Source organism: Ceratotherium simum, chromosome 1 (assembly GCF_057802395.1).
Source record: "Ceratotherium simum simum isolate JZ-2026a chromosome 1, ASM5780239v1, whole genome shotgun sequence".
NCBI classification, from domain to species: domain Eukaryota; kingdom Metazoa; phylum Chordata; class Mammalia; order Perissodactyla; family Rhinocerotidae; genus Ceratotherium; species Ceratotherium simum.
Window position 1 is genome coordinate 38,478,577 of NC_141900.1, and position 60,948 is coordinate 38,539,524.

Below are 60,948 nucleotides of genomic sequence, written 5' to 3' on the forward strand. Positions count from 1 at the left end.
AGCCATAAAGCGCTTCCTTTAAATGAAAAGATGAAAGTTCTTGACTTAAAGAAACAAATCCCATCCTGAGGTTGCTAAGATCTATGGTAACTTTTACTATAGTACTTTTTATAATTTTTCTGTTTTATTACTAGTTATTGTTGTTAATCTCTTACTGTGCCTAATTTATAAATTAAACTTTATCTTGGGTATGTATGTATAGGAAAAAACATAGTATATATAGGGTTCGGTACTAGCCATGGTTTCAGGCATGGGGTCTTGGAAAGTATCTCCCGTAGATAAGGGGGGACTACTGTATATAACATTCTTAAAATGACAAAATTATAAAATAGGGAAGATTAGTGGTTGCCAGTGGTTAAAGAAGGAGTAGGGCTGTAACTAGAAAACAACATGAAAGATCTTTGTGGTGAAGAAAGTGTCATGTATCTTCACGTCTCAATGTCAATACTCTGGTTGTGATATACTACTACGGGTTTGTAAGATGTTACCACTTTTTGATTTTTGCAAATCTGATGAGTGAGAAGTGGTATCTCAGTATAGTTGAAATTCTTATTTCTTTTATTTTATTTGGATCTGGGCAGTAGTTTTTTGTATGCCCGATAATTTAAAAAAATATATTTCTTCTTCTATGCTCTATTTATATCTTTTGCCCATTTTCTTTCTTTTTTTTTTTTTTTTTGTGAGGAAGATTAGACCTGAACTAACATCCGATGCCAGTCCTCCTCTTTTTGCTGAGGAAGATTGGCCCTGGGCTAACATCCGTGCCCATCTTCCTCTACTTTATGGGATGCCGCCACAGCATGGCTTGATAAGAAGCGCATCCATGCACGCCCAGGATCCGAACCTGCGAACCCCAGGCTGCTGAAGCGGAGTGCACGCACTTAACTGCTGCCCATCAGGCCGGCCCCCTCTTTTGCCCATTTTCTTAAGGAGTTGTTGGTTCCCCCCACCACCATCTCTTGACTTGTAGAAGCTCTTGGTCTATGATATAAATAGAAATATCTTTTTCTTTTAAATTTTTAATTTGTACTTTGATTTTGCTTATGGAGTTTTTCTTTGTTTTCTTTTGCTTTTCACAATAAAAATAGTTTTAAATGTAGTCAAATTTATTAATCATTTCTTTCCTTTTATATTTTGAGTAATGATTAGAAAATATTTTTTCCAGAGGAATATTTTTACAGAGGAATTCATCTATATTTTTTCCTAATTTATGTGTGGTTTTCATTTTATTATGTTTAGAACTGTAATCTATTGTGGAAATTATCCTAGTATGGAGTGAGGTACAAATAAGATTTTATCTTTTCTCCAACAGCTAACCAGTTAATTAATAACAATTACAGGCAATCCCAGTTTTCATGGTTCAAATATGCATGGATCTCAATTACCACGGTTTAGTTAAATAACATCTTCCCTCAATAACATGGTTCAAATTTCAGTCACCACAGTATATTAGCTGTGAAGAATTATATACAGTACAAACTTTGCTGCTAGCTCTTCAGTTTACAAATCACACATAAACAACAGATATGCATCTTGATCAGTGACAAATCACGTTACTTCTTCCAAAGGTTATTGGTAATTGGTCAGTGTACATCTGTTATTCATTTCATGCACAGACCGTAAAACATGTAGTTGTGCTCCCTTCTTGTCTCCCAGTGATAAACCCATGTGACATTTTACAAAAATAGATAAGTGAGAGAGAATTGCTTAATAAAGATGAAAGTGTGGTAAAGAAATAAAAATGATAATGCTATAAGTAAATTTGAATCAAACATGAATGGAATTATAGAAAAAATAGCTGACTGTGGGAATAGTGACACTTCTGCAATTTGAGAGATTCTATACACGCAGCCAAAAGTACTTGATGACATAAATGAGGAATGTGGTTGCCGTGAAAAAGATGAAGATGTCCCAGAGGAAGTGATACCAGCAAAAGAAAAAAAATTGCATTAGAATTCTCAGGGATATTTAGTAACATCGAAAGTGCAAAGGATAAAACTTTGGAAGCTGATCCAAACTTAGAAAGGAGTATGACAATATTCCAAGGCCTAGAAAACACGCATTCTCTGTTCTATAAGTTATACGACAATAAGAAGAAGCTTAACAGTGTTAAAACTACTCAATAAATGTTTGTAAGGAAATAAAACACTTTCATTCTCTACGTTTCTAGTGTTTTAGAGTATACTAAATGAATATTAGTTTTACTATTTTTGAATTCCCCTACACATTCATAACCCACATTAAAGGAATTTCTAGTGCTTTGAAAAAAATGTTAAAAGATCATAGAACAATTATAATTTTCCCATTAACTATTCAATTGCTTTACATGATGTCAGCTTGCATCGTTATCTTTTACGTTCCTATGCTACCATGCCAAGTGAGAACTGCCTGTGATGAAAAGGTCCATCTTTTCCCCGGGGATTTGGGAAACCCCCTTATATTATACACTACATTTCTGCATGTACGGGGGTCCTCTTATTGGAATTCCTATTCTATTCCATTGATCTGTCTCTTCAGGCATCAACACACATTTTAAATTACAGAAGCAAGCTCACTGGCATTGTTTTTTCTTTCCAAAGTTTTTCTGGCTAATTTTTATAAACAATCTTGCTTCAGAATACAGAGGTATTTTTGCTCTTTCCTTTTCAGTCTGCTTGACTTTTATCTCCTCTCCTTGCCTTATTACTATAGCTGGGACTTCCATGTTGAATAGAACTGATGAGAGTAAGCATCTTTGCCTTGGTCTTCATATTAGGTGGGAGACCTTCAGTGTTTGAACATTAAGTACGACCTTAGCTATAGGGTTCTCCCTACCAACCCCCATGGATGCTCTTTATCAGATTAAAGAAGTTTGCATCATTACTTAGTTTGCTGAGAATTTTTATCATGAATTGCTGTTTTCTTGGCTATTATTGCTTGTTTTTTTTTTTTCCGTATCAGTATAAAATCATTTCTAGTTTAGAACATTTTTGGAATTTTATTAGAATCATATTAACCTATAAATTAACAGTGAACTAATACATTTGTGATGTTGAGTCTTTCTGTTCAAAGACATGATAATGCAGTCTTTATATTCAAGTATAGTTTGTAATTTTAGTGACTTTTTAAAGTTAAGGCTTTGTGAAGGTATTTTTATGTTATGGTCTTGCCTAGGTATTTTAACTATTTTTCTTGCTACTATAATGGGCCTTTTCTTATATTTCCAACAGATATTGTTTGTGTACATGAAGGCTATTAATTTCCATATGCCAATTTTATATCCTTATCCTTTACTAAATTCTCATGGATTTTAACACTTTTTTTCATAGATTTTCTTGGATTTTCCAAAAATTCAATCATACCATGTCACCTGCTAATAATGCTAGTTTTGCCTCTTGCTTTCTGTTCTTTGGCCTCTAATTGTTTTTTTCTAATTGCATTGACTAGCATCTTCAGTACCATGTCTAAGTAAAATGCTGGGTTTTGGAATGTGATATAAAATTTGTTGAAAATGTCTTCTGCTTTCTTTTTTCTTTTACTTTTATGGTTAATCAGTTTGATTTTAAGGTGGAGTTTCGGAGAGATTTAAAAAACTACTGCTACCACGATCCTGCCACAGGAAGTTTCTCAAAAGGTTAAATTTTATTTAGTAAGAGAGCAGAAAAAGAGAAAGAGAGAGAGAGACCAAGACAGAGATGTACTTCCTCTATGACTAGAGACAAATGATTATAGTGAGGAGATTGCTCGCCTGAGGGAGACAGAGGAGAAGGCGTGTTCAGTCTGTTAACAGACGATAAACCACTGGAGTGCTGTTACTGTGTGCAGCAGCAGTTCAGGCTGCAAGAAGCCGCATGACAGGAAAATCCCTATAAGGAAATATGAAATACATCATTGGGAAAATCAAATGAATTGACCAAGAGCTAATATTAAAAATTCTGTCTTTAGCTCACTCTAAGAGCTCATTTGAGACACTAGATAGCCTCGGGATTAAATTGACCACGTGTGAAAGGATTCCAGTCCCTTATCTTTGGAGACATACTCCAGACTCAATTGAGGCTCAATAATAAATGAATAAGTAACTTATTTTATATCAACTAAAAAGAGCCCAGTGAGATTAATTTTCCATTTCTTCAAACTCTGTGCTTATTTATACCGGACATTTGACTTCTCACATTTTAGTACTTCAGACTTAGTAGAATGCTTTCTTCTCAGAACTAAAATTCCTAGCTCTAGTATTCTTTCCTTGGAAACTTTTTTGGAGGATACATGACATCTGCAATGCTAATCATCAGAACTCCAACTTATAAAGGGATGGGCAAATATCTCAATGGCAAGTGTAGGAAGTAAACCCCCAGAGAATACTAGGATTAGTGGGAATAAGGGATTAGAGAAGAAATACATTTGTTTTCAAAATAAAACGGGTTTCTGTTCAGATCAGAGATTTGCATCTTCCCATAACGCCTAGTGAGTTAATAATCCTGAAAAACCAAGGGCTTGGTTAACAATAAAGGTTTGTTTTGGTTTGAACACCAACCCAGGTCATTCTGGGATTCCAACTGCACCAAACTTTACCCAAGTGGGTCGCTGTTCACGCACTCAGATGAAGGGATCTACCTAAACAGGAGGAAAACGTATCTCTTTCCAAAACATCATGCTATGGCAAATGTATTATCAGTGCCTTCTGTATTTCCTTAAATTCAAATTCTCTCATTATCTTGCTGAACTTCAATCAATTCTTTATAATTTTCGGATAAGTTTTGGAAATGCTGATTTTGAGAATTGAGTTTTTCTCTTTTTATTTTTATATATGGGTGTGGTATCATAAAATAATAAAATAATTTGCTTTCCTTGAGTCTACAAAACCCCTATAACAATTTCAACGCTAGGAATCTTGCTCTGAATGTTGTACAGCCCAGGTTATCAAACGTGGAAAGAATACCTCAGAACTGAAATGCGTGATTATCTTTATTACCTGGATACTGAAGCCTCTGCCAATTAGAATGAAGACTGATTGGGGTATGACTACAAGATGTTTGGATAGGTCCACGGGAGTATGAGGGGACAGTCTGTTTTGGCCTGGTCAGCCGTGCAAACCAAGGGAATGGCTTCCCCCAGGATTGTCATTTCAGGGACTACTTTGCAAATGAAAGAAAGTTTGCACTACAGCTGTTTCTGAGAGCTGAGTTTTTATTTTACTGTTTCCTATTTTTGTTTTGTGGAAAAATCTCCTAGACAGCCAAATATTTGTGCTGGAATTATTTTCTTGTCCTGGCCCTGCTGGACACAAAAGCCAAGAAAACATTCTATTTTTTTTTTCTTGTTCCACAGGAGCCTATATAGATGGCTAAATGGCGGCACTGAACTATATGAAAAACAAAAGCAAAAAAACTGATTAGCTTATGGAATAAAGGAAAGAGAGAAAGTAAGAAAGAAACAAGAATATAAATCTCTGTCTCATGTAGCTTGTCATTATTTAATTTGAGGACAATGTTCACAACATTCACATTTTTAAAATCTTCTTATTAGTTTCAGGTGGTCACGTTTGTAAGTTTTTTTTTTTTTCTCTCACTGTGACCTTCCAAAATAAATTCCTGTTTTGGATTGAGATCGTAGAAAATATAACCATGTGTTAGTAAAACACACACACACACAACAGTAACAGTGAAAAAACAGTTTCTCATATACACAATGTTCAGAACTGTTAGATAAATATTCCATCTTGAAGCTCTAAGTATATGGATGCTATTATCATTTGGTTAGGAGAATTAATATTTTTCTAAACTGTATTATTTCAGGAAGAACACAATTTTGTGCCTACATTCTACACTGTTGATATTAATAAAAATAGTCTGTGTTAGGATTTTTTTCTTGATCTGTATATCAAGTTTGAAAGTATTCTATTAAATAAAATAGAAACTCCTGAGATTTGGGAAATGACTTATTTGGGCTTGGGAAAGGAGGCTCATGGGAGTTGTTGATGAGATTGCTCACTAAGACTACTCTCCCTATTTGAAAGTTCCCCCAAAAAATCTATTAGAAGGACATTTCCATCCATGTGCTCAAGACTTTAAAGAGAGGTTTCAGTGTGAGGAAATGTGAAAGGTGTCTCTCAGATAAAATGGAAAATAGAGGAACTCCTTTAGGAAAAGGTACCAGATGTCACGGAAAGTTCAATGAAAGATAGAACATAAAAAAAATCTGTCTCCTTTCTCCAAGCACCTATGGCACTAGTCAGAGAGAAGTGGCATTGGGACAAAGGAATTTTATGCAGGATTTCATTAGAGAAAAAGGAATTTCAGCTACTATAATTGGGAAACCATTGGATTAGGTAGTATTCACAGTCTCTTTCAACTATAAAATTCTGTTATGCAAGCATTATAAGAGCAGAATATTTATTGTAGTATTATTCATTATAGTGAAAAATGTTGTGCCCGAGGCAGAACATCATGATTTTCAGAATAATGGGAACATATCCATGCTCATCTCCTAGGCTTTTCAAAAAGTTAGGTATAAATGTTCTCTTCAAAGGCTCTTGTCAAGCCTCAGGCCCTCTGCCTAGGAGGTGTCTCGCTTTGCTGATGACCCAGCAGTTTGCCTATGGGAAATTACCTTCTGGGATGAGAAGCTCCTAATTCATATCATCAAAGCCATATTGTTGCACAAATCTCTCAGGAACATTCTTTCAGTGGCAAGCTATCTGCAGGAAGGTGAGAAATTAGGCAAATGAATAGAGTAATAATATTAAAATTTTTAAAGCCCACAAAAAAAGAAACAGACCAACAAAATGTCAATGCAAATAATCCATAATCAATCTATAAACCAAAATTGGGGGGAGTTTATTGTGAACCAGATCTGAGGACTAGCCCGGGGCCTTCCTTCTCCAAGGAAGGAAGGTCACCAAAGAAGTGGGGTGTACAGAGTGGTTATATACCATCTTGGAATAAAGAGCATACATCACGTATGATAGGAATGTCCCATTAACAATTGTCATGAGATGCTTAGCTGGCACAGCAGGTCAGTGGTCAGCAGGTCAGTGGTCACAAGGTGAGCACAGCAGGTCAGTACTTAATCCTCAGTTCCCAGGAAGAGATGCTGATCCTTAAAGAAATGCCAATATGGGGGGAAGTTGCATTCCTATCTTTAAGGGCATCATTCTTGTCTTGGGTGACTTCTTTCCCCAAATGGACTCTTTCCAAAATGATCCAATTGAGTTGTCCTCCTACCTTAATTTTTCATACAAAATGCAAGGATTTTCTTTACTTTAGCATTATAAAATCTAGTTTATGGAGTTTTGTTTTTTTCTGGAACTTAGGATACTATATATTTGCTAAGATGCCATTATAAGAGTGGAGTCAGGAAACATAATAAGCCAAATACAAAATACATTACCTATGTGTGTACACAGGCAGATTGGCTTAGCCTAATCTCACCATATCCACTCTAGATGGATGGGTTATTGCATTACTGCCCCTTATTCTCTCTCAGTTCTCATCAAAACTGTTAGACTCATAGGTAACAATTGTTGGCATAAGAAATCACCCAAAGCAAAAAGCCCGTTCTATAAGTGTGACTTCATCAGGGATTTACATGTATAACAACAAAATCAGAACTTACTTATTATTATTTACTAACATCCATTTAGCTTATTTCATCCAAGTAGTTCAAAGTGATTAAACAGTTTAAAAATAGCTAGAAGTCAAAGCTCCCCTAAGAAATTTATTTTGAAATATTGTAAGTGTAAGTTTGATGTGTTTGCTAGGAAACTGATTTATAGTATTTACGAGTTAATTAGTCTTAAATGTGTTGTATATTTTATCACTTCAAAGGTAAACTGAGAATAAATAAAACCAGATACCTAACTACTTAAACTATTCATCCTTGGGTAATTTCTTCTCTAGTGTCTGGCTGAAAAATAATTAATCTGCGTATTTCCTTTCAGTCTGTTGATTAAGGGACCTAATACTCTCATAAAGTAATTTACTTAACATGAGCAATTATGTATATTTCAAGCATCCCCATTTGCAATACGTGTTCTGGGACTTCTGAAAAGATAACATCATTTCATGTTAGACTAAAATTAAAAATCCCACCAGAAACATAAAGTCATTTTCCCACGAGTCACTTCATTTCCTTTCTCCCAATATTTATGGGAAGATTTACCATGCTTCTATGTGTGGCAATAAAACTTTTAAAAGAACTAATCTTCAGTATGTAGAATGGATTTTGTCTAGAAAAATATTACACTCTTTTGTCGGATTCAGTAAAGTTTTAATTATTTTTAGGAGGCTTAATGTGGATATAACTGTTTTGTGTGTGTGTGCGTGTGTGTGTTTGTGCAGGTGTGATTTATTGCTTCATCAAAAAATATGAAGATCATTAGGTTGCTTTGTAGGAGATTGTATGAGAAGCAGCTCTGCCAGCCTCCTGCAGAAGACAGTGATCTCCTCAGAGGTTTTCATGGTGGACTCCCTTCTGATATTATGTAACAATAGATGTCTCTTCTCTTTGGTACCACCATGTCATTTACATTGTAATTATGATTTGTAAGTTATTTAATTAGACTATTTTGGTTTGTGTGATGAGGTTTTTGTATGGTTTTGTTTTGGGGGGGTGGTAATTTTTTTTTGGATTTGTGGATGCTGATCTAAGTTGACTCCTATCGTTATCAAAAGTCCTCAGGATAACATAAAGACCTCCTTACTGCATATTACATTCCTCTTCTTCACTTTGGAGTCATTAGCCCTTGAAAATAAATGAGCACAATGCTTTTGGGTTTTTTCCATCTCTTTACATTGTCCTTAGCTTTGAGTTCATCCTAAATTTTGCATTTGATTTGGTCTTTAAAATAGTGTGCGTTTTTGGGTTAGGAAGACTATGAATGCTGAATGATGACTCCCTTCTTATATCCAGGTTCGTAGAATTCCAACTGACCTGGACTTTGTTAGACAAAAATGTGCACAGCAAAAAGATTTCCAGATCTCCAGATATTTCTTCAACCTCTGAATTGACTCAGCATAACCATCTACAATGAACTGAGTTTAGGATTTTAATCAACATGGCAAAGTCAATTCCAGTTACTGGGTTAAGCACAGAGCGTTTTGGGGATATGATATAAAGGCACAACTCCATGGCTATATCTTAGGGTCATATGTGAACTTACCAGATTTGTCATTATAGCCATCATAGAAATCCCAAAGGAAAATCTCTGTAATGAGTTGTCTGTGCTCTGAGTATATTCAAAGAAACATTATTTACTCCTTTGGGATGTTTCTGGAGACTTTCTTGCACTTTACCATAAGGTAACCACAACAGTTATTACAATTTTGTTCTTTCTTTCTGTGACTGCCATCCTTTGCTTTCCAAAAACTGCCAGAAATACCAATTGGATCTTTATTTCTTTCCTTTATAAGTTTGGCTTGAAAGCAGATTCAGGGAAGGAAATAGAGGAAAAATTTCCTCCTGCCCAATAAGTCTCTTATTCAATAAAATACATAATGGTGCTACTCTCTCCTTGATACCCTGTGTATATCGATTTTGGAAAATTATACTTTCATCCTAGTGTGAAGTTGTGAAGCACAAAACTGGACCTCTTTTAAGGAAAAGGAACCAATTATATACAAGGATGTGCTTGAAAATAAGCAGCAATCATGGAGAATTATTTGTTTGCATGTTACAACCTAATCTTTCTTGCTTTCAATGAACTTAGAGAGTTTATTGCTATCCACATAATTTACTCTGGAGATAATGATATAACAAGCAAACCATTTTATTTTGTGTTGCTTGGCCAAGTGAACATAACCAACAAAGAGATTTTATGTAACTGTCAGAGACTGAGGGTAAGATTTCTTTTTTTTTTCAAAGATGTTCAAAATCCAACACGTCAAGAAAGAAAACTCCACTATTTCAAATTAGTTATTTGTCCCAAGTTAGATAATTGGTGGTGGTCAATCTAAGAATATACAAGATGGTATATTCTAAACATTAATCATTTTTGTCAGCATTGTTATTTTCAGGGTGATTTAAACGATGTCAGGTGTATTTCTTAAAAATGATTGGCACGATGTTAAAAGACCAATTAGTTTCATTAAAGCTTATTATAAGCATTCTGAAATTCACCAGAGACTTCCAATGGACTCATTAAGAAATTATCTCCAGTGTATTATTAAACATAATAATTGTTTATCATAAAGTCTCTAACTATTGGCTGTAAATGCACCTTTTCCCCTAAATGTTGAAAGCTTGATTGTATTAACAAGTAAAAAAATATATATATAATATTTTATTTCCGAAAAGGAATTAGTCTTTCCGTTGGTATTCTTTCTTATTTCCCAGTCAGATTAAATTTGTGCCAAATGAATTCAAATAATTAAAAATACTTAAATGGCATACAAACAAAACATAAGTAAAGATAGTATATATAATGGAGACATGGTGGGTTTGTCGGTGGAGCTTTTAAGAGGCTATTAGAAAATGTGAATTTTAAAATTGATAGAAACAAAGGGAGGACTTTCTTTGCTAAGTTTACATGAGTTTATATATTCGAAAGCAGATATGACAGAATGGTTTTAAGGTCAAACTTACCATTTACTTAGCACATCTGAGGCTGGAACTTTCAGATTCCTTACTGCTTCTGTAGCTGTGGCCGTGATGACTAAAACAGTTTGAATAAATACAGTTAAATAGCATTTACTTTTTCATTTGCTCATCTATTCATGTGCTCCCTCATTATTTGACATGCACTTGTCAACATTGACGATAGTGGAGCCATTTTAAAGTGGAGTCGAAGCTGCCTTTCCAGAGAAACTGCTTTGCTGTCTTGAACTTTGACTAGGCCAAACCTTTGGACTGGGCCAAAACAGCAATTGTTTTACAAGCAATTGTTTGAGAAGTCAGCAGGAAAACGGACATCCTGATCACAAAGACTGAGGACTGTGGACTTGCTGAAGACAGAATCAATAGTCAATCAATTTTTGGCCAAGACTAGCTCTCTGCCTCCAACTCCAAATAAAATTCTTTGTAATAGAACCTCCCTTCCTTGCCTTTAAAAGCCCCTGACTTTTACTGCCTAGTGGGACACTATCTGGGTTTCTACCTGAATCTGTGCTCCAAAATTGCAATTCTTTATCCCAAATAAACGCTTTGCCTCTTAAACTGATTTCTGTTTTTAAAGGTTGACACACTTATTGAGCGCGTACCATATACTGTGCACTGTACTAGCCACGGGAGATACAAAGATAAATAAGACACAAACCTTGCCCTCCATTAGCTCGTAGTCATAGGATGTTAATAGTATAATAAGAGAAATAATGGAAGTATGTGTATAAGTCAGCAATCTTATAGAATAGGGGTTGATTTGCTCTATATAGAAAGACCAGGGAATAGTTTGCAAAGGAGGCGATATCTGAGCTGGGCTTTCAAGCATAATTACGAGGAAGAGACAGCCAACTGGATCTTGGAAGACCTATAAGAGTTTGACAGACCAAAAAGCAAGAAGGCTTAGTATGTGAAAATACACAGAAACATGGAACTAAATCAGTTTATTCAGGGAGAGAGGAAAAAAATAAGAAGAAAACAGTGGTAATGATAGATTCCTGGGAAACACCATTATTTCAAGGAAGAGGACCAAATCAAGCAGATGGAGAAAGAGAAATCAGAGAGATAGAGGAAACCTAGATAGACCTATGTTTCCAAATCAAAGGGAAGAGAAAATTTCAGACAGAAGTAGGCAACCTATCAATGCTGGGGAAGTGGCAAATAAGATAAAAGCTTAAAAATTACATATGGCAATTAGGAGATCAGTGGTGCATTACCAAGAGCAATTTCAGGAGAGTGAAGAAAGTAGAAATACTAACTACATTTCCTATTCTTTGGGAAAACTGAAGATAAAGATAAAACTTCTACCATCACAAAGTTCACTCACATTCTACTTAGGGACGTAAAATGTAAATGAGTTAGCCATATACTACAGTAAAGTTAGCACTATGTGGTGGCAATTATGGACAGGATAAGTTTTTTTTTTTAATTTTTTTGTTTTGTTTTGTTTATTGCAGTAACATTGGTTTATAACATTGTATAAATTTCAGGTGTACATCATTATACTTCTATTTCTGCATAGATTGCATCATGTTCACCACCCAAATACTAATTACAACCCCTCACCACACACATGTGCCTAATTATCCCTTTCACCCTCCTCCCTCCCCCCATCCCCTCTGGTAACGACCAATCCAATCTCTGTCTCTATGTGTTTGTTTGTTGTTGTTATTATCTACTACTTAATGAGTGAGATCATAAGGTATTTGACCTTCTCCCTCTGACTTATTTCACTTTGCATAATACCCTCAATGTCCATCCAAGTTGTTACAAATGGCTGGATTTTATCGTTTCTTATGGCTGAGTAGTAATCCATTGTGCATATATAGCACATCTTCTTTATTGGACAGGGTAAGTTTTGATGGAAGCTGGAAGAGGAATAAGGAAAGAAATCAAGCATGGGACTTTTTACAGATAAGAGACCACAAGGCCAGAAGAACTGGTAACTGGAAACCGACAGGGACAACTGTGGAGATAGTATGAAGGAGTAAAGATATAAACGTTACAATTTCACCAAACTATAATAGAGTATAAGTGCAATCTTTATAAATGAAAGTACTTGGGGATTACCTATTTAGACAGTGACATCCTATTACCTCTAAACAGAGAGAATTTTTTGTACCAAGGCAGATTCATGAAAGCTGAAACAACTGACGTGACAGGAAGGGGAAAACTTGGAGAAACAATGACGTTAAGGATATTTAGATGCACTTAAATATTTAATATTCTGTGAGATTTATTTTTACCTTACTTATTGCCTTAAAAATCAAAAAATTAAATTATAAGGGAGCAAAATTTGCTACCCCAAAATGTGTCTGTTTGGCTTGATTATTTTTAAGAACAAAAGACTCAGGAAGAAACCTTGTCCTTCCCCCTAACTGCCTAAACGAATTTAAAATAGAAGACCTGTTCCAGGAAGGAGCTATCACCATAGAGAACTATAATATAATATGAACTAGGTGTGGTAGACAGGGAGAACCTAGCAAGGCTCATTTGATCAAAGTCTCCCCATGTCCCATTGTCTTTGCAAAGGATGGCAAACATTTGTTTACCAAACACTTGCTTTTCCATCTCTATGTGAATTGCTTTCCTCCCCTTTGAAGTCCCAAACCAGCACCCCTACCATTCTCTTTGGTCTTTAGCTGAAGATGATGTTTAAGGTGGTGGCTTTGGCCGTTTTGGCAAGTTACTCAGTTTTCCTGGTTTTCTCCCATGTATACATGATATTAAACTTTGTTTGATTTTCTCCTATTATTCCATCTTATGTCAATTTAATTCTTAGACCAACCAGAAGAACCTAGAAGGGTAGAGGAAAGTTTCTTCCTCCTCTATAAAACACATTCAAGAAAATGTCACCATATAATATTATTTGTGACTATGTCATGCAGCCAATGTCCTTTTCTCGATATCAGCAGAAATTACTGACCCTGTGAGTGACCCTGTGAGTGTGTTTCTTTATTTAAACTCACTCTTACAAATGTTTCTAACAAGATAGATGTTGTTATCAAGGAAACGAGTGTATTCTAGCTCTTTTACTTCTACTACATCCCCACTGAAGCTTCTACAAACTGAAGATTTGTTAGATCCAAGAGTGGATCACTCAATCACCAAAATTATGATGTTATAAGGCAACACAGGCTACTGTCTAACACATGTGGTTTGTTATATTAAAAATATTTTTTAAAACACGGGTTCACAGGAAGAGAAAATAATGGGGGAAAGGGTGCTTCTTTGGTGGTAAGTTTGGGGAAAACAGCATAGGTGCCATTTAACATTCATGCTGACAAAAGAATCAATAGCTTGACAGATTCAAAGTTCAAACTAACAGGAGAGATGATTTAAGTTACATCTATCTAGATTTAGTACATTTGATAATTTAGCATCTGTGTTCCCAATAAAGGTCAATAAAGTTTTTTTCCAAATTGAAAAGCAGGATAAGGAAAGAGAATCTCAACTGAACTATGGTCTCAGGATCATGTTTCCAGGAAATAGGGAATAATAACAATTAAAACTCCTTAAAACGAAATGAAATATCTTATTTGATGGGGGAAAAAGGACTGGCTCACAACTCAACCAGTCTCTTTTCTTGAACCCTCATGTAAAAACAAAATAATGTAGAAGATACATTATGGAAAGGTAGGCTGAAATACTTTGAAAAGGTCACAGATGACATTGCCCAAAGCATACATTTCTCAAATTGTTCATCATTATTCCTCGTTCTTCTTCCAAAAGCAAACAAGACAGGGAGATACAAATATAAAAATACATTCATATGCTCTAACCATTATCAGTGCAAGTAACGAATAAACATCTGTCTTTGGACAAAAATGACTCTGGTTATATACATTAAAGACAATTGAAGATTTGTTAGATCAAAAAGTGGGCCACTCAATCATTTGTATTCCACTCCATAATCAACAGTGGGAATTTGCTACACAGGAGCTGAACTTGGTTTATTCTTCTCTTCCTTTAGCATAGTCTGCAAGTTAGGTCAGTCACTGCTAGAACAGCACAAGAAGCTGCAAATCGAGTTCAAAAACAAGTGAAAAAAAAGCCAGCTGATCGGAAATGTATGTAGACTGCTCCACTTCCACTGTTTAACGTTATGCATTGTTTCCTTCTTTTTTCCATATCGTTTGGCCTTTATTCCAACCCTTCATCCACTTTCTGTAAAAAGGTGACATAATTTAAAACTGTTTCCCTTACCTGTGATGATACATTCCTAAGAGATCCTGCATTGCCTGTGGACAATGGTGCCTCAGTCCATGAGGAATCAGACGTGAAATTTCCAGCACAAAGAAGACTAGTATATTTCCAGTCCCAGATGAGCACCAACTCGGGAGTAGAATGGGTTTCATTTATAAGATAGAAATATCAAATAGCCTGCAACCGTTCCCCATTCAGTTTCAGGGCCTCACAGAGACCAATCTATGTCACCTTTGGTCATTTGATAACTAGTTTAACAGGAGCTGTTCAATCTTAAAATCTTGACAGGGACACGTGGAGTTTTGCTTACAGTGATGGAGGAGTAGTGTGCGTCAGAATAACCATTTTGCAGATATCAATTATAAACTCTAGACAAAATATAAAAAACAATTTAATTTTAACTTTTCCTCAGAGGTCATTAAACCTTGTGGGAGTCAGATAATAGAGTCTGTGGCAGCCAGAACAGCTAGAAAGTAAGGGAAAAACCTCAAAATGAGGGAGTCACAAAGGAGAAAGCACAAAAATATGGGTATAAATTCAAACATCTAAACCATGCATGCACAGGGGAGATTGCAGTGAGCCCTCTGTAAACATCAGGTGGAATTCTAAAAGAATTGAGTGGAGATTTCAGCTGCTGCCCTCCACAGAGGAGAAAAAATTGGAGACTAAGATCAGCCAAGACATCTAACTGCTAGAGCAAAACACAACACTCTTCAGAGAATGATAACAGAAACTACAGTCTCTGTATCATATCATGCACATGGCTAGCATTAAAAAGACTCACCATAGCAAGGGTTGTGAGGATGTGGTACAACTAGAACGCTCATTAGCTGACAAAGGGATTGTAAAATGGAGCAACCACTGTGGCAGACAGTTTTTCAGTTTCCTAAAAAGTTAAACATACACCTACCATATGATCCCAACTCTACTCTACTACATATTTACACAAGAGAAAATAATATATATGTGCATACCAAATTTTCACATGGATGTCCATAGAAATTTTATTTATAATAACCAGAAAACTGAAAATAGCTGAAATTTTTGTCAGCAGATGAATGGATAAACAAATTGTCATATATTCATACAATGTAATAAAAAGGGATGAACTGTACATATGAACAACAACATCAAAACAGTTTGCTCAGTGAAAGTAGACAGACCAAAAGAGTACATACTGTATAATTCCCATATTCCATATATTTATACATACATTCCATATATTCTATATATTTCTAGATAACACGGAGTAATCTATAGTGAAAGAAAGCAGATCAGTAGTAGCTTGGGGAAGTGGTGTAGTGGATGGATTGGATGGATGAATGAATTGCAAAAGGCCACAAGGAAAGAAAACTGTTGAGTGTAGTGGATATGTTCATTATCTTGACTGTGGTGATAGTTTCAGAGAAATGTATATGTATGTGTGTGTGTGTATACACATATATATGTAAATTCATCAAATTGAACACCATAAATATGTGCAGTTTATGGATGTCGATTATACCTCAGTAAAGTTGTAAAAAAATTACTAGACATGTAAAAATATAGGAACCTGTGATATATAAAGAAAAGAGCGATCATTAGAAACAAATCCCAAGATAACTGAGATATTGGAATCAGCAGACAATAATTATATGGTCACAATGAATGAACACATCATAGATGAGAAATATCAGCAGAGAAATGCAAACTATAAAAAAGAACTAATTCTAGAACTGAAAACTATAATATCTGAAGTAAAAAATTCACTGGATAGATTTAACAGCAGATTGGAGACATCAGAATATTGGGTCAGTAAACTTGAAAATAGATAAATAGAAATTATCTAATCTGAAAAAGTGAGAGAAAGAAGACTGAAAAATTAATATAGCCTCCGAGACCTTTGGGAACATATCAAGCAGTCTGGGTATATGTAATTGGAGTCACAGAAGGAGAGGGGAGAAAATGAGGGCAGAAGAAATTTTTGAAGAAATAATTGCCAAAATTTTGCCAAATTTGTTGAGAAAAAAATCAAATTTAAAACAAAAAGTCTGCATAAGTCTTAAGGATAATTGCAAAGAATTAGGCACATTGTAGTCAAACTTTTGAAAATCAAAGATTAAGAGAAACTTTTAAAAACAGAGAAAAATGATACATTATTTATAGAAAAACAACAATAGAAAAGATGGCTGACTTCTCATCAGACACAACGTAGGTCAGAAGACCAGTAACCACATCTTTAAATTGCTGAAAGAAAAAAAAATCTGTAATCACAGAGTTCTGTTCTTCCCAAATGAAAGTGAAATAAGGATATTTTCAGAAAACCAGAGGTTGAGGGAATTTATCACCAAAACACTTGCATTATAATTATAATTAACTAAGAAACAGTTCTTTAGGCAAAAGGGATCCATCAGATGGAAAACTCAGTCTACAGAAAGAATTGAAGAGCTCCAGAAATTATAAATAGGATAGGTTAATATGAAGGAGATTTTTTCTTCTCTTATTTTAAAAATATATGTATAAATTACTGTGCAGTTCAAAATATATGTAGATGCAATACATGACAATAGTATAAAGAATATGGGTTGCATAAATGAAAATATATTGTTACAAGGTTATTACATTTTATATGAAGTGTTGCAAAATTAACCCTGAGTAGGCAGTGATAGATTAAGGATATGTAAGGTAACCCCTAAGGCAACCAGTAGAAAAGTAATCTAATGATAAAGCTAATAGAAGAATAAAATGAAATGCTAATATATATTTAGTTATATATTAACTATATATATCTGCCAAAAATAAGGCAGGAAAAGAGGAACAATAAAGATATAAGACAGATCGAAAACAAATAGCAAATGGTAAACCTCAATTCAACCATATCAATAATTACATTAAAGGCAAAGATTTTTGATTGGATAAAATAGCAAAGCCTCATTATATGGAGTCTGCAAGAGATGCACTTTAAATAAAGTCACAGACAGATAGAAATAAAAGGATGGAGAAGATCATCAAAGCAATCAGTATGTATAAGAAAGCTGGAGTGGTTATATTAATATCAGGAAAAAAAACTTCAAGTAAAGAGATACATTTTACAATGAGAAAGCATTAATTGATCAGTAAGGCAAAATAATCCTAAGTCTATATTCATCAAATAAAGGAGTTTCAAAACACATGAAGCAAAAACTGACAAAATTAAAAAAACAATAGGCAAATCTACAGTCATAATTGAAGATTTTCCTGGCCCTTTTATAGTAATTGATAGAACAAGTACACAAAAAATTAGAAAGGCTGTAGATGTGAACAACATTACTGATGACCATGACATAACTGATATTCATAGAACACTAAAAACTGTGTTTATGTGTGACATTCATAGAACACTAAAAACTTCACCTAAAACTGTGAAATAACACTTATTTTCAAGTACATTTGGAACACATACTATATGCTGTGTCATAAAACAAGTCTTAATAAATATCAAAAATTGAATTATCACAGAGTATATTCTCAGATAAAACAAAATTAAATTGGAAATAAACAGCAATAAGATGCCTAAAAACTCTCTAAATATTTGGAAATTAAACTATGCACTTCTATGTAACCCATGAGTCAAAGAAATAACCTCAAGGGAAATTAAAAAATATTTTAAACTGAATGAAAATAAAAACAGCATATCAAAATTGGTGGAATACAGCTAACGCAGAACTTAGAAATTGATAGCCTTAAATGCTTATATTAGGAAAGCAGAAAGGTTTAAGATCAATTATTTAAATTTACTAATGAGAAGCTAGAAAAAAGTGAGCAAAGTAAACCCAAAGTAAAAAAGGAAATAATAAATATAAGGACAGAAATCAATTAAATAGAAAACAGAGAAACAATGGATAAAATTAACAAAGCTAAAAGTGAATTCTTTGAGAATATTTATAAAATTGATAAGTCCATAGTTAGATTGATTTTTAAAAAGAGAGAACAATCACAATTGACCAATATCAGAAATGACAGAGGAGATCCTGCAGATACTCTAAGGATAATAAGAAAATATTATAAACAGCTTCATGCCAATACATTTGACATCTTATTTGAAATAGACAAATTTCTTGAAAAAATACCACTTACCAAAACTCACTCAAGAAGGAATAGCCAGAAATATTCTCAACAAAATATACGAAATGGTCATTGCCGTTTAGGTATGCAAAGATTTCTTGGTCCAGAAATACAAAACAAAAAACATAAAAGAAAAAAATTGATAAATTGGACTTAATTAACATTAAAACTTTTACTAATCAAAAGACACTATTAAGAAATCAAATAGTAAGACATAGATTGGGAGAAAATATTTGCACAACTTGTACCTGGCAATGAATTTATATCTAGAATATATGAAGAATTCCTGCAACTTTACAATAAGACTAACAGCTCAATTAAAAAACAGGTAAAAGAACAAACACTTCACAAAGAAAGATGGCCAAAAAACACATGAAAAATTTTTCAACGGCATTAATTATTAGAGAAATGCCAATTAAAGGCACAGTAACATATCACTACTAGGACAACTAAAATTAAAAAGACTGATGACCCTAAGTGTTGGCAAGAATGCGAAGAGACAAGAACTCCTATACATGTGTAAAATGATTAAACCACTCTGGAGAACTGTTTGGCAGTTTTTTATAATGTTAAACATTCACAAATGACCCAGCAATTCCACTCTTAGTGTTTTCCCACGAGAAATAAAAACATGCCCTTATAAAATTTGCATTATTCATAATAGCCAAACACTGGAAATAATCTAAATGTTAATTGACAAGGGAGTGGATAAATAAATTGTGGAATATTCATATGATGGAATACTACTCAGCAATAAAAAAGAAAGGACTACTGACGTATACCATCTCACAGATGTTAGGTTAAGTGAAAGAAACTGGACACAGAGAGTACATATTGGATGGTTCCATTTCATGAAGTTCTAGAACAGGCAAAGTAAACTAGAAGGGAAAGTATCAGAAAATCGGTACCTCTCGGGAGGATGTAGTTGTGTGGAAAAATCTATGAAGGAACACTTTAGGATAATGGAAATATTCTTTATCGTCATAGGGGTTTGAATTACATGGTTGAATGGACTTATCAAAATTCATTATATTATACTCTAAAAATTTATGCATTTTATTGTACGTAAATTTTACTTTTAAAAACCTGAAAACAAAAATAAGAGAAATTAAAAAATACAACAGTAAGTCTTATATTGTGAAGATAATAAATATATACCTATAGAATAAACGGGGGGAAAACACCCTATCATGATGCTGTGCAAATTGGTGCTTGTACCTGAGGATAAAATATCTAGTGACCACACCACCCATGGATTCAAAGAGTGCTACTTCTCAATTTAGACAAACGTGACATGATGGAATCTGACCAATGTAATTGATTCAAAACACGCTTTGAATAGAGACACTGGTTTGTAAATGCGAAGAGTTTGAATAAAACTGTTCACGAAATACGAGTAGGAAAAAATCTTGGCAAGCACCTATATAAACTCATTCACCCTGTGCCTTCTTAAATAAGGACACAATTCAGATCTTTCTAGGAGTAGAGCCCGGTGCTGAAATTATCCAATTACAGCACGTCAATCTTGAGTATCCATTTTCCTAACAACCTATCTGTAAGGGAACGTTCCCAGTGAAAAATTAAAAGAGTGGGAAGTTTTTCTCTTGGGTCTTCAGTCCCTCTCTTCTCCAGTCATGCCAGCACTATAGACCTTCTAGCTGTGAGAGATCTGCAATGGAAATGGGATCCGTAGACACCTCTGTGGCCAAGTTATTCCTCATAGGCTCCTCCCCTCCCCATTTCTGGTCTATTCTCTCTTCCTGGTAGCCAGCAGTGATCATCCAACAAGTTTCACATTTAAGTCCCTGTAGGTTGCAGACTGCTCAGAGAAAGCTCTGGATCAAGAGGTAAACACCATTCCAGTGGTCAATCTGAACTGAGTAAAGCAGGCTCTGCTGCTCTAGCTTGAGGCTTACAAGGGGTCTCTCCTGATGAGACATATTTCTCACACTCATCACCCCTCCCCAGGCAATTTTCTATTTCACATTAGTCTGCTTCATGCATAACTACCTAAACCTCTCTGTTGCCACTGGAAACTGCTCTCACCCCCCTCCCACCACAATGCCACTCTAGCTAACCAAAAGTGAGAAGGCAGCTCTCATCTGCCTCTGGCAGAGGCAGGAGGAAGCCCCAGGTGGGATGCGTTCCAGACTCCGTTGCTTAGGAAGCATTTGATGATGTCTGTGCTGTCCATGGTGGATGCCCAGCCAAGCAGTGGAGCAAGTATTAAAGGCTTTTTCTCTCCCCTTATAAGAGGACACAAGTCAATCCCTTCACCAGGAATTGGCTGAGAGAAATTAATGCACGTGTATTCACATCCACATGTCTTCAGCTTTAGTTCTCCCTGCCTCTGACCCAGCACATCTCAAAGAAGCTTCTTCATTTATTTTTCAAGTACTGCCTTTAGCAGGAGGACATCTACCCATTGCTGTAAAAGTGCTCAAAACCACCCCCCTAGAACACTGGAGAGTCTTGTCCCCAGGGCTTCTTAAAACAGAATCCCTCACTTTGCCTTAAAATACCACTTCTTGTGCCCTCTCTCTGCCCTTCTCCCTGGAGGGTGGATACATCAGCGACTCCCCTTCAGCCCTACGCATCTCAGGCCACAGGTCTGTTTTGCAACTGAGTAAAACTAACTGCTCCATGACGTGTGAACCCTTGGCCTTGCAAGCTGAACAAACTGATCTGAGGCGATCATGCTATCATCCCACTAAATAGTGCACAACTCACTTCTCTACAAGATGTGATTTATGCACTAGGGAGTATGAGGCTCAGCATTGAGCAATCCAGATCTCTCTCTTTAATTATGCTTGGCCTTATAAGGATGGAAACGTTACCCTTTCCCCCGTTTTCAACACAAGAAGAAATGTGAAATTATTCTGAAGGAACAAAGTTGATTTTTTTCCCCTAATAAAAGTAATATTGCAATTTCTATGAAAAATCAAAGTATCTATTTGTAATCATCTGCTATTCATAGTCTAGGAAAAGCTTTAACAAGAAAAGGCAAAAAGTAACCACTGTTTCATGCTAACTTGTATTTCTCAACTTCCTTCCTCCTTTACACCTTTATTCTAAAAGTTATAGACCTGAAGCCCCACAGAATTTAAACTGATCTCCTCTCTCACTCTATGTGGTTGAAGGGCATGTCGCTTTCCCACGAATTTAGCATTTCCTGCTCCTGACTTCTCTAAGAAGGAAAGAATGTTTGCAGTATTTGATTTGTAAGTTTCACAATGAACAAGTGCTGTTTGTACAAGCGTCTGTGGTCCAGGTAGTGATTAATCTCCAGATAAGAATGGAAACATGGCAGGTAGAGAAAACCACACTAGTTACCTCTTGCTCGAAATAGATAACCATGGTGATTAAGCAAGAAACAACATAGTCTGAGCAAATTAACTTCTACTTTTTATTCCCAAGGAAGGAAAAATTGGCCGTTTATATCATCAGGTTTGTCCTGATTTCCAAAAATTGTCCCCCCAGAATGTGATTTTCAAGTCCTTTTTACAAACCAATAAGTCCAACCTGAAGTAGAGTGGACTATAATATAAGCATATGTTGAAGCTTTGAAATGTGGTTCCAAAAATTCATTTATTTATTATTTGTTGATATTATGTGCTTCCTATAAGTTCATTTATTCATTCATTCAAAGAATAGTTATTGATTGCCAATAATTTACAAAGCTGTATCTAAGCATGTAAATCTACAGGGGAAAAAAGGAAACAATAAAAAAACTTTTATTGATACTTCTGAAATTACTAAAACCCTTAGAAAAGATGACTAGGCTGGGGAGAATAAAGTCTGGGCACTACTGGTCTGACCTTAATAGATTATTTGATTTATGCTTTATTTCCTTCATCATAAAATGGTTAAATGATTTACTTAAGAAAGGCCTTCTATGAATTCACATTTTTAAAACAAATAATTTACAAATTTGTAATCTGTATAATTGTTCAATGAAGTGACTTGCACCCTATCAATATAGACAAAGACACAGAGCAACTGAAACTCCTACACTGCTGGTGGGAGTGCAAATTGTTACCACTTCTCAGAAAAAAATTGTAATTATATTGTAAAATTGAACATGAACACACTTTACAACCCAGCTGTAGCAGAACCCACCTACAGAACCACTGCAGATTTATGCTGTTTCCACAGGGTAGAGTTTTGGGGAAGCTGCTGCTGTCAGGGACTAGAATTTCCTAGCTTCCTTGTACCTAGTTTGGATCATATGATTAGTTCTGGCCAGACGAATATGAACAGAATCGATGAGTATCATTTCCAAACCAAAATGGTAGTCTGTTGTCTTCCCCGTGATCTTTTCTGAGGCCACTGTAGAGCCAAGTGCTAAGGATTGCAACAGCACCACTTGTGGCGATCTGCCCAGGAGAACCAACCAAAAATATTCACATGGGACTTGGAGTGAGTGGGAAGTAATGTTTATAGTGTTCAGTCAGTGAGAGTTTGGAAGTTTCTGTCAGCAGCTGATCTACCCTAATACCTACCAAGTAATTCTATTCTTAGGTTAGCTTTTGAGAAACTCTTGCATATGTGCATGAGGAGATTTGTTCAAGAAAGTTCATAGTAATATCATTCGTAATGGCCAAAATCTGAAAACAATCCAAGTGCCTTTTGGAAAGAAAATGGATAAATAATTTTCATATAGTCATATAATAGAATACTATACAGCAGTGAAAAAGAATGAATTAATTCAAGAGCATCACATTGGATGAAACTCAGGAACATAAATCTTGAATGAAAAACTTTACTGAAGAATAGATACAGTATGATTCCATTTATGTAAAGTTCAAAAACATGAAATACTAAACAAAATTTATTTAGGGATACATTTATATGTAGTAAAATGAAAAAGAAAAACAATAGAATGATGAATACAACACTTGAAAGTACTTACATCTGAGGGAAGAAGAAATGGGACAGAATTGAGAAGGGGCACACAGGGGAATTCAAAACTAATGGTAACATTTTCTTTGAACTTTCTCTACAACCAGGCCATAGAAACTTAATCTCAGCAAATTGGAATTCACCTAAATTTTCCCTGGGGGTGTGTCAAGATGCTAGGGGCTCACATAGTGTCAGAGTATTAGAAAGGGCATACTTGACTCCCATGGTTATCAACAACTGTGTATAGCTCTGCTGAGACTTCTTTATTCTTATCTGGTTCTAAATTGCCAGCCACCAGATCCCTTTAAATCATCCTTCAGTGGTCTTGCCAGACTTTTCTGTTTCTGACATTTCAGTCCCGTTCTTGGATGCGCTGGAATCACGATGCTGCTCCCATGACATGTGAGGCTCTCTAAAGTCTTCTGTTTCTTCTAGGAATAAGAAGTCTATCTCTGCCTTACCACATTCTTTTCTATGTTCTGAGTTATCTCAGGGCCCAGGCGTTTGAAATTACAAAACTTTTTCCTGATTTTCTGTTGTAACCTCCCATTCCTGAGGATGTCACACAATCTAGTTCCTGTAGTGGGAGAAAGATCAAGATAAAAGAATAGCTTAATATTTCCAAATAGTATCTCACTAGAGTTTTTAGGTATTGTGCATTATTTTGATGGTGTGATAATATTGATGAGACTTTTCTCTTTGTGAGGGACACTTATCCAAGCCACTTTCTGGAGACAAAGGGTGTGTGCTTATCATATGACAGCACATAAATGGTAAGTGGAAAAGAAAAGATGATCAGGTTTCTAGGCAACTCTGCAGAAAGGCTTTTCCCAGTTTCTCTCTCTCGGCCCTCATGGTCTCCCTCTGACTTTTCTTACTGCTAATTGTACAGTTTTGTTTTTTTTTTTTTTATTGATGTTTTAATGGTTTCTAACATTGTGAAATTTTGGGTTGTACATTTTTGTTTGTCCATCACCACATATATGACTCCCTTCACCCCTTGTGCCCACCCCCCACCCCCACTGCCCTGGTAACCACAGTCCAGTTTTCTCTGTCCATGTGTTGGTTTATATTCCACATATGAGTGAGATCATACAGTGTTTGTCTTTCTCTTTCTGGCTTATTTCACTTAACATGATACGCTCCAGGCCCATCCATGTTGTTGCAAATGGGACGATTTTATCTTTTTTTATGGCTGAGTAGTATTCCATTGTATATATATACCACATTTTCTTAATCCAATTGTCAGTCGAGGGACACTTAGGTTGCTTCCACTTCTTGGCTATGGTGAATAATGCTGCAATGAACATAGGGGTGCATATGCCTCTTTGGATTGTTGATTTCAGGTGCGTTGGATAGATTCCCAGTAGTGGGATGGCTGGATCATAGGGCATCTCTATTTTTAATTCTTTGAGGAATCTCCATACCGTTTTCCATAGAGGCTGCACCAATTTGCATTCCCACCAGCTGTATATGAGGGTTCCTGTTTCTCCACATCCTCTCCAACATTTGTTGTTTTTTGTCTTGGTGATTATAGCCATTCTAACGGGCGTGAGGTGGTATCTAAGTGTTGTTTTGATTTGCATTTCCCTGATGATTAGTGATGTTGAGCATCTTTTCATGTGCCTATTGGCCATCTGTATATCTTCCTTGGAGAAGTGTCTGTTCATTTCCTCTGCCCATTTTTTGATCGGGTTGTTTGTTTTTTTGTTGTTCAATTGTGTGAGTTCTTTATATATTATGGAGGTCAACCCCTTGTCAGATGTATGTTTTGCAAATATTCTCTCCCAGCTGGTTGGTTTTTTGTTCATCTTGATTCTGGTTTCATTTGTCTTATAAAAGCTCTTTAATCTGATAAAGTCCCACTTGTTTATTTTTCTTTAGTTTCCCTAGTCTGGGTAGGCATGTCATCCGAAAAGATTCCTTTAAAACCAATGTCAAATAGTGTGTTGCCTATATTTTCTTCTATGAGTTTTATAGTTTCAGGTCTCACCTTCAGGTCTTTGATCCATTTTGAGTTAATTTTTGTGAATGGCGATAGCACATGGTCCACTTTCATTCTTTTGCATGTGGCTGTCCAGTTTTCCCAACACCATTTATTGAAGAGACTTTCCTTTCTCCATTGCATGTTCTTAGCACCTTTGTCGAAAATTAGCTGTCCGTATACGTGTGGTTTTATTTCTGGGCTTTCAATTCTGTTCCATTGATCTGTGTGTCTGTTTTTGTACCAGTACCATGCTGTTTTGATTACTATTGCTTTGTAGTATGTTTTGAAGTCAGGGATTGTGATGCCTCCTGCTTTGTTCTTTTTCTTTAGGATTTCTTTAGCTATTCGGGGTCTTTTGTTGCCCCATATAAATTTTAGTATTCTTTTTTCTATTTCTGTGAAGAATGTCATTGGGATTCTGATTGGGATTGCATTGAATCTGTAGATTGCTTTAGATAATATAGACATTTTAACTATGTTTATTCTTCCAATCCGCGTGCATGGGATATCTTTCCATTTCTTTATGTCGTCGTGGATTTCCCTCAATAATGTCTTGTAGTTCTCATTGTACAGGTCCTTCACCTCCTTGGTAAGATTTATTCCTAGGTATTTTATTCTTTTTGATGCAATTGTAAATGGTATTATCTTTTTGAGCTCTCTTTCTGTTAGTTCATTATTAGCATATAGAAATGCAACTGATTTTTGTAGATTGATTTTGTACCCTGCAACTTTGCTGTAGTTGTTGATTGTTTCTAACAGTTTTCCAACAGATTCTTTAGGGTTTTCTATATATACAATCATGTCATCTGCAAATAGTGAGAGTTTCACTTCTTCGTTACCTATTTGGATTCCTTTTATTCCTTTTTCTTGCCTAATTGCTCTGGCCAAAACCTCCAGTACTATGTTGAACAGGAGTGGTGAGAGTGGGCAGCCCTGCCTCGTTCCTGTTCTCAGAGGAATGGCTTTCAGTCTTTCCCCGTTGAGTATGGTGTTAGCTGTGGGTTTGTCATATATGGCCTTTATTATGTTGAGGTACTTTCCTTCTATTCCCATTTTATTGAGAGTTTTTAATCATAAATGGATGTTGTATCTTGTCAAATGCCTTCTCTGCATCTATTGAGACGATCATGTGGTTTTTATTCTTTGTTTTGTTGATGTGATGTATCACGTTGATTGATTTGCGGATGTTGAACCATCCCTGCGTCTCTGGTATAAATCCCACTTGATCATGGTGTATGATCTTTTTAATATATTGTTGTATTCGGTTTGCCAATATTTTGTTGAGGATTTTTGCATCAATGTTCATCAGCGATATTGGCCTGTAATTTTCTTTCTTTGTATTGTCTTTGTCTGGTTTTGGTATCAGGGTGATGTTGGCCTCATAGAATGATTCAGGAAGTGTTCCATCTTCCTCTATTTTTTGGAATAGTTTGAGGAGGATGGGTATTAAATCTTCTTTGAATGTTTGGTAAAATTCACTGGAGAAGCCATCTGGTCCTGGACTTTTATTTTTGGGAGGTTTTTGATTACTATTTCAATCTCTTTACTTGTTATTGGTCTATTCAGATTCTCCATTTCTTCTTGGTTCAATTTTGGGAGGTTGTATAAGTCTAAGAATTTATCCATTTCTTCTAGATTGTCCAATTTGTTGACATATAATTTCTCATAGTATTCTCTTATAATCCTCTGTATTTCCATGGTATCTGTTGTAATTTCTCCTCTTTCATTTCTAATTTTATTTACTTGAGCCTTTTCTCTTTTTTTCTTAGTAAGCCTGGCTAAGGGTTTGTCTATTTTGTTTATCTTCTCGAAGAACCAACTCTTTGTTTCATTAATCCTTTCTACTGTGTTTTTGGTCTCAATATCATTTATTTCTGCTCTGATTTTTATTATTTCTCTCCTTCTGCTGGCTTTGGGCTTTGTTTGTTCTTCTTTTTCTAGTTCTGTTAGGTGTAATTTAAGGTTGCCTATTAGGGCTTTTTCTTGTTTGTTAAGGTGGGCTTGTATCGCTATGACTTTCCCTCTCAGGACCGCTTTTGCTGCATCCCATATGGTTTGATATGGCATGTTATCATTTTCGTTTGTTTCCAGATAGTTTTTGATTTCTCCTTTAATTTCATCAATGATCCATTGGTTGTTCAGTAGCATGTTGTTTAATCTCCACATTTTTGTCACTTTCCCAGTTTTTTTTTCCTGGTTCATTTCCAGTTTCATAGCCTTATGGTCTGAAAAGGTGCTTGTTATGATTTCAATCTTCTTAAATTTATTGAGGCTTGCTTTGTTTCCCAACATATGGTCTATCCTTCAGAATGTTCCATGCGCGCTTGAGAAGAATGTGTAGTCAGCTGTTTTTGGGTGGAGTGCTCTGTATATGTCTACTAGGTCCATCTCGTCCAGTTTTTCATTTAAGTCTAATATTTCTTTATTAACTTTTTGTCTGGATGATCTATCCATTGCTGTAAGTGGGGTGTTAAGATCCCCTACTATTATTGTGTTGTTGTTGATTTCTCCTTTTAGGTTTGTTAATAGTTGTTTTATGTACATTGGTGCTCCTATGTTGGGTGCATATATATTTATAAGTGATATGTCTTCTTGATGGAGTGTCCCTTTTATCATTATATATTTCCCTTCTTTGTCTTTCTTAACCTGTTTTATCTTGAAGTCTACTTTGTCTGATATGAGTATGGCAACACCTGCTTTCTTTTGTTTGCCATTAGCTTGGAGTATTGTCTTCCATCCTTTCACTCTGAGCCTGTGCTTGTCTTTAGTGCTAAGATGTGTTTCCTGAAGGCAGCATATTGTTGGGTCTTGCTTTTTAATCCATCCTGCCACTCTGTATCTTTTGATTGGAGAGTTCAATCCATTTACATTTAGGGTAATTATTGAAATATGAGGGCTGAATGTTGCTGTTTTGTCACTTATTTTCTGGTTCTTTTGCATTTCCTTTGTTTCTTGTCCCATTTGTTTTGGACTGCCAATTCAGTTTGGTTGTTCTGTCTTATGATTCTTCTAGTTTTCTCTTTGTTTATCATATGTGGTTTTGCTTTGATTATTTGTTTAGTGGTTACCTTGAGGTTTGGGCAAAAATCTTGTGTATGAGATAGTCCATTATCTGATAGCCTCCTATTTCCTTATACTAAGTCAATTCAGTCACTTTCCTCTTCCCCTTCTAAGTTGCTCTTGTTATACCTTATTCTATCTTGTGTTGTGGCTGTGTGTTTACAGTGATGAGGTTAAATTTATTTTTGGTGAATTTCTTCCTTTGATCTTTGAGTTTAGTATTTAAGTGGTTGCTAACCTATTCCGGTAAAGATCTACTATTTCTCTGATTTTGTCTACCTACTTTTCTCCTTACTCCAAGCTTTGTGTTCCCTTTCTCTTCTTTTTTTCAGGCCTGAGGGCCTTCTTGAGTATTTCTTGTAGTGGGGGTCTCGTGGCCATGAACTCCCTTAGCTTTTGTTTATCTGGGAGAGTTACTATTTCTCCATCATATTTGAAGGATATTTTTGCTGGATAGAGTATTCTTGGCTGAAAGTTTTTGTCTTTCAGTATTTTGAATATATCATTCCAGTCTCTTCTAGCCTGAAAAGTTTCTGTCGAGAAATCCGCTGAGAGCCTGACGGGAGTTCCTTTGTACATTATTTTTTGTTTTTGTCTAGCTGCCCTTAATATTGTTTCTTTGTCATTAACCCTGGCTAGCCTTACCACTAGGTGTCGTGGTGAAGGCCTTTGTCTGTTAATATATATAGGTGTCCTGTTGGCTTCGCTTACTGGTATTTCCTGCTCCTTCCCCAGATTTGGGAAATTTTCAGCTATTATTTCCTTGAATAGGCTCTCTGTTCCTCTTTCCCTCTCCTCTCCCTCAGGAATACCTATAATTCTTATGTTACATTTTCTAATAGAGTCAGATATTTCTCGGAGTCTTTCTTCATTTCTTTTTAGTCTTAGTTCTCTCTCTTCTTCCATTTGGAGTATATCTGTATTCCTATCCTCTAAAGTACTAATTCTTTCCTCCATATTGTCAGCTCTGTTCTTTAAAGATTCCAGATTCTCCTTTATCTCCTCCATTGTGTTCTTCATCTCCATCAGCACTGATTGGTTTTTCTTTATGATTTCAATCTCTTTTGTGAAGAAACTCCTAATCTCATTGAGTTGTTTGTCTGTGTTGTCTCGTATTTCGTTGAGTGTTTTTATGATAGCTATTTTGAAATCTCTGTCATTTAGTTTACGGATTTCTGTGTCTTCGGGGTTGATTTCTGGGTGCTTGTCATTTTGTTTCTGTTCTGGTGATTTCATATATTTTTGCATTGTGGTTCCTGTGTTGGTTTTGATTTTCCTCATCCTGGAAGTCTCTGGTTGCAATTTCCAACTGCCGCCACTGTCTGGTGGTAAAGGGCTGTGTAGTCTAAGCCCCCTGCGCTCTGCCCCAGTTTTTCTGCTGCGATCCGCAGTTTTGTTTTTTTGTTTTTTTCCCCCGCTGCAATCCACGGGTCCAGTCCAGTTTGTTCAGGTCTGCCTCGGATCGCTAGGTCTGGTCGAGCTGCAGACTCCGGGTTGCGGGGAGGGGGGAGCTCTCTCTTTTGCCCTCTGGGTCCCTGACGTGGGAGGCTTCTCGTTTGCCCCTCTTTATCCGCTCTCTGGGGTGCTCAGATGTTGATGGTAGCCCTGTGGCTCCTCTGAGTCCTCTGTGCGGGAGTTTCCCACTGGCTGAGAGAGCCCGAAGAGCTACAGTTTTCCCGCCGAGGGCCGCCCCTCCCCCCTCTCTGGGAGCCGCGCGGACCGGGATCGCTGATCTGATGGGGAGGGAGCGGAGTTCTCCTTACCTCTCCCCACTTCCTCTGGGGGCCCAGCACGTTCCGCTCTCAGATGTGCAGCAGTGTGGATCCCTCCGCTCTAGGTTTTCACTGTCTGGGATTCCGCTGTTGGTCTGTGGCTGTTGCTTTTGTTGTATCTTGTGGGGGAAGAATTCACGGGAAAGCTCACTCCGCCATGATGCTGACGTCACTAAATCAATTGTACAGTTTTATACAGATTAATCACTCAGTGTTTTTTGGATGGAGCTAATCTAATTGCTTTAGGAAATTTCCCCCACTGAGCAACGTTCTTTCTTTTTGACCCATAAACAGTCAATGGATAGCCTCCAACTGGACTGCTCTTTGTCATATAATACTCCTTGTCCAACCAGTAGCCATCCCTACACAAGGAATAGCCCAGCTCTGCACTTTTTCTGAACAAATAGGAAGCATAGTTTCAGCTAGACTAGGGGCTGATTATATCAGATACCATGTCAAGGGCAGACTGTCACAAAATCAAGAGTAGATGAACAAGACCAACAGTCCATATAAGATAACATAGACTCATTTCTCCCTGCTTCTCTCTGCTAAGCACAAATATAATCCCTGGAAATAACATAAGAGGCAATCAAAGGAAAACTTTGAAAGGTGGTAAGAAGGCAAACTGGTTTGGGAAGCCAGGACTAGAGGGATAACACAGCAACAGTTTTATGTCTCTTACACCCAACAAAAGAAGACCAACCACACCCATTATTTCCTGACCTCTAACCCTAGCAACAGAGGGCAGCCCAGCTGGGCTCCTTCCTCTGTGGGAATTCACCATCAGCAAGGAGAATTGATCAGCCAATTTTAAGTGGCTTTTAGGGAAATTATAGAACTGAAAAATCTAATAACAGTCACAAATAATTCACCAAATGGACTCAATATTACGGTGGAGGTGACCGAGTGTAGAATTAGTAAACTTGAGGAGCGATTAACAGAATTCACCCAATCTGAAAAAGAGAGAAAAGAGACTAAAAAAAACGAAATGAACAGAGCCTCAGAGACCTGTAGGCCCATAATAAAAGATATAACATTCATATCATTGGAATCTCAGAAGGAGACGAGGAAGAATGGGGCTGAAAGACCATTTGAAGAAATAACAGATGGAAACTTCCCAAATTTTGAAAAAACATAAACCTACAGATTCAAGAAACTAAGCAAACCTCAAAGAGGACAAATCAAAGAAATCCACACTATCGTAATTAAACTTCTGAAAGCTAAAGACAAAGCAAATATTTTGAAAGCAGCCAGAGAAAAAGGATATATTTCCCATAGAGAATATCAATTTGTGTGACAGAGGATTTCTTGTCTGAAACCATGGAGACCAGAAGGAAGTGTGGGACATTTTTCAAGTGCTGAAAGAAAATAACTTTAGCTGCAAATTCTATATCTAGCAAAATTGTTCTTTAGGAACTAAAGAGAAATAAAGACATCTCAGATGAAGGAACACTAAAGAAAAATTTTGCTAGCAGGTGTACCCTTAAAGACTGGCTAAAGCAAGTACTTCAGACAGAAAGGAAATTATAAAAAAAGAATCTTGGGTACCAAGAAAGAAGAAGGAATGACAGAAAGAGGAGAGAGAGGGATATATATAATAGACTATCCATTCCCTCATCAGTTTTGGAAATCATATTTTATGATTGAAACAAAAATTATAAAACCAACTGATACTCAAACAATTACATTTAAAAGTGCAGAAAGTAAAAGAATTTAATTGGAAATGAGCTTTCCACACTTTGCTTGAAGTGGTAAAATGTTGATACCAGTAAACTGTTATGTCACATGTGTATATTGTAATACAGAAAGCAACCACTGTGAAAACTATACAAAGAGATACACTCAAAAACACTTTAAATAAATCAAGATGGAATCCTAAAACAATGTTGAAATATCCCAGAGGAAAACAAGAAAACAGAAATAGAGAAACAAAAAAAGAAGAAATAAACAGAAAACAAAGAATAAAATGGCAGATTGGTTGTAGCATATCCATAATTACTTAAATGTAAATGGTCTAAATACACTGAGCAAAAGACAGAGTGAATTAAAAAAAACATGACCCAACTGTTTACAAGAAACTCACACTTCAAATTCACTGACATAGGTAGGTTGAAAATAAAAGGATGGAAAATATATACCACTTAAACATTAATTTTTTTATAAGTAATAGTTATATTAATATATGATAAAATAGATTGCAGAGAAAGAAAAATTGCTAGAAAGAGGAACATTACATAATCATAAAAGGATCAATCTACCAGAAACATGTAATATGTGCACAGCAAACAAAAGAGTCTCAAAATAAATGAAGCAAAACTGATGGAGCTGAAAAAAGAAATAGACAAACTCACAATCATAATTGGGGAACATTCACTGAGATACTGTACTGTGACCCATAAAACAAACATCAATAAATTTAAAATAACTGAAATCATATGTAATTAATTTTATTACAGAAATTCTGGTTCGGAATTGAGTCAGCTTAATGTATCCTGATATAGATTTTCCCAAATGGTCACAAAAATATCTATGAAGATATAGAAAAACAAACTTATAATAACACTTAAAACTAAAATCATAAACTAAAAGCTAGAAAACCTGTTATCAGAATCTGAAAGAAATTTGCACTAATTGTAAAACTAATGGAACTAAATTGACAAAACAAACTCCTGCCTTTTGCATCCATGCTAGAAAAGAGAAAACTTCCTTTTCTGAATGAAGGATTCTTTATTCTTCTCTTACTGTCTGTTTCATAGTTTAGAAAAAATATTTTTTGGCTAAACCACCGCAAAACTTGTCAACCATCCATATACTTTGTGGGTGTTAATTTTTGAGGTAAGCCAAAATATTTTCCTTCATTTCTGTATTAGTTCTACTGTTCCGAAACAAATTATCTCAAAATTGAACAGTTTAAAACAACAATTATTTCTTATCTCACACAGTTTCTGAGTCAGGAATCTGAGAGCAGATCATCTGGGTGGTTTTGGCTCAGCATCTCTCATTAGATTGCAGTCAAGGTGGCAGCCAGGGTGTCAGTCATCTCAAAGCTTGACTGGTGCTAGAGAATCCACTTCCAAACTCACTCATGTGGTTGTTGACAGGCTTCTATTCCTCACCAAATGGTTCTTTCCATGGACTACCTGAGTGTCTACAAGATGTGGAAACCGGTCTGGCCCAAAATGAGTAACCAAGCAAAGAGAACAGAAAGAGAGTGAGAGAACATTCAAGATGGCACCTTTTGGAATCCCAGAAGTTACATCCTGACATTTTTGTTGTAGGTTATTGGTCTCACAGACCAATCCTGATCCAATGTGGGAAGGGACTGCACAGGGGGTATATACTTGGGGCAGTCTCGGAAGCAGGACATCACAATCTCTCATCAGTAGTGCTCTTCCTAAATGTAGCCAATTAGAGCTTATGACTCCCATTACACAATGCAAAAGAAAGTGGAGAAGAGAGAAGAGGGATGACCATAGAACATTGCATCTTGGGAGTCAAGCTTTTCCGAATAAATGCTATTGACAAGCCTGAGAGGAGAGGAGCCACAGCATGAAGTTTTCTATTTTGTCTTTGTTTGTTTTTTATTCCATTTCAGAATGTTAGGAAGCGTCTTAAAGTGGGAACACAAGAATGCCTTACATCAGTCTAGCAAATCTGTGTTCATTTATTATCTGCTAAACTCCAATCATTGCTCTCTGTACATAGATTCATCTCCAGCTGTAGCTCTGAGGTAGAGATCTGGACACTAACCAGAGCGGCAGTAAATAAGACCAAGGGAAGTCTACAGTCACTGTCTTAATGGGCTGACACACCAAAAGGCATCAAGTGTAAAACTGGCATAGGATCTATGAAACCACATTGTAAATTCATGTTAAGGGAACTTATTTTTAAAGCCTCAAAGTAAAAGCAAAAGCAAAAAAATGATATACTACGGGAAAAACATTTTAGAAAATAGAATGCCAATATATGGACTTTGTGAAAGAGAAGAAATACGAATAGATTGACCAGACTGAGATGAGAAGAACCTAATTAGAAGAGAGAGGGAAGAGGCAAGTCAAGATTGTAAGAGAACCAACAATGAAATATCAGAATTTCAGTGAAAACTGGAGAGGAAGAAAAGAAAGCATGGAAATGAAACTGACAAAATAAAATGAAGAAGAGGAAGAACTACGTAAGCTTTTCCCGGATGCAAAAGAAAAGGAGAACGTGTGATGAATAGACAAGCGAGAAGAGAAATACCACCTTAGAATTACAGGCATGCCTATGGCAGAAAGCCTTCCTAAGTATGTGGATGGGAAAGATTCATATTTTGCTACAGTCTTAAAGAACAGTGCTCAACACACGCAGAATTCTTCTCTGAGACATTAAATAACAAAAGTAATTGAATAATGTCTATATGAATTGGAGGGAAACACTATACCAGCCATGTTCTTCCTCATATATGAGGACAAAGAAAGATATTCAAAGTTCTTCGTAAAATATACCATTGATATAATCTTGAAAAATATATATATTCCAGATATACTCTACTTCCTGAAGATATGAGACTAATAAAGACCATAATAGTGTCAGAATTGGTTATTTTTCCTCTTCTTGGAACCTATCATATTATAAAGCTAGGGTAAGGTTTTGCTTTTTTGTTGTTTTTTTACAATTCCAGGTAGACAGAAAGAAATGTTAAGTATAGTCCTGTTTAGGAGATAGGTTAAGAGGAGGTCAAACTTAATAGAAGGAAAGGCCTGAGACCAATATCTTATAGCCACTTCATTCTTAGGACCCATTTTCCCCATAATCTCCTTAAACTTATGGAACCCAAAGACCGCCTTCCAGCTCCACCTTCTGATCCTTCAGAAACACAGCTATTCGGAACTCACTGAGAACTGGAACTGTAGGCCAAGGCTAGAAGACAAGACACTGAGGTGAGGAACAAAGATTTTAAAGCAACTGGACTACAAGGGAAGAGTTTCTGAAAAGAAAAGGATTTTTAGTGACCCCAGAGGGGAGGCCACAATTTGTGTCCTGAGACAGGAATGAAGGCATTCACGGTTGTGGAGAAACTTGGGGCTAAGAGAGGATGCTCCTGAATCCCATGTCCTGTGGACTTGTAGGTATTGGAGAAAAATAGTCGTGGTACAGAGGTATATTTACTGTGATGGTAATGCAGACTAAGATTCAGATGTTTTCACTTGCATGGGCCCTGTAAATAAGTGGGTGGTATTGGGAGTTATAGAGTGTTCTGGAGGCAGGAGTAGCCAGCGTGCAATAGGGAAGCACATCTGTACAGTTTTCCTCGAGACCGTAGAAAAAAGGAATTTGAAACTCCCAGGCTCCAATATTTTAGTGTCATTTCTTTTCTCATTAAAATAAGCACTTTTGTACCTAATTTTGAATTTATAAATTGTCTTCTTTATCTAAAGATGGTCTCAGAAACCCTATAAGCTTTAGCCCTGTCATGTGGAAAATACCATTTAGGAAGCCCTGGAGAAGACTGGAACTGAAGTGAAGAGCTATTCTCTACATTTTGCTGGCTTCACCCGTATGACTGACTGATTTGTTAAGCACTACCCACTCCGCCTTCTCTGTAACTTCAGCCGCGTGAAAGTCGGTTCTGTGTTATGGGTACATAGATATTCATAACTGCTATATCTTCGTTGTGAGTCAGACCCCTTAACATTATACTATGTCCTTCTTGGACTTATTTAAACCTAGTTTTAAATATTTTTCTTTTAAATATTTTTCCTTTTATTCTACCGTGTCTCACACTAAGAACCATCTGTTTTCTTTTTATTTGCCTTTACTCCTCCTTTTATTTTCGACTTTGATTAGATTACTTTTAGATTTGTCTCTTGTATAGAGTATAGAGGTAGATTTTTCTTTGTGATCCAATCTCTTGTTTTCCATGTGATTTAAATCAAGTTACCCTCACCGATATGACAGGTATACTTGAGTCTTTTCATAGTGTTACATTATTTATTCTGTTTTTTTTTAATTAATAGACTTTCAGAGCAGTTTTAAATCTATAGAAAAATTGAGCAGAGAGTTCCAATTTATCCCCTCTTCTCCTGCACATAGTTTCTCCTATTATTATCATCTTGAATTAATGTGGTATATTTGCTACAATTGGTGAACTAATATTGGTGCATTATTATTGACTAAAGTCCATAGTTTGCATTAGGGTTCACTCTTTGTGTTGTACAGTTCTACGGTTTTAACAGTTGGATAATGTCATGTATCCATTAGAGTACCATACAGAATAGTTTCACTGCCCTAAAAATCCCCTGAGCTCTACCTATTTATCCCTTCCTTCCTCCCCTCAAACTCCTGGAAACCACTAATCGTTTTCTTGTCTCTATAGTTTCGTCTTTTCCAGAATCTCATATAGTTAGAATCATACAGCATGTGGACTTTCTGACTGGCTTTTTCACTTAGCAATATGCATTTACATTTCCTCCATGTCTTTTAGTGGCTTGATAGCTCATTTCTTTTTATTGCTAATAATATTCCATTTTCTGGAATGGAACCACATTTTGTTTATCCATTCGTCTATTGAAGGACATCTTGGTAGCTTCTAATTTTTAGCAAATATAAATAAAGCTGCTATAAAGATTTGTGTGCAGGTTTTTGTGTGGACATAAGTTTTTAACTCATTGGGCAAATACCTAGGAGCATGAACGCTGGATCGTATGGTAAGACTGTGTTTACCTTTGTGATACTGGGCCGCTAGGAGTTTTTAATCTCTCCAGTTAGCCCAGCAATTAGTCAATTTCCATTTAAGTGTTCCCACTAGTTGCTGGCTGCAGCTGTGAGCTTCTGCTCTTGGGCCTCTGCTCCTGGTAAGCTGAGATTTTCTGTCTTTACCTTTCTTTTCAGTTTTTGGGGTAGTTTATCCTGTGACCTCAATTATCTGATCTATCTATGAAGAGTTGTTGATTTTCAGTTTCTTCAGCTTTTTTTTTTTATTGTGAGGACAGAATGACAACTCCCATGCTTTTTATAAGTCAGACTGGAAACTGGAAGACTTCTGTTTTTACAAATATATGTATTTCCCTAGTTGTCCTATTTTTTTTTTTTTTTTTTTTTGCTTTTTATTCCAGCTCTCTGATATTTCAGAAGTTTTGTATTTCTTTGCTACTGGCTACTTTGTAATTTTACTTTTATAAAATGCTCTCAATTTCCTCTTTAGCCCCTACCTGTCTGTTCCCTACTATGAGCTACAGTAAAATTAACTCATGTATTCGACCCTCCACTGGTAGTTTAACTGCATAATTTCACTCAACAGTGTGATCTTAGTGTTTGTATTTGTGAATATGTTACTATTCCAACTACTTGACTTCTCAGCTCTAAGTGGTATCCTTTCACTCCCAGCTATCATGGCTGATTCTGTTTTCCCCTTTCTCTTTCCTTTACATCCTGATTTTTGTTAGTTGTTTCATTTCTACATTGAGGATTTAACAAAATCGTTCCATTCTGTTACCCTTATTCCCACCTTCCTCTCAGTCCTAGTTCTACAGTTAATAACGTTTATAGCTCCCAACAATCATTTTCCTCACCTTTCTCTCTCATTACATGCTTGGCTACAGGTTCTCCTCTTGGATTCTCTCCATTCGATTTAAGATTTCTGATTTATTGGCATAAAAATTGTGGCAAATATGCTCTTATTATCCTTGTAATCTGCATTCACATCTGTGCTTATGTCTTTTGATATGATCATTTTTGTCTCCTTTCTTTGTTTTTGTTTTGCTAATCTTGCCAGAAGTTTATCAATTATACTGATATTTTCCATTAACCAGGATTTGCTTCTTTGTTTGACATTGCTTATTCTGTCCATTTTGTCTTTGTTTCCGTTTCATTAATCTTTCTATGGTCTTCTGCTTTGGGGGGTTTTTGGGGCTTTGTCCTATTTTGTTTTTAGCTTTATTCCATTGTTCTGACTCTGGCTTCTTGGGAAATAAATGATTAAAGCAGCAGGTTTGCAATGCATTTCTTTTGCTGGGTGGAAGAGAAGACACCCCTGGAAAAGAAAGAAGGCAAATGCCCAAGTCTAATCTCCTTGTAAACATACTAATGACAGACTTCATAGCAAACAAACTAAATGGTTTTGTAGAAGGAGAGACCTTATCTATGAAAGGCTTTTGGCAAGGTATGCCTGGTTATTTAGAATTGCTTAAAGAACTTGGAATCTATAGATTTATAGGACATGATTGCCTGGAAAATATCATGTAAGCTATAACCATCTGAGGATACAACAGAGATGGTTTATGACTTAAATATTTCCTTTGGCATGGGTGCTCTGAGCCAGCGAATTTCCAATGCAGTTTAAAAAAAAAAAAAAAGACCTTAGAAAGCCCAGGTAGAAGTGTTAGAACTGTCTGTGATAAGACTATGCTCTTTATTTGCATGCTTGATATCATTAATAAAGTTTGATCTCTTATTCACGTAAGTTTTATTTGACAATCCAATCTTTTTTTAATCTCAGTTCTTAATTTGGATGCTCAACTCATTAATTTAAGCCTTTCATATTTTCTAATGTATGCATTAAATGCTAATAATTTTCTTCTAGGAACTTAGCTGCCTTCTACAAGTTTTGATAGGTACTATTTTCATTATTATTCTGTTCAAAAAAATTTTTTTTTGATGAGGAGGATTGGCCCTGAGCTAACATCTGTTGCCAATCCTCCTCTTTTTGCTGAGGAAGATTGGCCCTGGGCTAAAATCCATGCCCATCCTCCTCTACTTTATATGTGGGACGCCTGCCGCAGAAGGGCTTGATAAGCAGTGCGTATGTCTGCGCCCAGGATCCGAACCCATGAACCCCGGGCTGCTGAAGCGGAGTGTGTGAACTTAACCACTGTGCCACTGGGCCAGCCCCCTGTTCAAAATATTTCTAAATTCTGATTATTTCTTTCTGACTCATAAAGGTTTTTCTAAATTTCCAGGCAAAAGCGATTTTCTAGTTAACTTTTTATTGCTAAACTTTACTGTTTTCAAAGAATGTTGCTTATGTGATACTAATTCCTTGAAATTGGTTGAGTCTTGCTTTATGATTAGGTGGTAATTTTCATTAATGTTCTATTTATGTTTTAGAACAGGGATCAGCAAACAATGGTCCAGAGGCTAAATCTAGCCAGCCGCCTGTTTTTGTAAATAAAGTTTTATTGGAACACAACCACCCATTTATTTATGTGTTGTCTATGGCTGATTTTATACTACAGTGGTAGAATTGAGCAGTTGCGGCAGAAACTGTATGTCCTGCAAAGCCTAAAATACCTTCTGAGCCTTTGCAATGAAAGTTTACTGACCCCTACTTTAGAAGAATGTGTAATCTGCAGTTTGGGGGCAGTGTTCTGTGTGTCCATTGGATACAATTTGAATTCACTTTTGAGTTGTTGAATAGTCTACTATCCTTAGTGATTTTCTTCTGTCTTGATTCACCAATTACTGAGAGAAGTGTATCAAGATTTCCCACTGTGGGAGCATATTTGTTCATTTATCCTTATAATTCTATAAAGTTATGCAGTTTTGCTTTAGATAGATAGATGCATAGATAAATGATTGGTTCTTAGGAGCACAGAAGTTTAGAATGGTTATGTTTTCTTAGTGAATTTATTTTTAAAATTTGAATATAAGCTATGCTAATTTTGGTTGGTATTTGCCTGATATATATTTCAATCCTTTTGTAATCAATTTTCCTGTTTATTTATGTTTTAAATTTGTCTCTGTTGAACAGTAAAGAGGTGGAATTTATTATTTATTCCAGGAAGATAATCTTTGCTTTAGAATTTCTTCCAAGCACGCTTAATGTAGTTACTGTTAAATTTATTTATCTTGGCTTATATTATGCCTTCCTTTTGTTCTGGCTTATGTATCTTTTGACTTTTTCTTTTTCTCCTTTCTTGCCTCATTTGAATTATGTTTCTAATTTCATTGTTTGTCCTTAATAATTTGGAAACCACAAATTATATCTCTATTTTTTAGTAATCACATTTAAGCTAATGAAATCAGTATCAGTAAATACCTTTACTTTCCTAGAATACTTTCATTCCAATCAGTTTCCTTTCCACTTAAACATAATTTTTCAGTGTAGTTCTATCATATTTTAACCCCCACTAAAATTAGTATTATTGGTGTTTTGAGTTAATTTATTTGAATTTAACTACAGATTTCTAATTTTTTGGTTTATTTCTTATTACATTTCAAATCTTCCATATGAAGCTATTTCAAGTAAAAAGACTTATGTACTTTTAAAAACAATATGTGGAATTAATAAAGATAAAAGCAAAAACAAATTTATTGGGGCACAAACAAACAGCAGACTTGTTTTTAATTGAATATTTGTTCATTTAAATTCTAATAAAGTAGACAAAGCTGTAACCAAGGATAAAATAATGAAAAATTCTTTTTGAAATGATTGGTGTAAAATTCAATGCTAAAAATTTTGAAAGTCTCCATAAAATTACTTTAAAGGAAAAAATTAATTACCAAAATCAACCCAAGAAGACATAGAAAGCCTGAATAAATCAAAAGTCATATATAAAATGGAAAAAGTTAACAAAAAACTTCCTCTCAAAGAGTGCTAGGCTTAGACAGTTTAATCTGTGAATTATTAAAATCCTGTAAACCTCAGATAAATAAATTTTATATTATAAAATCCCAGACCATAGAAAAAGATAGAATATTTTAGAATACACTTTTTTTTTTGTCTAGCATAACACTGATGCCAAAATTTGACAGAACATTAGAAAGAGAAAAACTAGTGACTTTAGATAAAATTCCTTTAAAAGTGATCAAATTGAATTCAGAACTATATTAATTTAGTGTCCATGTCAGGTTTAAGAATTTATAGATAAGCCCATATTGAGCTATCTATCAGATAATTTAACATATCAAAATGTCAAAAGAGAATAAATATGATCACATTTACATGCTGAAAATCTAACTGGATCCATGATCTACTCTTGATATAAGGCAAAACCTCCTAGTAAATTAGGAAGATGATTGTACTCCATTAATCTGATAAATAATATTCATTTCAAACCTGCAGTAAATGGCAGAGTTAACTATAAGACACAAAATATGTATTGATAAAAGTCAGGAATAAACAAAAATACTTTCCTCATTATTATGTATCATTGTTTCTGGAAATTTCAGCCAATGCCACAAGGCAAGAAAAAAAAAACAATGAGTTTAGGTATTGGCAACGAGGAGATACAATTGTTATTTGCAAATTTTGTGACTCTCTCTATGGAAAAACTTAAAAGTCAACTGAAATAGTATTAAACAGATGAGAGAGGTTTAGTATTTGATTAATCAGAAAATAATTAAGCCAAAAAATCATAGCTTTCCTAGTTAACAGTAATTACCAGTTAGAACGTATGATTTATTAAAACACTTCCACTAACACAAGCAACAAAACTAAAAAAGTGAAAAATAAACTTTAAATATAAAATAAATAAAGAATGATGTACCAAGGAATGATTTTATGTTATTCTGATATAATGTCCTACCAGAGAGGTCCATATATGTTTTACCCCTTTCTTCATCTTTAAGACAGTAAAGATAACACTTCTTTGAAAGAAGCAGGTAGGTATTTAGGGTTGTCGTCCCCAAAAAGGAGTGAGATGCGTGGCTTTATAGTAGCTATCCTTAGAATGCTGCACCCAACTCCATCACAGGGAAAGAGCGTTTTGTCCACCTTTTATTTCCCGGGGGCTTAACAAATACAGCATGGAGTCCTGGAGAATTACTGACACAGGCAAAAGGCAGGGTTACAGAGGTACTGAGGGACACATATCTGATTCCTTTCAGACGCAGGACTTCCAAGGACCCCCTCAGGAGAAAGAGGCCGTGAGTGAGCCCATAAGGCCCGGGTGTGCCTGAGTGAGGAATATCCCTAACTCCAACATTAGCAGCGGGATGTGGATTCAATGTGGGCCTACACTCCTTTGAAAGACCAGTTGATTTGGACAAATGGCTGAGCAAAACAACCCCATTACAGCACAGAGACGCAAAGCAGAGGTGCAGATGACGGCTGAAAATGCATCCTCTTCTATAAAAGGACAAGTAAGGGCCAGGGACAGAGAGGGGGCTTCTCCCTGACTCTAAAGTTAAATGTGTGGAGCTATCATTTGCTACTGAAGAAGCCTCCTAGCTCCCAGGAATCTGAAACTATCCAAGCGAAGCAAAAGAATTCTCATAGATTGGTACTGGACCTTCCATCTATCATGATGATGGGATCTAGAAAACATCATATGATTTGATAAAATAAACAAGATAGAAATATGACCCTAACTGCATGCTTTGTGCTATTGACAAACTTCTTATAGTACAGATGACAATTCTATTGCAAATGAAAGTGTAGATATTATGCAAATCCTATTAATGGAATGGGATTATTTTTTAAGTTAAAAAACAGGTTTTAAAATTAACCTGAAGAATAAATGTATCCAAATAGTGAAGAAATTACTTTTAAAGAGAAATAAAACACTGATATTATTGTAAAAATCGATACAAATCTTTAGAAAAGAATTCAGGAAATAACCATTTGTCTATTTTCTAAGTAGTGCAAATACCTGGCCTTTAGTAGTTAAATATTTGTTTTAACACTTCTTAGGACTATTAACTTAATATTTTAGACATATCCTGATTTTAAAGATAATTGTCTCTTTGAAGCATAACACATAATCTTGACATTAGGTTAGCCTTGATTATTAGTTATGAGAAATGACATTTACACACAAAAATTTGATTTATAAAATAACATCTTACCACATTTTATTATAGACAGCAATATTTATTAAAAAGTTGTAAATAACTTTGGTTGTTCACTTAAAATTGTAGACTGTATTTGAAACAGATGTTTGTTTTTAGCAGGTAATAATTAAACTGCTGATGTATCATTATTCATTCAGTTCCAATAAACTCAAGAAATAAAAAAGGACTGAGAATATATTCTTAAAAATTATAACTGAACAACTCCTCTATGTAAAAAAAGAAAAGTATTTTACAAGTAAAAGTTATCTGAAAAGATTAACTTTGAAACACAAAGCATAATATCAATATGTCATGAAAATTACAGTGCTATGATTCAGACAAAAAATTTCCAGAAGAAGGTAGCTGAGAACAGAGGGCAGATCTCTTCAGTATCAAATATCAAAAGAACTGTCTAAGCAAAAGATATAAGATTAATATAAGATTAACCTCCATTTTAGTCTCAGAGGGGAGCAGCTTGCCTTTACTGCAAAACTCTAGTCTAAGACCATATCAGTTTGTGTCTTTGCTGAAGAATCTATTAGCATCAAATACTAGGTAAGATAGGGTTGCAAATGCATTCATGAGTTAAGGAGCTTAGGCTCTGAAGGGAGTGTCAACATATAATTTATATATTGTATGCATTAAGAGATATGAATATAAAAATCAGAGTAGCTTTTAAAAAGAGAAAAGGTAAATTGATCTGTGGTTTTTAAAATACATGTTATTTTAGTTTTACAACAATGTTTGGGGTGTCAGATTTCCCTAGCATAGTGGTGGATACTTAAATAATAGTCTCTCCACACACCTTCCAAAGACTGTACAGATCCATAAGGAGATCAAATAAAACCACCAGTAACTTACATCTAAAGTAAAAAAAGAGAAAGGAAACACACAAACTTCAGTTTACATGTAACTGAGGAAACAATGTGAAGATTATGCGAAAAACCAAGAGCGTGTAGTGGAGTTCTGCAGTTGGTGAAATACAGATAATGTTAGCCCAGGAAAACAAAAGTTTTACCCAAACTGGAGTCTGAGACCTTATGGATCAAAGCCATGGCTGTTGGGGAATTGAGAGGGAGAAGAGATATGCAAGTTGTAGAACTAGAGATGGCAATCTTGGGAAGACATTGCTTAGAGTGTCAGTGAGACAACCTAAAAGAAGTAAATATCCCTTGGAGGCTTGCTAGTGAATGGAAAGAAGGAAGAAAATGATGGAAAACAGAAATCTCATAGAAAGCAAAAGAGTCAGAGAAGTAGAAGACACACCATCATGTAAAAAGGGCCTCATTTACTAAAGACTTTATACTTTCACGTACCAAGAGAAGAGTGTTGACCTGAGAAACCTAGTAAGCCAACTAGACCCCTCATAGCGCCCCCTAGGGATGCTTGTTGTTGAGTCAGGAAAATCTAAGTCACTTAGAAATGGTCAGAAAGTCAGACAACATCCATATTAAGCTACTATAAGAAAAAGAAAGTGAGGCAATTTTTTCACCTGATGAAAATATTCCCAAAAATGCAGCAGAGAAAAATTATAACCGAGCACTCAGAGTCCATAATATTAAACAAGCAATGGCCGATAAGAAAACACACCATAAAATAAAGAATCAAAATTCAGAATAGAAATGACAAAATGTAGAAAGATGCAAAAAATAGAACTGACCAAACTCAGGAAAGAGATGAAAAAAAATTAATTTCAGAAATAATAACTTAATTACAAAATCTCCAACAAAGAATAGCTTTGACTGGCAGTAAAATAAGGAACATTTGAAAAAGGAATGAAAAGAGATAAAAGAAAATACACAAAATAGGAGAGAGGGAGAGAGAGAAAGCTATTCAAAAAGAAAATACTAGATATAGAAAATAAGCAAAGCAAAGCATGTGTGAACAAATAAAATATATGTGGCGAGATGAAAAACAGCTATGAGATAAAACAAATATTTAAATTTTGGTCAATTCTGATATAGTTATATTAATTGATATTAATAAAATTATTAGACTCCTCTGGGGCTTCAGGCAAAAAGACTAAGTCACAGAGGGAAAAATATCAGCAGTATATCTCAACAGAAATATACTTGGGACTTCGGGTCTATTGATCCTACCACCCGTTCATTCTCTCTCCCCTCGATTGTTTCCCTCCTCTCTTCATCTAGCCTAAATTTCATAGACAATGATTTTAATTATTGTCTTATTTAATTATTTATTTAATTATTAATTATTTAACAATAATTAAAATCATATCCTTATATATATATCCTTCAGAAAAACACAAAACCATATTCATGACCACACAGTTTAAGTGAGCCATCAATGCTGTCAGACTCTTAAAACATATATGTCGATTCATTTTCATCCTCTCCTGAAAGACTATTTCATATCTTCTCTGCTTTCCTCAACCACCCAAACCTCCTCTCCTTTCCTCACTTTCAGCTGATGACCTGCTTCCTTACTGAGAAAATTAAGCAATCAGAAGAGAAGAGAAATTCCACAGACTCCTATCGCCACGGCCACTCACTTATAAGTATCTGCATTCACATACTGTACTTTCTTACGTGTTACCACAGATCAACTACCTGTGATGCAGTCTAAGGCAGATTTCCTCACTTGTGCTCTGGATCCCATTTCCTGTTGTCTACTGAAAAATACAGCTCCAAATTTTCTGCTTTCTTTCCTACATAAGCTCTCTACTACATCATTCTCTTCAGCATACAAATATGCTCTTTCTCCTAGCCTATCAACAAAACAAACTTGATCCCACTTCTAGATGGCATAACATTTCCCTCGCTCTCCTTTGCAGCAAAACTCCTTGAAAGAGCTGTCTATAGGAATGTTTTTACTTTTAATAGACTCTTTTGTTGAAAAGAACTTTTTAATTTTATGAAGTACAATTCATCAATCTTTTCTTTTATGGTTAGGGTCTGTGCCCTTTGCCTACCTCAAGGTTTTGAAGATATTCTCTTAGATTTTCTTCTGGAATCTTTATAATTTTCCTTCTACGTTTCAGTTTATGACCTATCTCAGGTTAATTTTTGTATATTGTGTGAGTTAAGGGTTAAGATTCTTTTTTTTCACATGGGTATCCAATTGATTCATCACTATTTATTTAGATCTTTTTAAATTTCTCTTAGCATGTCTTATGGTCTTCCGCATAAAGATCTTGCATATATTTTATTAGATTTATTCCTAGGCATTTGATTTTTTGGAAAATTTTATATCTACCTTTATATCTCATTTTCTAATTTTTGCTCCTAGTAGGTAAGAATACACAATTAATTTTTTTATACTGGCATTCTATCCAGTGACCTCGCTAAATCACTTGTAAATTCTAATTGTTTGTAGATTCTTTTGTATTTTCTAAATATTCAAATATGTTATCTGCAAATAATGACCAGTTTACTTTTTCCTATCCAATCTTTATAGATTTAATTTCTTTCTCTTGAATTTTTACAATGTTTTGGAGTCCCAGTAAAATTTGAATAGAAATAGTGGTATTGAACAAATTTATCTGATTTCAAACTCACAGGAAAAGTGTTCAATAATTTATTGTTAATTATGATGTTATAAGTTTTTGTGGGCATCCTTTTTCAGATGAAGGAGGATCTCTTCTATTACTGGTTTGTTGAGATTGATTTTTTATTATGAATTAATGTTAAATGTTATCAAATGTCTTTTCTACATCTATTAAGATGATTATATGATTTTGTCATTTATTTTGTTAATGTGGTCCATTATATTGATTGATTTTCTTATGATGAAGCTGTCTTATTCTACTGGAATACACTTAGTCATAATGTACTATATATTGCTAGATGAGACTTCTTAATATTTTGTTCAAGTTTTGTGCATCTATTCACAAGGGAGAAATTGGCCTATAATTTTTCTTCCTTGTAATGATTTTGCCAATTATTACCTTTAGTCTCGAAAAATGGGAAGTGTTCCTTTTTTATTATCTTCTAGAAGAGATTTTGCAAATCGATATTCTCTCTTCTTAAACGTCTGGAATAGCTTACCAATGTAGTCATCTGGGCCTGGAGTTTTCTTTGTGTGAATGTTGAAAATTGTGGATTCAGTTTCTTTAACAGATATGGGAATATCCAGAATTTCTACCTTTTTTTTATGTCAGGTTTGGAAGCGGGGCCAGCTTCACAGGCATGCAACCTGTGCAGTCATGTGCGCTTACAGGGGTCTTACACTCCGTGTAATGCTTTATTGTCACCATCTTTAAATTCTTAATTAGTGTTTGAACAAGGGAACCCTCAGTCTTCTTTTGCACTAGATCCCTCAAATTATATAGCTAATCATGTTTTGTCATTTGTGTTTTTAAAGGTATTTGTCCATTTCTCCTAGGTTATCAAATTTATTGGCATGAATTTGTTAATAATATCCATTAATCCTATTTTCAATATCTTTAGGACTTGTAATATTGTCTGCTTTTCTATTTGTGATAATGATAATTTATGTGCTTTCTCTTTCTTTAAAATCTTACTATTAACAAAATATTTCCTTAATTTTTTTAGGGAAACAATTCTTGACTTTGTTCATTTTCTTAAAATTTATGTCTGTTTTCTAAACATTTTCATTACTGCTGTTGTCTTTATCAACTTCTTTTCTTCTATTTTTTGGGGGAGTGTTTAAATATGTGTTTAATTTATAGTTAATTTTCTAGTTTCTTGAGATGGAAGATTGGAACATTGATTTTCAACCTTTCTTCTTTTTCAATGTATGAATTTAGAGTTATAAATATCCCTTTGATCATGATTTTAACTGCATATCAGTTTTTTTTTTTTTTTTTTTTTTTACTGAGGAAGATTCACCCTGTGCTAACATCTATTGCCAATCTTCCTCTTTTTTTGCTTGAGGAAGATTAGCTCTGAGCTAACATCTGTCGCCAGTCTTCCTCTACTTTATATGTGGGTCACCGCCACAGCATGGCTGATGACTGGTATATGTCCACGGTGGGGGGTCCAAACCCGCGAAGCCAGGCTGTGGAAGCGGAGTGCCCCAAACTTAACCACTACACCACAGGGCCAGCCCCTGCATATCAGATTTTTGTTATGTCATATTTTTATTTTCATTCAACTGAAAATATATTCCATTCTGATTTCTTCTTTGACACGTGTTATATAATAGTGTGTGCTTAATTTCCAAACAGATTTTCCAATCATCTTTCTGATATTGATTTCTAGTGTAATTTTGTAATCAGAAAATATACTCTATGTGATTTCAATTCTTTGGAATGTGTTGAGACTTACCTATGAATCAGCAAATGGTCCAATCAGCAAATACTCCATAGGCACTTGAAAATAATGTTTATTCTGAATGCACTGGTTGTAGTGTTAATTGTGTTATTTAAGTTTCCTATTTTGTTAATTTTTTCCTGTTTGTTCATTTACTGAAAGAAATGCATTAAAATATCAAATGACAATAATACATTTGTCTATTTCTCTTTTTCATTTCTCTAATTTTTCCTTCATGTACTAAGCTTTTTATTAGACATGTAGACATTTGTAATTATTATGTCCTCCTATTGATTAAATTGAGCCTTTATCACTGTGAAATGTCCCTCATTTACTTTGGTAATTCTCCTTGTCTCAAGTCTTCTTTGTCTGACATTAACAAACTCCTACACCAGCTTCATTTTGGTTAGTTTTTATATGGAATACCTTTTCTGCACCTTTTATTTTCAGATATTTATAACTGCATATAAAATATGTCTCTTGTAAACAGAATTGAGTTGGATTTTGGATTTTTGTGTTTTTTAATCCAATCTGACCATTTCTTCCTTTAATTGGAGTGTTTAGTTAATTTTTATTTAATGATATTACTGAGACAGTAGGGTTTAAGTCAGCTATCTTGCCATTGTTTTCTAATTATCCCATCTTTTCTTTGTTTCTTCATTTCCTTTTTTTTTGCCTTCCTTTGGATTATTATTCCATTTTTTCCTATTATTCCATTCTTTCCTCTATTAGCTTTTTAATTTGTTCTGTACATATTTTGTTATTCTTTTACTGATTAGTCTTAAAATTACCGTACGAATTCTACTTAGTAAATTGTAATATTTCCCAAAGTATAAAAGAAGCTAAAAAGAGTTTAAATTACATTAACCAACACTCTTACCTTTGGTGCTATCAATTCCATATATTTTAAATCTACATGTTTTAAATGCATGAGGTATAATACTCAATGCTTTCAAACAGAATATTTGTTTATATTTTTCCACCTTTGCATCTTCTAGTGCTCTCATTCTGTTTTGCAATGTGCTTACATCTGGGATCACTTTCCTTCAGAATTCCCGTTAGTATTTCTTGTAGTGCAGATCTGCTGGAAACAAATTCTCTCAGCTTTTGTTTATCTATAAACATCTTTATTTATCCTTCCATGTTGAAGGATATTTTTGCTGGATATAGAATTATTGGTTTGCAGGGTTTGTTTGTTTGTTTATTCTTCAACACTAAAATGTTAACCTGTCATTTTCTGACTTCCATAGTTTCTGTTGAAATATCAGTCATATGTCTTTTTGATGCACATTTGGAGGTATTATCTCTGTTTTCTCTAGGTATATGAAGATTGTCAGTGTGTTTTTAGTTTTCAGAAGTGTGTCTATGATGTGCTCAGTTGTGGTTTTCTTTGTATTTATTCTGTTTGGGGTATGTAGAGGTTCTTGAGTATACAGTTTTATGTCTCTAATTAATTTGGGGAAATTCTTAGCCAGTATTTCTTCCAATATTGCCTCTTTTTATATTCTCTATAATATTTCTTCTAGTACATAAAACTTTTCTTAGCACTTTGTTCAAAATGTTACTGTATTTTATTGAGGAAATATCTCACAATCTAGTGGACTTGGGTACAAATATCATACTTCCTGCTTTCTTGTAAGGATGTCATATAATCAATTTAAGAGTTGAGAAAGTGCTAATGAACCCTGCTTTATGACACATCATGAAATACTGTTTTCTTTAACTTTCTGTATTTTGAAACATTGCATGATTAAATTAAAAATTATAAAATATTGGTCCTATTTTTATGTTAAAAATTATAAGCTAAATTTAAAGAGAAGTATTAACCTTTAATGAGAGAAAATATATAAAATTTTAAAAAGGTCAACCTTACTAATAATCTTGGAAATACCAATTAAAATAGTTATAAGATACTGTTTTATTATAACAAAGAAGTGATTTATTTTTCTGTTTATTTAAAACCCAATGTGTTGGGCATTTGCATACATTCTTAGATTCTTAGATGGGGACAAATTGATACAACTTTGTAATGCAATTTGTCAGTATATACTGAGAGCATTAAAATGCTCATACATCTTGGCTAGGTTATTTCCACCTCAACAAAACAGAAATGTGGTTGTTAATCACTTGATAGTGAAATTCTGAATTGTTTTTATTTTTATCCTTATATTTTTGTTTAATTTCTGTACTATAGTATACACAGTGAGTATAATATACTTTAAAATGAAAAAAAATCTATTAATTTCACATAAAAAACTTGAACACCCTAACAATAAAACTCTTAGGAAAATAATTAAATACTGTATTAGTACAACTAAGAAGTTGTAGTAGGTACAGTCAAGCCCAGAGGACAAATGATTAAACCTGCTTGAGTAGGGTCAGGGAATGCTGTGCCAACAAGAAGATTTAGCTTGCCAAGTAGTTAGTAAGGAGGGAAGGATATTATTTTCAAAGAAAACACAAAAGTATGCTAAGGAGTAAAACAGTGTTCCTCAAAGTGTGATGCAAGTGTACATCCTCATCATCTAGAGTCGTTGTTTATAATGTCCATCTTTGAGTGCCAACTCAGACCCACTAAGTCCAAACCCCTGGGCATGGGGCATAGGAGCCTGCAGTGTGCCTGGCTCCCCAGATGGTTCTCATGCACAAAATTTGATAACCACATTATGGAAAAATAAAGCAGTATGATGTGCTTTGGAAACTGAACATAATTTAATGCAACTGAATTGGAGGTTACAGGTGATGGTGGAATGAGGGGGATGAATCTGGAGAGGAATGTCATGGTCCACTTGTAAGAAGTCTTAAATGACATGCTAGGGGCTGGGACAAAAATGTAAAGATTCAATAGGAAACCACTGAAGAGCTTTAGTCAGAGGAGTAACCTGATAAGATTACCCTGGCCTCAGTGTGGATGACTGGATATGGAGCAGACATAGGCAGGAAGGAGACTTGGGAAAATGTTTTAATTTTCCTGGAATAAAATAAGGAGGATTAGAGTGGACTTGAATAGATACACTTGGTCATCAATTGAATACATGAGTGGAGGGAGAAGATGTAATTTTGGATGATTCTGGCTTGCCCCATCTCTAAGTTTATAATAGAATACACAGACAAAGAATATTTTTAAGCTACAACTCTGCATATTTCTACTTTTCCTTGTTTTTATCAAAGACCTATATTTTACTAGAAACAGGAAACTTGTAAAGACAAGCTTCTACAGCCACTATTAAAATATAGGGACAGACACTGCCAAGGACATTCCCTTACTGACTAGTATCAATAGCTAAGTGTCTACAAGACTGGTGGCAGAGGTGGCATGTACGCTTAGAGGTACCGTGATCCAGGCAATCTTGAAGGCTCCATTGTAGTTTCTATGGTTGACCATGTAGCAACATGTGTGCATAGAGGAGGCATGAGTGGTAGTCCAGAGTCATTTTTTTCAATAAAAGACTGTGTTATTAAAAGCCAGTCCATTCCGTTTTCTGTCTTTGTGTCACAGAATGAGATATTCCTTTTAATCAGTCTGTCTGGTGAGACCACAGTAGTGACTCGTCTTCAAGCTGATTATGACAAGAAGGAATTTCCCTTCGACTGCAGAACGTCCTACAACAGCTTTCTTTATTTCTTAATTAAAATAAAATGGCAGAGGTTTGGGTATTAGAATAGTTGTATGAAAAGGATCGACTTCCTACTCATGCTGAGCAGTGGGCTAAGTGGGGTCCATGATCCCCTAACGCCTTTGGCTACAGGGGGGTTAAAGGCAGCAAATACCAAATCAAGCTGCCCTGGAGCAGTGGGAACCCCCAAACCCCCAAAGGCTCTGTACCACTCACTGGACAACCCCAGAGCATGCTCAAGATTCTTCTGCCATAATCATTCTCCAAAACCACCAAAAACAGTCATAAATACAGGCCTTATTCAAACAGAAACCTTTTAATGACTTGCTACTTTTTGTGTGTGTGTGTGAGGAAGATCAGCCTTGTGCCAAAGTCTGCCAATCCTTCTCTTTTTTTTTTTTTGCTGAGGAAGACTGGCCCTGGGCTAACATCCGTGCCCATCTTCCTCCACTTTACATGGGACGCCACCACAGCATGTCTTGCCAAGCGGCGCGTCGGTGCATGCCCGGGATCCAAACTGGCAAATCTCGGGCCGCTGCAGCGGAGCGCGTGCTCACTTAACCACTTGTGCCACCGGGCCAGCCCATGACTTGCCACTTTTTGTTGTTGTTATGTCTCATAGTCTACCATATCGCTGCCTCCTCCTCCCCCTTATTTTTAAAATTTCATTGGTTTGTTGGAGAAAGTGAGATATTTGTCCTACAGAGTGTCTGGCATGATGGATTTGGCTGATTGATTTTCCCTGGTTTCTTCTAACTTGCTTCTTTATTGTTTTATAATCTGGCAATATGATAGTAAGGTCTAAGGCTTGACTATCTTCAGGTTCAATTTTTTCTCTTTTTCCTTCTGCAAGATTGCTTCATGGGGAGGGGGTGTGCACTTCTTATTGTATCATACCAAGAAACAAATAGTGTCTGTTGGCAGACTTTTAGTAATGTTAAAATCATCCATGGATTCAGAGACATCAGCCTAACTCTTCCATCAACCTTTCATGCTGTGGTTTCAGCATCCACACGTGATCATTACCTAGTTGCATACCTCCATTAGGGGTAGCTTCTAACATTTTAAAGCATGTATTAGGTGGGGTTCTTCTATGAATAATTTTCTCTCATACACTATTTAGTTTCCCTGTGGTACAGATTTTACGGATAAACAAAAAGGAATAAACGCTTTATTCTTTCTGTTAATTCATCAGTTTTCAAAGTAATGAGATAGCACCCTAGCAATTTCCAAAAGTGACCAAGGAGGGGTGTGAGAGTGTGTGTGTGTGTGTGTGTGTGTGTGTGTAATTATTAACTCATTTTATGTACTCATATATACTGTGGTCATTATTTGTTTTGATGCTCATATTGCCTCATTTTAGGTCAGTGGAATCCTCTTAATGTTACACTCCTGTTTTTGTGAGATGATTAATTAGTCTTTGATAGCTTCCTTGCTTTCTGAAATAAGATGGCCCAGGTTCATCTTACATATTTCCTGCCCTAGACCTGGACTCAGTAACTTCTCTTAAGAACCCTGGTTCCTTCTAGCGAGAAATAGTATTTAGAGACCACAGTCTGGATGCTAGGCGTACTTACTGCTACTGGGTTGTCAATGCTTCAATGAGTTTTCAAAGGAAGGGTAGAAATACAATTTTTTTTCTTTTGAAAGACAAAATAAATTTTGAGTTTATACTATTTGATATTCATTTGAGTTCAACTGTTTTGGTTTGTTTCCAATTTTAGAAAAAAATGCTGTTTATTCTTTTTTAATTTGGTTTTTAATTATGCAAAATATTTACATGGTCTAATATTAAAACTATATAGTAAGGTACATTAACATAAATTTTATTTCCATACCTGTCCTCATTTCCTTCCTCCCCCATAGGTAACCATTTTTATTATCTTTGTATCTTCTGTGATCTGTGTGTGTGTTTAGTCATATTGTTCTAGACCCTGGTTTTTTTAATGTATTCTGAGAGTCAGATGATATCCATATATAGATGTTTTGCCCATTTTTCATCCATAATTTCTTCAACCAACCCCCTATTGATAAGCATCTCGTTTGTTTCTAGTTTTCAGTTACTCCAAATAATACATCAATGAATGTCCTCAGACATATAACACTTTGTATTTTTGTCACAATAACTTTGGGATAGATTTTTAAAAGAGAGATTGCTTAAGCAAAGGGCAAATGCATTTATAATTTTGCAAGATCAGGGGCATACTTTTAAACATATTAATCTTGCCAAGAAAATGTAGGAACTTTTAAAAATATTTTATTACAGAGAAAGAAAAAATCTCTTTACCTGGAATGATCATATTTATCAAGAATAATTTATTAGTGAAATTTAAATGATTAAATTCATGCATGGTCTCTGGTGTAATATAAATAAACACCTTGAACAATAAAAAATTTTAACAACTTTAGTGGTCTCCAATCCATCAAATCTTAGGAAATACTATAACAACAGGAAAACTATTAAAAGCCATCTCTTTATATGTATACACAAAGACATACATGTGAGTGGGGACGGATTAGATGGATAGATGGATAGATGAGAGAGAGAGAGAACTTTAACCCCCAAGGAGAACATTTTTTATTTTAATAAATTTACTAGCTTTTTAATTCAGTCAAAAAGGTTATTTTATTATCTTTTGAATGACACAATAAAAATGGAAGTAAGTTAGTAGTGTCTACATAATAGCACTTATAATATTTTTTAAAGTGTTGGTAAATCTGCAAGTTTGTCACTTTGGGCCTAAAATATAATCCAACTTTTAAATGCAAAATGAAATGTATTTGCTAGACCTTTTTACAGTCTTATGTGTTAAAAGGGCATGATTATATTGTCTTATGCTTTTCAGTTAATATCATCTTCTGAAATAAGAAAGAGTAACCCCAAAAACTGGTTGAGTCATATTTGCTTTTTTATCTTACGCACAGCAAGAATTCAACTTCATGAAAAATAGTTGAACAGTAACCTAAAAATAATAGATTCACATTTGAATAGCAGCTAGTTATGTATAAAAATACACAAATAAAAAAAGTAACTTGTATCAAAAAAATGGGTGAATAAATCATTAATGATTCGTTTACTCATGTTGCCATATTATTCTTCAGATGTAACTATATTCACAAGATGATATATAGAAAAAATGGTTAAAATTGCTTCCTCCGAAGTTTCAGGCTTCTATTGGCAAGGAAAAGTTTTGGCATCTTCCTATTCTTTTTCTTCTTCAAGGCTAAAGTCAACAAAATAAAAATAAACATCATGTCTCCACTCAGTAGGCTCACTATAAATCACCACATTTCCAATATGCTTACAAACTTACTTCATCTTATTTTTAATGATTATAAAGTCAGTTTTACTCATTATCCACTCAGTTAATTACATTCTAACTTTAAAACACAAGGATACAGCTACTGTATCTAGATACTGTAGCTAGCCAGTATAAGCATTTTGACAAAACTGATTAGGACTAAAATGCTATTTATGTAGAAGTAGTCTAGAAATGGCAATATGCTATTAGTAAAACGGATATACAAAAATATAATTTTGCTCATTATTTATAAAGTTAGTTCAAAAACTGAATAAGAGAAAACTCACTACCTTTTGTGCAAACGTGTCTGCAATCCTTCAGGTTAACAAAGTTATTGTTATTCCCTCCACAGCCAGTATAGGTGAAGGCCTCACAGGCTTTGTGTCTTGGATTAAAATAATAGCGAGTCACGTTAGCAGAACATAGTCCCTCATCTTTTGGACTGTAGCAAAATGATGGACCTTTAGGAAAAAGAAAATAAAATTAGAAATGCAATAATACCAGAATTAATAAACCATGATGATTACGAAAGTAAGTGAAGAAAATCTAATCCCATAGAAGCTTCATTCTGAATCCAAAATATCATACTAAACCATTTAAAAAGCGTGCCTCAAATTTCAAGAAACCTTACATGCTATATTTTGTTAATTCTAAATTTTTATAAACTGGACAGAGTTTCTCCTGAAGCTATGACCTTGTATCATCTGAATGTGTAAAGAAATTAAACCCAAAAAACAGACACAGTCAAGTAAAAATGAGCTACGTTTCAGGGGATAATATATGACATGCTTTGGTAAACTTTCTTGTGTTGGTAGTTTTATTTTAAATGCTTTTATCAGCTCTCCTTCCATTATTAATCAAGAATACATGGATCTAATTCCCAGGTAGCCACGGAACATTTACATTTACACAAACAATATAAGAGAACACCAGCAACACAACTCCTTATTAAGTTAAGATTTTGCTTATTCAACAAAGCTATAGAGCTTTATCAAACGGTCTGCCAAAGGAAGTTTTCCTTGTTGTTGAATTTATTTATCTATATGTATGTGTCTCCACTGTGCCTAGGGAAAATGCCTGTATTGTCTCTCTCTACAAATATTAAATACTGCCCAAGAAACCCACCATTTCAGGGACTGCAGGGGAAGGAGGTAGGTAAGAAATGGGAAGAGGGATAGAGATCTCTTTGTGCTCCAGTTTGCAATGATTAAAGGATACAGAAATCTAACCAGAAACTTGAGCAATTTTCAAGTTTCACCATCTTTAAGTCTGTAGAGATTCCACTATCTCATATACACAACCAATTCCATATGAACCAGAGGTCATGGCAGTCATTAACGAATATTGACTTTTTTATGTGTAAATTGAGTAGGTGAGAAATAGGTCTAAAGAAACAATGCAGAAGAGGAAGCAAAAACTTAAATCATGGCTTTGTCACTTCCCAGCCCTGAGAACTTGGAAAGTCATTAACTTCTCCTGGCTTGTACTCTCATACGTAAAAATGGGGATAACACTTCGCCATCACAGGGCAATAGTATGAAGATTGATATTGTATTACATGTGAAATCACCAGAATGCAAACCATGTTAATTCCACTCAAATTATTGATTTTTTTCACCCTCAGTCTTAATAAAGAAATGAAATAGAAATGCCATAAAAATAGTATTTACTTTTCTTTGGTGCACAGAAGCCCATACAAGTAGCTTCATCTGGGAACCGGTTCTCATTGCTGTGACACCCGCCAGATATGAATTTTTCACATGTCATGGAACTTAGATTGAAGAAATACTGTTTTCTGGGCTCCCCACACTGCCCCTCACTGACTTCCAATCGGCAAATTTTGGGAACTTCTAGCAAAAGGAGGGCATAAAACAATGTTAGTGAAAAATCAGGCTTCTTAGTATTACTTTCAAAACTTTACTGTATTTTCAGAAACAAGTGGGGGGAAAAGGCATCATATTTAGTGCTGGGGTAGATAATCCCCCGAAGACTGCCCATTAATCCAGTTATTTAGCGTTTTTTAACAGTGGCTCCAGCTCTGACTCAGCTGTGATAAATCTTTCAAATGCAGTGGAAAGACTGTTCTCTCAGGGTGTTCTAATTGTTTCTACATATGAAGTTAATCAAACTTATTCACAGGAAGACTCATTTTCCCCTGGCCCAGTTCCTTGAATGGCAAAGCCTCAGGTTCTGTTACAGGCCTTAACAGAAACAATGAGTATAACCAAAATACAATAGAAAACGGTATCATGAATCTCCACTAATCCCTATAGTAACCCAAGACATATGTTTGGGTATCGGCTGACAAAAGTAAGGTTGTAATTAGCTAAATCACACTTTAATAATAAAAAACCTTATACAATTTCAAATTGATGGATAACCGACACGAGGAAATGGTGTTCTCAAGAAGGCATAAAAACCATAGGTTTAGAACTAATGACAAATATAGAAAAGCACTTACGTTGCACCTAAAACATTACACCTTTGCGTTATTACGCCCCACGGTGAAATCTTGCCCTGAGTCTGCACAGGCACCAAATTATGATAGTTGCCAGTTAGGAGAGAGGAAATGTGTTAGCGGTTGTAAACTTGTGATTACTTTCAGGAAACTGAAAACCAGTGTGCCTTGCTTAATACTTGAGAAAATTCAGGCTAAAACTTACTGTAGAAAGTGGGATCTGGCAACTTAGCTAAGTTACTACCAGCCCTTCCTTGCAAGGGGCGGCGCAGGAGTTCTGAGTGTGCGTGCGACAACTTACTCTCTATCCTCCAGCAAGCTTCATCGCAGGCCGCCCAAGTTTCGAAATTGTTGGCGTTGCCCTCGCAGCCCCCGTACATGAACTGGCGGCAGCTCTGCGTGTACCTGTCGTAGTAGTAACTGGGGATCCGGGCTCGGCAGGGCCCTTCGTCCGGGGGCAGCAGGCAGATTGCGTTGTTTCCTGCAGGCGGGGCAGAAGGAAAAAGCAAAGAGAGGGAAGGAGGTCAGCCACATCTCCGGGGAGGGAGAGGCTTCCCGGGGAGTTCTGTCCCCTCCGTTTGGAGCAGAGGGGCCTCTGCAGAGAAAGAAAGTGCAAACTTGGGCGCAAGCGCCCTCATCGCACGGCTCTGCAGGGCGCCCGGCAGGAACCTGGGAAGAGCAGGGCGCAGAGAGCGGGTGCAGGGGGCCCCACGGCCCGCCGCGCCCTGGCCGCCTGGTCTAGAAAAAGCCTGGCAGGAAGAGGGACTCCTAAACGGCCCGATACCTGGCGGCACCTGAGCAGCATCTCCCAGCACAGTCCCCATCAGGAGCAGCGGCAGAAGCAACAGCCCGAGGGAGTGAGCAGCGTCCATGACGAGGTGTCCCAAGAAAGCGCTAGCGGGAGGAGGGTGCGCAGCGGCCAACATCTAGGCAGCCTGGGTGCCTGCTTTATGTAGGGTGAGCGTCTGCCGACCCGGGACGGGGCGGAGCGTGTCTGTGCAGAGCCTGGAGGGGAGGTTGATTCATGCCTGGCGGGCTGTGACCCCAGCCGCCCAGGCGCTGGAGAGTGTGTGCGGGGGAGAGGAATTCCCCCAAGTTGAACCTGCCTCACAAACTTTCTTCTGTACCCGGCGAGGATGACCAGATGGGGCATTGTGTCAGTGATGGGAAGTTGACAAGCTAGAGGGAAATGACCTGGGGGTGATTTCATAAGGTTCCAACTTGCAGCATCACACTGAAGCCTGAATCCACATTTTGAAAGCACGAAATCCACGTTTTTGAAGGGCAGAGAGAAAGTGTGAAGTTACATAGAACTGAGAGGAGCCGGGCTCAATGCAATGGACCCTTTAATTAGATTAGAAATTTAAGTATATATGTATTTATTTACATTTATACATATATACATATTTCAATCGAAGTCTAATTAACATTTAATAAAAGTCTCATAATATATCTTAAATGTACAGTTTGTTGAATTTTGACAATTATATACACCTTTGTAATCACCACTCCAATCAAGAGTTAGAACATTTCTATCATCCCAGAACATTCTCTTGTACCCTTTCCCAGTCCATCCTTCTATCCCCAGACCAGGGGCAAGCATTCTTCTGATCACCGTAGATTGGTTTTGCCTGTTCTTAAATCTCATGCAAATAAAATAATAAAGAATACACTGTTTTGTACTTCTTTTGCTCCATTACTGTTTTTGAGACACACATGTGTTACTGTACAGTTTGTTCCTTTTAAACGCTAAGTAGTCTTCCAATATATGAATATTCCACAAATATCCTATTATTGGACATTTGTGTTGTGTCTAGTTTGGGAATATTATAAATAAAGCTGCTTTGTGTATACAAACAACTTTTATTACTCTTGGGTCAAATGTTTAGAAATATTTAGAAACTGTCAAACAGTTTTCCAAATGATTATATCATTTTACCCCCTTCAGCTATGTGTGAGAGTCGCAGCTATGTTTTTTGAGCTGGAGCATGAAAGTCCAAAGAGAGGTGGCCTCAGGGGATCCCAAAGCTTTGACCAGATCAGCCCCCTCCCACACATTCCCTCATGTCAGTGCATCTATTGAAGCTCATTGCTCGTTGGACATATTAGCTGGAGTCTAACTTTTTGTTTTTAGAAAACAAATTATCTACACTGGGATTTTACATGAACTATTAAAGATATTTCTCCTAAAGATATTTCTGGAGAACATTTTAATGGGTTCTCTTGATGAGTGTGTCTTCCCTTCCTCCCCCTTTTCCTCTTGTTCTGTTCAATAGTCTCAAGAGAATAATTATACTCCACTTTCCCTGAGGGTACCGGAGGGAGTTTACAGGCGTTCTCTTTCAAGTTCCTGAGAATCCCTGTGCTCACAGTGGGTTAATAGTCTATATACCTTCTTGTGTAAGTTTTCATTTATCCTGATGTCATGGCACAGAATCATATTCCTAGGAAAACTAGCCTTGTGTGAAAATACTCAGCGTCACATATGCTCTCAGACTACCAGGTATCTATGATTAAGAAGGACAGAACGTGGTTACCAGAGGTGGAGGGTGGGAGGAGGAGGAATTGGAGGAAGGTGGCCAAAAGGTACAAACTTCCAGTTATGACGTAAATAAGTCCTAGGGATGTAATGTACAACATGATGACTATAGTTAACACTGCTGTATGATATACAGGAAAGTTGTTAAGACAGTAGATCCTGAGTTCTCCTCACAAGGAGAATTTTTTTTTCTGTTTTTTCTTCTTTTTTTTCTTTATATTATATCTATGTGAGATGATGGATGTTAGCTGAACCTATTGGGATAATCATTTCACAATATATGTACATCAAACCATCATGCTGTACACCTTAAACTTATACAGTGATAGATGTCAATTATTTCTCAATAAAACTGGGGGGAAAAAAAGAACGACAGTCAGAGATATAAGGACAAATGTTTAACAACCAGCTCTCCAGGAGGAAAAAAACGAGGAGGGGCTGGTTTGTATAGTTTACTGATTTCCAC

General features: G+C 35.7%; 1 protein-coding gene across 1 annotated transcript; it reads right to left on the reverse strand.

Moving 5' to 3' along the window:
* Window positions 1-54,424: 54,424 nt before the first annotated feature.
* Window positions 54,425-58,893, reverse strand: TFPI2 (tissue factor pathway inhibitor 2). Its single transcript, XM_004431352.3, has 5 exons — window positions 58,728-58,893; window positions 58,245-58,424; window positions 57,156-57,335; window positions 55,776-55,946; window positions 54,425-55,407 (listed from the first exon to the last, which is right to left on the reverse strand). Exons 1-5 carry the CDS (start codon window positions 58,867-58,869, stop codon window positions 55,325-55,327), a joined length of 756 nt encoding a protein of 251 aa, XP_004431409.2. The 5' UTR covers window positions 58,870-58,893; the 3' UTR covers window positions 54,425-55,324.
* Window positions 58,894-60,948: the final 2,055 nt, after the last annotated feature.

Excerpts from the sequence above, each read along its gene's own strand:
- TFPI2 (XM_004431352.3), bottom strand. The coding sequence starts at position 58,869 with ATGTTGGCCGCTGCGCACCCTCCTCCCGCTAGCGCTTTCTTGGGACAC. Across the intron at positions 58,425-58,727 it reads TGCTGCTCAGGTGCCGCCAG|GAAACAACGCAATCTGCCTG; the intron begins GTATCGGGCCGT and ends CCCCGCCTGCAG. Across the intron at positions 55,947-57,155 it reads CTTCTGTGCACCAAAGAAAA|GTCCATCATTTTGCTACAGT; the intron begins GTAAATACTATT and ends TTTTTCCTAAAG.